The sequence below is a fragment of the Chionomys nivalis genome, chromosome 6 (genome assembly GCF_950005125.1).
Source record: "Chionomys nivalis chromosome 6, mChiNiv1.1, whole genome shotgun sequence".
In the NCBI taxonomy this organism is placed as follows: domain Eukaryota; kingdom Metazoa; phylum Chordata; class Mammalia; order Rodentia; family Cricetidae; genus Chionomys; species Chionomys nivalis.
Genome location: NC_080091.1, coordinates 8,951,573 through 9,023,661, shown reverse-complemented (window position 1 = coordinate 9,023,661; position 72,089 = coordinate 8,951,573). Strand labels below are relative to the sequence as shown.

Here is a 72,089-nt window from a genome sequence, read left to right as displayed (position 1 = left end):
GCTTTTCCATAAAAAGGGAGGCATTTTACTTGATAAAGAAAAGAACAAACACATTTTTTTAAAAAAAAATCTGATATTAGGAATCACTTCCAGATTATATACAGTGCATGTCAAAAAATAAGATGCAGTGGTTATATACTTTATGTCAAAAAGGTGTACTAGTATGTCTAGGAATTCCTTTCATTAAATCATAGAAACTCAGAAAGGAATTGACCATGATTGAGCGCCTCTGTATACCTTGAGTACAGAGAATGTTCTTCAGGACTACCAGCTAGCTAATCAACTGGTTGTTCCATCACTACCATACCCAGCTCTAATACAGCAGAGTAAAATGAATTTTCATCCCTGAGACACACAATTTTCTGTACCAATTTTGCTGGTGTGTGCAGATGACCAATAATACAATATTTTCCTACATGAAAGCTTAAAGTATGATCTTCATTAAAAAATGATCATCATTTATATTATTTATATTTACTTAATTATACCCACATGACTGTTGTAATGAGGAGTGGTGGACTGCTTCCCACTGCCCAGCCTGGCTAGCCTGTACTCCAAAATAACAACACACAAATTGTATTCATTTAAACACTGCCTGGCCCATTATATCCAGCCTCTTCTTGGATAACTCTCACATCTTAATTAACCCATTTCTAATAATCTGTGTAGAACCACATGACTGTGGCTTACCCAGATGAGCCCAACCCACATCCGTCTTGGAGAGGAGAGCCATGGCGGCTGCCTGACTCTCCTTTCTTTCTCCCAGACTTCTGTTCGGTCTACTCCACCTATCTAAGCTGCTATCCTATCAAAAGGCCAAGGGAGCCTCTTTATTTAACCAATGAAAGCAACACATAGAAAGAAGAACCTCCTACATCACATGACATGCATGCAATTGCTCTCTTTCATTTTTACATCAGTTATATGATCTACAAAAACTTTAGTGAGTTATTAAGTAGTTAATTCTTCTTGCATTTTATATTCTTATATTAGAAAGAGGCTTACAAATGTAATGCTACCACATATTAGCCCAGTTATGTCCCACTCATCTTATTTACAAATAGCTGCATTTGGCTAGTTTGTGTTATGCATATAAAACTGTATTTTCATTTTATTTTGCTTTAATTTAAATTTTAATTGTTTTATTATGGTGAAAGGCTATAACAATTTGGGTATTCATAACTTATTGTGCTTAAAGCATATCTCTTCTTCTAGAACAGTTTGTATAATTGAAAATCAAATAATTAGTGCTAAGGAAATAACAATATTTAATGAATAATTTCTTCCAATGAGAAGATAATTATGTCAGAATACTTTTGCACTAATTCTACCTTTGGTTAGTATAAGTTTTAATGCATCTGGGGTTGGAAAAACCATTAGCATATCCAGCACTGAGGAGAACAAGTAATGGAGAAAGCAAAACTATTAGTTCTTGATAATTCTAGTTTACATAGCATGTAAGAACTCAAACTCTAAGTTGCATTTGTAGATTTTTAGACAATATTAATAGGTGATCAATAAGAAATGTATGTGGGAACTCATTCTTTTTGTTCCAGTGGAACAAGGTACCATCCACTTAGCCACATACTGCAGGTGGTAATGTCTTTAGTCAGATGTTGCTCAAGTTAAGGTCACATTGATAAAAAGTTTTGATTCAAACAGTCACCATGGAAATGATGCCATCGTTCTCTCCATGTGTTTCCTTGCTTGTCTCAATAGTCATGTCATTTCACCCTACATCATTAATTTGCTCATGTTTCACCTGCTTGCCCATTGTGGGGTTTGTTTGTGTGTAATTGCAGAGATTGTAATGCACAATGTACACACACATTCAAAACTACAAATACCCATGCATGTACATAAATACCCATAAAGTCATACACACAAATACATAAGCACATACGCACATGCATAATTATACATGCATACATAAAGATTAAGTGTGAAAATGCATGCATATACTCACATAAGCATGGACATACAGAGGCATACAAATGTATGTATATGATTCAAAAAACAGGCATACTATTATTCATATGCATAAAGACAGGTACCTTCACTGGGTTACATGCAAAAATGCAATCATGTACATATCATTGTCTTCATTTATGCCCCAGCAATGTTTAAGCATGCATGGGCAACCGTTTATGGTGGCTATCCAGTTGTTCCTATCCTGGGAAGTCCTAGATACTTGTGTTATTGACATACCCAAATTCCATTGTCTTCGTTTATGCTGTCTATTCAGTGATTTTGGGGCCTTCCTCTTCACCTTAACCCATGCACTTCTCCAAAGAGTGCTATCTTCTGGTATATGCTATTATCATTCATTATTATAATATGGTCGAAGTATCTCAAGCACCCTTGCTGTATCCTGTAGTTTACTTTCTTCTGTAGCTGGAGATATTTTTTAATGTCATCACTGCACAACTTATCTCTTCGTGTGACCCCTAGAATCCTCCTGAGACACGCCATCTCAAACACATTCAGCTGCTGTTCTGAGGAGTGTTTTATTTTCCAGGTTTCAGAGGGCAGCTCAAGACAAGTGTCTCATATACACTTGTAATTTGTTGTGGTCATTATGTCTCTTGCTGACCAGACCTTTCCTAGTGCCTCTTCATGTCTTATATGTCTTTTACATCAATGTCAGGAAGGCATTCGATAGCATTTAGAGGAAAGAACTTTGAGGTTATATAGGTACCCAGAGAAAATCATAACAATAGCAGAAAATGACTATAAAGATGCTTTTACATTAGTCAAAGTCTGTGAAGAAACAAGTGACCAGTTAAAGATCATCGTAGGAGTGTTGCAGAGATGCATCCTTTAACTGCTACCCTTTAATATATTTCTGGAATTAATATTAACAACAGCCCTGGAGGATGAGTAGACATGCAGATAGGTGGTATGCGAATCAATAACTTGTGTTTTGCTGGCGATGTAGCAGTACTTGCTGAAAGTCCAAATGAGCTGTAGGCCATGGTAAATAAGGTGATAGAATTAAGTGAAAACCTTGGTATTAAAGTAAACATCGAGAAGATTGAGATACAACACAGGGGAAAGGCGCACAATGATTTTAACATTATAATGAAAAAGCAGAACCTCAAACGAAAAGTCAACTTTATTTGGGAAGAAACATCAGTTCAAAGGCGGGGGGAACCTAGCTAATTATATACATTATATACTTATGCATACAGACAAATACATATATGCATACACAAAAACAATGCATACATACACGATCTACACTGTCCACACACATTTATACATACATACATACCTACATACATACATATCATACATGCACAAATACACACAAACACAAAACACACATGCATACACATATATACAAATATAATCATATAGAACAAACACATGTATGCAATTAAACATACATATACATGCACACACACAAATTCACTTCTAAACACACATACACATGCTCACACAAATAGATATAAATATACATACAAATGCACACTTATATACAATGCACACATACACATTCAAATACGCAAAGACACTCCTGAACACACATACACATGTACACACACATAGATATAAATATACATACAAATAAACATTTTTATACTATGCATGCATACAAATGCACAACTAAAGACATATACATGTAAATAGATACAAATAAACACATATACAATGCATGCATACAAAGGCACACTCATATAAACGTATTCGCATGCACACATGCAAATGTACATGTACATGTTCATCAGAATGAACTAGCTGATGAAGCTAGGCTGATAACCATGCCCTTATCCTATCTGACTTTGGTGCTTTATCTTTGTGATAGTTTATTTTCCTCCTCACTTAACTTGGAGTCTTTTCAATATTGTTTTCAGGGATGATATCTTCATATGATTTCAGAAGATAGGTTCTCGGTCACCAGTACATTCCCTGCTTTCTGGAGCCACAAAAATGTTTCTCAAGGCTAGCAGAATGATAAGTTTTTAGGGCTTCCTCCCCATGAATACTATGTATTTATGTCCTTCAATCTTTGAGAGGGACTCACAGTCTAGTAACAGGTAAAAGTAGGATTAATTCCTTATTCACTCTCTATATGACAGAACTATTGAAATGAGCTTTCTTTATTTTCTGTTTGATAGAATGTGTGTAAATGCTCATGAGAGATTATTAATACTGATACACCTGGATGTTTTGCAGAGCAGGTTTAGCCCACAGACTGTTAAGAGTATAAAAGCTCTCTAAGAGTAGAGAGAACAGATGTTGGGGCTCATTTGCATGAGATGAGAGGATTCTGAGTAAAGAGAAGTGGTAATTAGGTCCGTGGAAAGGAATCAGAACAGCAATGGTGCCTCACAGTTTATGCTTGAACTTGCTGAGCACCTGGGCCCTTGCGGGTACAACTTTTCCCTTTTTGTGGAAACTCCAAGTCTTCACAGCTTTTGGCTATCTGGAGAAAATAAACAATATTTTCAGCTTTTGGGGACACAGTTTGTTCTCTGAAGAGCAGACAGATATATTAATTAAGTTGTTGTTCTTTGCAAATAGTTATTTAAAGGCTTAAGGGGATATGAAAAAGGAAACCTTTTTAAGTTGAAGTGAGCCTTGCTACCTATGCTAAAGTATATTTGAACCCATCATTTATCTCTGTGCTGTCGTTCACAGAAACAAGTTGTGAGAATAAAGAAGGTGTTGTGCAAATAATTTAGTTATTTAAAAGTGAATTTTTGCTTGATAAAGGCTGGAGTTACATATCAAGTGTTATATTAGGAAGATTTTAAACTTTTCATCAAAGATATAATTTCAGAGAGATACTTGAATATCACCATTCCCATAGCACACTAAAGAACAGAGTCAAAGAGTTTCAATTTTACACAAGTAAATCTATAAAATATCTTAAAATTTCAGCAACATAAACCCACATTTCCCAACATGTGTAAACAATAATTACACCAGTAACATAATGTTATGCCCAAATCTGCAAAGTCCCCGCAAAAGCCAACAAGGAGACAGAGTCCCATATGTAAAAGCAAATAGCCTTCATTTTAATCAAGTTTGCAAACTCTCTCCGTATGTCCAACCGTATTGGAATAACCGGAGCCCTAGCTCAGTTAGAGTTGGATTTTTATAGTAGTAGAGGTGGGAGTGAGGGGTTTCTGAGGTTTTAGGACCTCTGATTGGCTGACATTTGTCTAGGGGTGTCTTGGTGAGTGTGATGGCAGGTGATCCTATCTACAGCAATTGAAATACTAAACATTTCCTTTGAATGGTCTGTTCTTGGGTGGTGGTCAGGTAATCTCAGTTTGTGGTTCTTCCTGCTACCAGGGTAAACTACTGAGACTCAGGCCTCTTAAAAAATTTACCTATGGCTGACTTCTACTCTGGCAGGTGATAATGGTTGGAAGTAAAGAACTTCCTTTGGGTGACCTGTCCATACTTAGCTTATCATGGCTGGTCCCCACAATATATTCACACAGAATTGTAAACCAAGTGCCTCTGCTTGTCACATTCTAGTCAGAAATGAAAAAGGTTTGGGAGAGCCTTGATGAATGCTTGTTCATTCCATATCCCCAGTGATAACTGACTGGACTGTGCTGTGGGGAAAGAAAAGCAGAATGAAGAAAAACGTGAGAGTCTCGCAGGTCTGTAGACACCTAGAGAGAAGCAGTCTCATCAGTCACAGTTCAGCATCTTCTGTGACCTGACAGAGGACTAAGTTGTTCATTATCTCATGCTCAGTCAGTCATAGCTGCCATGAAACTAAAGTATAATCGACAATTTTTAAACTTCTTTAATACTTTCACATATAACTTTTAATAATGAAATAGCAGATGGTTCTTAAATCACCTTTTTGTTAAGCAACATATAAACAAAGTATGGAGGTAGAGATATATGAAAATGTTTAAATTAATAATTTAATAAGGGTCACTTTAGAAAATTAGAATAAGCAATGCCCTTTGGCTATCTGAAGTAAATAAAAGTGCTTTCAGCTTTGGGGGGCAGAGGGAAATCTCTGAACAGCACATATATACATTGAAGTCCATATAAAGCACACTCAGTCAATGAGTGTTTAACAGGCATCTAATATGTCATAAATAAAATTAAATGTTGAATATTAAAATGATTTTTGTAGTCATCATGAAATCAACATTGGTATAATCTGATAGTTTCTATTATGTAAAATTGTTTTATTATTCAGAAAACCTTATCAGATGCTGAATTTAGAGTTTCAGAAACTTTGAACATGTCTGAGAGCTGACTTAGAATATACTGAATCTTCTATTAGATGCATCGACACACTTACTTTAAAAACCACCGGAATAGCCAGCTGGGATGAAAAACACTTTTCATGTCAGCACTTGGAAAGCAGAGGCAGGTGAATCTCCATGAATTCCAGGCCAGACTGAGCTTTACAGAAGATCACTGGAATAGGCAGAATGGTCAGGAAGAGACAGCACTTTATATCATTAGTGGAAATATGAACTTCCTTGCTGTTGAAAATGAAGATCTCTTCTCTCTCCCCCTCCCCTTCTCCCTCTCTCTCTCTCTGTGTATGTGTGTGTGTGTCTAACTCTGTGTTTCTCTCTGTGACATTCTGTCTCCATCTGTCGGTCTGTCTCTCTGTATCTTTTTAATGTATTAACCAAATTCCTTATAGATACTGAACCACCAAAAACACTTTACAAAAAACCACACAGGATCATTTGCTTTTTTCCTTCTCTCATTTTTAATGAACATTCTTTCCTTTATTTCACATACTGACCACAGTTTACCCTCCCTCCTCCCCTCCTATCCCCGTCCCTCCCTCACAAGTCCCATCTCCTCCCTTCAGCATTCATCCACTCATCCTTCAGCATGGGCAGGCCTCCCATGGGCTGGAACAAAGCATGCCACATCAAGTTGAGGCAGGACCAAGCTCTTTATAAAGTCTGGACCCTTTATAAAGTCTGGGCAATGTATCCCACCATAGAAAGTGGGCTTTAAAAAGCTAGTTCATGCACTGGGGCCAGGTCCTGGTGCCCCTGCCAGCCTCCCGCACAGATCAAGCCACATAACTGTCACCCACATTCAGAGGATCTAGTTATGTCCCTAGAACAATGGTGGGACAAACTTTGATGGAATAACCATCTGATGTCTGATTTGACGTAAAGCCCAATCTGCCAGGGGTACCCATACCCGACACTGCTTGGGTGACCAAGAAACTGAGACTAGATAGCTTAGAGGCATAAGGAAGAACAAAATGTTGCCACTCTTAAAAAAAAACAAAACAACAACAACAAAAAAAAAAAAACAGTAACAATAAAATGAATAAAATGACTCAATGGTATTTTGCTATACTCATAGATTGGTACCTTATGCCTTCATCATCAGAAAAGCTGCCTCCTACAGCAGATGGTAACAAATACAGAGATCCATAGTCAGACATTACACACACAGACACACACACACAGACACACAGACACACACACACACACACACACTGAGGTGGGAGGAGATATTGGGACACAGTTGTAAATCCCCCCTCCTTAGGAATTCAGAGAACTCCACAAAAGAGGAAACAGAAGGAGCAGGGGTGACAGATGGTATGGAGGGCAGCAGGAAAACAAGGTCATCCTAGTTAACTGAGAAAAATCTTTTTTTTATTTCATTCTTTTTTAATTAAAATTTCTGCCTCCTCCCCTTTTCCCATTTCCCTCCCCCTCTTCCTACATATTGCCCCTTCCCCCACTCCCCTCCCCCTATTCCCACTCCTCTTCTCCTCCCCCCACACCATTCCCCTTCCCTCTCGATACTGAAGAGCAGTCCAAATTCCCTGCCCTGCGATAGGAACTCACAGAGTTAAGCAGCAGGCCGAAGGTCTGCATGGGTCTGCCCCAGATCTTCTGCATACACACTATCGCTTTCAGTTTAGGACGTGTGTGGAACTCCTGAATGTGCAAATGAGCGGGTCTCTGATTCTTGTGATTTCTCTTCGGCTTCTTTTATTTTTCTGTTGCCTTAAATTGTCCAATTATAAAATGATGTTTTTGTTTTATCTTATTATATTTTATTCTGCTACATTTTGCTTTGCCCGTTCTTTTCTAAAGAGAGACAGGATGGCAGTGATCTGGGTGAGGGAGAAGGTGAGGAAGAACTGGAACAAGATGAAGGAGGGGAAATTGTATTCATATTATATTCTATGAGAAAAAAATCTATATGTAATAAAGGGTAAACATAAATTTTTAAAAAGAATATAAAGAAAATGTGGTTATGAATTTGAATAAGAGCAGGGTGTATGAACATTGGATAAGTTTGAGGAAGGAGAGGAAGAGGGATAAAATGCTCGAAATAACAAACCTATAAAAATAGATGATAATAATTAATAATAATGATAATAATAATAATAAAATAATGTATTTTAAATCTTCTCATTACCTCTGAAGGGATTGATGTTGCTTATGGAAGCTTGTACATATTTGGTGTTGTGAGCTGTGAGTTCTGCCTTTCAGACATAGCAGATATCTCTCAGAATTTTATAATTTATAGCTAATACAATATACTTTGAAGGAGATCTGACCACTGAAGAGCTGTGATTCATTTTAGATGATCAATAATCACACAAGGAGGATCAGAGTCTTTTCCTTGAGGCATATCAAAATGAGTACTTTCTGGGTCACTCAGGCAGGTGGAGGGGCATTGAGGCAGTGACTCTCTGTACTTCTGGATTTCCCAGAGAAGACTACATAGGCCAGGCTGGCCTCAGACTACTGGGCTCCTCCTGGATCTTCATCAGACTGATGGTTTTGAGACTGCATAATATCTGGTTTTAAGACTGCACAATCTCTAGTTTAATGTTCTGTCTCTATCCTGATGTAAACCATGTAAACATGGTTGAATAAGCATAAAATGAGCACCTTTAGTGATGCAAGTGTGGATTGCTTTTGAAGAGAGTTCAGAATCACTGACTTAGAGAGTTTGCTCCTATGGACACTTTCTCAAACAACACTGCAGTTTGTTTAGACCACTCTAGACAAAGCATGTCTGATTCCACTTTTTAGTTAATCATTCTTATAGCACTATTTTCTCTCTCAGGTCAATACCACATAAGGCGAAAATCTTCTGAAAAAGACAAGAAGATATATGGTCATTCCACAACAGCTCTGCTGTCATACTGTTCATCTGAGAGGGAATAAACACTCCCAACTGGAAATGAATAATTCAAGGGGAAGGAACTGATCAGTGAAATGGGAACTGTCATATTGATAGCAGGAAAAATCACTAAGAAAACAAAAGCAGCTTAGACAAGAAAAATTGTATTTGGTCTATCAAACACAAAACCCTCCATGAAGTCTGTGGGTTTTTAGATTGATTGCTTTCCAATAGGATTAATTTATTGTGAACCTGCTGAGTAAAAGACTGAATTGAGTGGAGAAAAGTAGGACTTCAATTAGCCCAGCTCACCCCTTTGACTCAACTGGCAATTACCAAAAGACAACAGCACCTCAATACACAGTTTGGTAAAAAAGTGCAGTAGGCTCTGTGAACTTTCTCTTGCCTCACCAGACAGCTATTGGAAGCTTTAAAAAATAAGGAAAGGTAAAGAATAAAGAAGAGATGCATATATGTATTCAAAATTAGAATATCAATTTATGCTTTAATGAGAAAATTTTCATACACTAATAGAAAATGATAAAAATTCATATATAACTTGTCATAAGTAGAAGCTATTTATAAATTTACCACAAACTGAGAATATAAACATGAACTAAAATAATCAATTAACCATCAAAAAATTGCCAAACTAAGGATTATTAAACATTTAGGAACAAAACAAAAATTTAAATTTATAAGTATGAGAAATATATCCAAGAGAACATGCATTACATAATCTTTCTAAGTTTTTATAGACTGTAAGTTGGAAATGATTAAACAACAGGCAGATGATAATAATTACAAGATTAAAGGAAAGAAAACTAGAAGAAACAAACTCAATAAGATGGAAAGCCTACAGGCTACATCACTTCAGAATATTAAATGAACTTGAAGGCCCAGAAAGGGTCCAAGTGCACACAGGGGTCTAGTTGATGAGTGTTGCCCATGAGTAGGGTCTGATTTGTATCCCTGTTTTTGATGCTGCTTTAGTTTTGCCTGGTTCCCTCAGTAGTGTGCACCTCTACTGTGTAGCATGACAGGTGGTGGTAAGAAAATCCTGTAGACTGGGTGACTTGAGAGCAAACAATTATTGCTCCAGGCTCTGGGGGTTTTTGAAGTCTAAGATCAAGGTACTTGTGGATATAGTGCCCGGTTGGTTCTGTTTCCTGTTATGAAGATTTCTTAAGCCTCTCAAACATAGAGGGTAGAGGATCATGCTGTTTTCTTATTAGGGTATGATCTTCTCATGAAGACTCCAGACTCATGAACAGAATAACTCCACAAAGGCCTGGACTTCGGTGGTGTCCTGTGGATTAGCCCAGTTGTTGTGATTTCAAGATTCTAATAAGAATGGCAAGCCTGAAAGAAAGGGCTCCACAATAAACTATTTCAGCATATGATTTTGAGAGAATATAGTTCCATATCATAACTTAGTACAGTATCAAGGGCTACGAAAAATCTATTAAAAATAACCTCTATCTCTATAGTAAATGCCATGTTTTTAGTATGTATTTTAAAGTAAGTCTTGCGTGTCTGAGTACTGATGAGGTTAAAATATGAATTTTGTTATCCACTATGGAACACAGATATGAGAACTAATAGATGCATCAATACTAGTCTACAAGAAGGACACAATTCAAAAGGGTTTCTCTAAGAAAGACAAAGGCCATGTTTAGCCCCTCAGCTTTCCTTTCCCCTCAGCAGCTTAAACAAAGACACAGGAGGAGAGATCAGGGCTGCTACAGAGAGCCAAGGTCAAAGGTTGCCTTGAAGGAGGTTATGAGAAAGAAAAGCTTCTACCAATGAGTTGAGGACATTCTAAATTCTACAAACGGTGTAAATGGATTGAAGATGCCCAAGAATTGTTTGTGTTGAATGAGAAATGCTGGTGTTTTATGAGAAATGCAGGGTTTTATGGCCAATAAGAATGTGAATTACTATGTTGAACAACTAATCAAAATAAAACAAAACTAATGTAAGAGATTAATGACAGATATCTTCTAAACACTTTTGGTGCTTGGATGCAAAGAGACAGTGCCCAGTCCTTAAAAGGAAAGTATTTTTGGCACAGGATAACATGAATGAAACCTTGGGGCCTTAAGAATCAGCCAGTCATAAAAATAGAATGCTTAAAGGAAGAAGTGAAAAGCGCCTCATTTATTTCAACAGAAAATAGACTGTTACTCATGCAGGCATAACAGATAGGGAAGAGAGAAGAGGTAATATAATCCGTAGGGAAATTCAGTGTTATTCTTTATCATATACAGAGTTCTGAAGGTAATGACGATGGCTACTCCTGAGATGACCATTTTACTGCCATTGAATTGCACTTATAAAATTGGTAAAGTGTGAAATACGGCCATGCTCTGAAACAGTACTAGAGTAAGAACTGGAGAGAGAACTTGAACTACCTGAAGGCAGCAATGTGGCTGCCCAACAGTGAGGCCTTCTGCCATGCCAACTGCATAGTTGCCTGCCTCACCGCTGTCAATAAATACCCAACTAAAAGCAAACTAAGGAGAACAGAGACTATTCTGGCTCACAGAGGAAGGTTCCTGCATGAAAGTAATGGTGACAGATAAGGTTGAAGTAGAAGTTGCCTCCACAATCAGGAAGCAGAAAGAGATGCATTGCATTGGTCAGCTTAGTGTCCATGTTCTCTATGAGCAAGCGCTCATGAATGGTGCTGCCCAAGGCAACCAGCCCATGATTGGTGCTGCTCTAATTACAGGCGTGTCTTCCCACCTCTGTTAACCTAATCAAGATAACCCCTTCTAAACATGCTAAGGACTAACCTACTTTAGATAACTCCTCCCAAGCATGATGGAGACTGACCTACTTTAGATAACCCCTCCCATGCATGCTGGAGACTGACCTACATTAGAAAAGCCCTCCCAAGCATGCTAGAGACTGAACGTCTTTTAATAACATCCGCCCCCCCGCCCAAGCATGGCCAGTAGCAGATCTCCTAGTGGATTCTAGATCTGATCAACTAGACAATCAAATTTACCCTCAGAGATGTAAAATTCATGCTGTGTACATTTTGCTTAAATTAATTTTTTCAGACTAATGCATTTTATTTTTAATTGTATGAATGTTTTTTGCTGCATGTGTATATGTGCATTACATGTATGCCTAGTGCTTTCAAAGGCCAGATGAGGACATCATAGCTCGTGGGAATAGAGTTATGTGTCACTGACAGTGAGTGCTAGGAGCCAACACTAAGTACTCTAAAAGAGTAGTAAATGGTCATGATGACTGAGCCATTGTTGCATTTTCTTTTATATAAATATGAAAATTCCTTGCTGTGATTAAATATATTTTGCATGGAACTTAATGAATGTAACCACCTGTGTTAACTTACTGGGTCAAGTTCACCTCATATGGCCTTAAGGAATGAAATCAGGCCAGGTTTGAGGGGTCACAGCTGAGGCTGTGCCAATTTTACTGAAAGAAATCAGACTTTTATACATTTATCAGAAATAGAATACAGTGCAAAAATATAGAGAAGTTTGAAAGTCATACAGAGTAGAAAAGACTACTGTCTAAGAACCATTGTACTGTCAAGTCTCATGCTTCCTTGAGCACTAAGGAAACAGAGAAACTCAAAGTGGCCTGAATGCTTCACTGTCTGAGGGAGTGCATCTGTCTTTCAGGAACTGGACAGCACATAGTACCTCAGGAGTCATAGACTCTATGGTTAGCTGATGGACGCATTGTGCGGGTGAGTTTTTTGGAGGCATCTGGTAAAGGACCAGAGAGAAACAAGTTGAGGAGTCAGCAAACACGATCTTTTCAGAAAACATCTTCATTATATCTACATTATGCACCTGAATATCGTTATAAATCTGCTGTTTGTCAGCAGTAGGAGGCCATTTTAGGATTTCTGAGGTTGTAGTGAGGCAGGTGTGAACTACAAATCACAGTTGCTTAGAAACACCAGACAAAGCCCAGAAGCTCTAATGAAGATAAATACAAAAATCCAGGGATCATGACTGGAGATAGCTATGGTATATTTCCTTCCTGTATAATTTTACAAGACATCATTTGCCTATACTGTTGGGATTACACTGTTCAACTTATTTCAGTATTTGGCCTTTCTTATATTTCTAGTGTAACCGTCCTTCTATTACTTTGTAGACTGAGAGTTATTGATCAGTACATATTAATTGTATTTAAATCAATGGAATACTTGATGACAGAGATAACATTGCATATTATGTCAATGAAAGACAACCATAAAGACCCTGAATTCCCTTCTGAATTTCCAAGCAGCTGTCAAGACCTATCCTTCCTTAATTACTTTTACTAAACATCTGGAATATCCCAAATGAAAGCTATAGTCAAGATATCAAATCTTTGGAACACATGAAAGAATCAATTGTTTATCCTACTTTCCAAGCATAGTGACCCCAGAGCTGATTAAATGATCCCCAAGTGCCCCCCATCTCTCTTCCTGTTCTATTAGTATTAAAGTGATCCTGTGGGCATGGTAGCATATGCCAGTATTCTAGCCCTAAGGAGATTGAGGCAGGATAATTGTGAGTTTAAGCTATCATGGCCTACGAAACAAGACACTATCAAAACAAGTAAACAAAATTGAATAGGACTAGTATACAGAATATTTCCAAGAAAATGATCTAACATATGATAGATATGCTTAGAAAAAATTAGGATCCTCCAATCATGTGTTTTAAGCTTTCTATTTTTGTTTCTTGATTAATTTTAAGTTAGGTTTGTGACTACTCTAGACCTGATAGACTCTATCCTACTCTGAGATTTCAATTTCTCTCTGTTGCCCGCCAGTGAAGGCAGGGATGGTTAAATCTAATTGAATGTGCTCTTGTTCCTTGCTTTCCCAAACTAATAATGCTCATCAGTCCTTTCATTATGTGTCCTTTATAGACACAGCTAAGGTGCCATCTGGTACCCAGATCATTGTCTACTGTATGATCACTGTCTTTTGTCTGATCACTGTCTTTTGTCTGATCACTGTGTACCTGTCTCATCACTGTCTTTTGTCTGATCACTGTGTACCTGTCTGATCACTGTCTATCTGTCTGATCATTGTCTCCCTATCTGATCACTGTCTACCTGTTTTTCTGAGCACTCCCTTTCAGCAATCACCTGAGATTCCATCTTCCTTGTTTCTCAGATTGAGGTAGTTTGGCAATCTCTGGTGTCTCATCTTCTGCCTTGAACTCACTCTTTTAATAATGAGTGTGTCTCTACAGTGCTTACACTACTGTTCAGTATGGCTCCAGTTATATGAATGGAAACTTGTGATGGGAATCAAATCCAAGACACACACACACACACACACACATATGGAAGCAGAGTCTTACTGAGCTACATTTTTTATTTGTTTGTATGTTAATGCTTTACACAGGCAGCTTTATTGTATTGCCCAGGCTGAACTTGTGGTTGTGATGTGATACATTTTTTGTAGCCTGACTAGTGACTGGTAATACAGACATGGGCTATTGCACACACCTCATTCAGGAAGGTTGTAATCAAAGATATTTATTATTCTCTTTTAATCAACACTTGTTTTACATGTTATTTTGGTCTATTGCTAATATAGCAAGTATTATTATCAATAACTGTCCATCCTTTGCTAATTGATATATCAGTTTTGATACGAGAAATGCATGGTGATTAAAATGAATTGTGTTTCAGCCTTTTAGAATCAATAGCCCATTAAGTAGCAGTAATTATGTCTCCATAGAATAAGATTGATCCAAAGTTACTTAGAGGTGCATGATAATAGACTTGGAATCAACATAATAACTTCCCATGAACAATCTACTCACTAAGAACAGCTACTGAAATTTGAAAAGAAGTAAAAATTATGTTTAAGGACATAAGAGGATAAAAATATTTATTTGGCCATTATTTCCTGGCAGACTTGAAGTCTCAAAATGTTCAGGTGTGGAAACACTTTTCCTACTTAAGTATTTTTCCAAATATATATAAAAAAGAAGTGGCTCCTGAGAGACTAAGAAGCTAAACAGAAATCTTGTTAAGTTGGAGAAAAAACCTGCTCTTTCATTGCTCTCTGGAGACAGAATAAAACTTGGAGTTTCATTTCTGATATTTTAAATAAGATTGGTAATAAATGGTCAAGGTTTTCTATGAGAGTCTAAAATATTCCATCCAAGAAGGAAAAGTAGTGGGAATATACAACTACTATTAAAGCTAACATGAAATTAAATGAATAGAAAATGCCCCTAACCTGTTTCTTAACAGAAAAGAAATCCCAATTAGCAGGAATCTATAGAGGTATGAAGATAACAGATGTAGTTTTGAAATCTACAACTTACTACAAACCGTAAGCAGGAACATGAAGCACTGTGTAGCAGGAGAGGGCATCCATGAACAACTTGTAAAGTAGCATCAGTTCTGTGGTCCTTTCTGAAAGCAAGCAAAGTATTAAGCCACAGAGCTAAGATGAGTCAATACAGAAGGAAAATGTCTTTGAGGTGCATTGAGGGTAGAAAATAGTGCCTGATCACCTCCTGACTGTCACTGATTCTGTGTGAAAAGAAATGAGCTTCTCCAAACAGTCCTCCAAACAGAGGAGAGAAAGAAAACTCAGCAATGTGCTTAGAACATAGGAAGGCAGAGACATGTGCATTTCTATAGCCTCAGACTCTATATCAGTTTGAACTTGACTTGTTCATTAACACTGATAAATTACCTACAGCTGATTAATAAAAGAGTTAATTATCATTCTCTAATGGGGTGAGTGGAGAAACACAGCTTGATCTTTCAGCCTCAGTCGTGAATAAAGACTACATTTTTGAAAACTGGCCAACTCATTTTCAAGCCTTGGAATGAGAAATACCTGTTATTTTAGGACTAGGGAAAAGGCAAAATAAACAAACATACAAAGCTACAAAGCTACATGGCACACTCGGACTATAAAGATTTTATGATGAATCAGATAAAAACTAGATGCAGACTAATCTTTTGAGAAATTACAAAGATATAAGAAGTTAAAAGATTACTAATATTAGAAAGACAGTGGCCAGTATAATCTGGCAGATGTAGCAAGTGTGTATTTCAGAATGCAATATTCTAAGAGATATTTGAGTTATTGCAACATGCTAATACACATGCAATTTTAAGTTTCATGGAAAAAAAGAAAAGTAAAGAAGAAAAGCTAAGTACAATTTTGAATCTTCAAATTTTCTAAAACCAATAGAATGCTTTAATAAAGAGAGTCAAGATGGTAAACAACTGACATACAAACAAAATTCTCCATGTAATAGTACAAGTGTGAAAACAGAGACAAAATGAAAACCTTCAGAGTATACAGAGCAGAAAAACACTACATACAAACAAGGAGCTGATGGCTAATAAGTATATTTCAGCATTAACAGAGGCCAGAATAATATAGAATCATTAAAAGAAAAAGAAATAAATTAGTAAATAAATGAATATTTTAAATTTTCTTCTGTTAAATTAAATACATTTCCATAGATAGAGAAATTTTCAAGTTTGTGTCAGATAAAATAGATAATATGAATCTTTTTATTTTATTTTAAATACAATTGTATAAAATCTACCAACAAAGAAAACATAATGATGTAATAGAATGATTCTAAATCACTCAAATAAAATTAATGTAAATATTTCACAAACTTTAAGTTATGGAAAATTTCCAAAATCTTCTCATTGTATCATAAGACCCTTGACTCCATTACTTGGGGAAGTTGGAATTAGAAATAAAACTTCTCTTAAATATGTGTATAAATGAAAATTTCTTTAAAAATCTCAAAAGTGGAACCTTCTGGTAAAAAGAATAAACTAATTTTATGAGAAAAATTTCATTCCAAGTACAGAAACACAGCTTGTCCTCACATTAACTAATGCAAGTTAGACTGTCGATTTAAAGAAACATGATGACTTCAGCAGTGATGTGCAGAGCTAGTGAACAAACTAAGCTTTCTTATACAACAACAGACTTGAACTTGAGGGAAACATTCCTCTGACAAGCACATTCATGCACAAAGACCCCCCAGATCAGAGTGAATCAAGAGATCTCGACATGTCTGACTGAAGTCGCAGATGCTGAGTGGCCCATTGTAAAGTGCTCATAGTTAAAAAAAATGTGAATTTGAAATACAAATGCCATCAGCATCAGGTCTTCTCAGGAAGCAAAGAGAAGCAGAGAAAGGGGGAAGAGACTTTGTAGAAGGAGCTGCGGGCAGGTCTGCTTTTCATCCCACCCAGCTCCCGCATGGTTAGCTTTACATCCGAAATAACAACACACAAACTGTATTCATTTAAACACTGCTTGGCCCATTAGCTCTAGCTTCTTACTAGCTCACTCTTAAATCTTGAATAACTCATGTCTAATAATGTGTGTAGCACCACGAGGTGGTGTCTTACCAGGAAGATTCTAGCGTACGTCCATCTTGGGCTGGAGCTTCATCACATCTGGCTCAGAGAGGAGAAGCATGAAAATTGCCTCACTTCCTCCCAGCATTCTGTTCTGTTTACTCCGCCTACCCAATTTTCTGTCCTATCAAGGGCCAAGGCAGTTTCTTTATTAACCAATGAAATCAACTCAAAACAGAAGACTGCCACATCATTTCCCTTTTTTCTGTTGAAACAAAAAAAGAAAGGCTTTCACTTTAACATAGTAAAATTACATATAACAAAACAGTTATCAAGCAAGAATTACAGTTACAATATTTATATCTACTTTATCTTTTATCATAACAATGGAAAACTATAACTATCTATCTATTCTTCAACTCCATCAAAGACTCCAGAAGAATACAATATTATATAAACAAACAAGAAATAGGCAACTTCCAAACTCTAGAAATGACAGAGACATCTCACTGCCTGGACAGTCACCCAAAGTTCCTCTGTATGGTTGGGGCATCCATCTTTGGCCTACGGGCCCATAGTATCCAGCAGACATTTCCATGAAGCAGGAATTTCCAAAGACAGTTCAGTCACTATCTGCTGTGTCCTGCAGAATGTCTCATAAACTCTTTCATGAGTCAGGAACCCCGAACGATCATTTCACCTTTAGGCAAGTTCAGCAGTCCTCTCTCTGAGGGTTCTCTGTGTCCAATTTATGCAATAGTCCAGGCAAGAGCAGTTTCTTTCCCAAATGGCTATCAAACTCCATAAGGAGCCTGTTTGATGCCTATCTTCCTTTTGAAGTAGATTGGTGCTGCCAGGAGCAGATGTGTCTCATTGTCATGAAAAGCCCTAAGTTATTAAAACATTTAAAATGCCATATTATGTAGTCTTTGGAAGATATGAAGAATGTCTATCTAACTGAAATATATCTCTATATAGTTAGAAAATCTAACTAACATGACTATAAGCTTGACTATTATTGATGATTATCCATTGACAACCTATATATATTACATTTTAAAATGAACTACACAATCACAATACCTTAATCAAGATCAGAAATACATACATATATATATTTTATTATACATATATAATAAAATTGACCTTAAATTTAAATAACTAAAGAAAAATCCATATCAATGCAAATTACTCATATCTATATTATACCCCCTGTTAAATGTAAAAGAACTTTATAAACAATATTTGGGAATATGGGCATAGTTATTTCTCTCCAAACTGCTTCGTGCTGAATGGGGGCGCTGTTAATCAGGTCTTTCATTGTGTAACCTGTGTGCTAGATTCATCTCAGTCGTTGAGTGAAGTAATTTTCTGAAGGTGTTCACAGCAACCTTTCAGGAGAGCGTGGTCTATCATACCATATTGGTATAGAAGCAATCCACAGGGTCTCATCCTCTGTGAAAACAAACAAACAAAAATCTCTTTTCCAAAGCATGATATCCTTAGATCCAAATTCTGAAGTCAAGGTATTTTCAAAATATCTATCTTGGATTAGTTCAGCAGCATTTATGAACAGATATCTTTTAGCAGCTTTTGTTCCTTCCTCATCATTCAAACAATTCAAAGAGAGTATAATAGCACACAGCATCAAGATTCTCTGTGTGTTTTCCATTTTTGTGCAGCTTTATTTTAACCTCTATTTCATTTATTTTTACTTTTATTTTATATTCTCTGTATGTCTTTGTCCTGGAATAACTCTGTAGACCAGGCTGTCCTTGAACTCTCAGAGATCCAACTGTCTCTGCCTCCCAGGCATTGGGATTAAAGGTGTGTCCTGCCACACCTTGAAGTCACAGAGGTCAATCTCCCTCTGTCTCCTAAGTGTTGGGATTAAAGGTGTGTACTGCCACACCCAACTACTCTCTTTCTTTCTTTACTTTAAGAACTCCAAGCCTGCATATATTTTTAACACACTGTAAACCATTTAGATGTTTTCTTTGACTTTGAATCTGTATATGTCTCTTTTTTGACCGCATGAGTCATTAATTTATCAAGCAATATCAGTAGGACTAAAGCTGTGGCTTTGGTGGCTGGATCCAGCCCATTTCTTAGCTTTCCAGCCTCATGGTGGAGATACCGCTGGAGCCATTTTTATTGCCACAACTCTGTGGCTCTTCAAAGTCCCTGCCAGCAAGCAAGCTGCAGCAGTGTGCTTAACCACATGGACTGCCTGCCTGAAAGAGTCTGAGTTTGCCCCAGCAGGATGGCCCAGAAAGCTGGAATTTTAAAATGGCACAGCTTTTTTTCCAGGCTATGGTGGCACATGCCTTTAATCCCAGCACTCGGGAGGCAGAGGCAGGCGGATCTCTGTGAGTTCGAGACCAGCCTGGTCTACAGAGATAGTTCCAGGACAGGCTCCAAAGCCACAGAGAAACCCTGTCTCAAAAAACCAAAAAAAAAAAAAAAAAAAGCATGAGTTCAGCTTTTCGTCAACACCATTTAAGTGTTTCGTGAAAGGACCTCTTAAAGAGCTGCAGGGTTTTGCAGCTAAAGCTGAGTCAGGAAGCCTCTCTTAAATGAGAGTATTTGCTTGCTACTAGCAAGCAGAGCAGACCTGAGAAATTGCTGCGACCAAGAAAATATGCTTTATTCTATTTTTTCCCAAGCTTTCTCAGGCTTTCTATGGATGCAGTTACCCATGTGGGCACCATTCTGTAACATGAAGGGCCGGCTTGTTGGGGTTTATGTCCTGCCCAGTTCCCCATAGCTGGCAAGTCCCAAAGAAAATCACACAGAGATCTCCATATGTTATAAAACTGGCCCATTAGCTCAGGCTACTTATTAGCTCTTGTAGCTTATATTAACCCATTATTCTTATCTATGTTAGCCACATGGCTCGGTATCTTTCTCAGTGAAGCAGCTCACATCTTACTTCTTCTGTGGTCTGGGCAGCACTGTGGAGGGAGCTTCCTGCTTCCCAGAATATTACTGTTCTCATCGCCCAGCTTCTACTTCCTGTCTGGTTGACCCACCTATACTTCCTGCCTGGCCAATCAGCATTTATTTAAAACATGATTGACAGAATACAGACAATTCTTTGCACCATTCTTACACCCACAGAAAATGACAAAGTTAACATAAATTTTATTTTATTCTTATAAAGTAGCTTGAAGTTTGTTTTACAGAATGGGACTGGTGTTTTTTACTATTCCAGTTGCTGTATATGTTTTCCATATATCTGTTATTAATTTAAATGATACCAGCAGTTTAGAAACTAAACATATGAACAACTATAAGCAATTTGATATTTTTATGTGCTTATTTTTAATGAGATAAATAGAATGGTTTTGTGTCAGACATAACAGTGGATAAGAAGTAATTAAAACCAATTACTGTCATCTGTAATTAACATGAACTTGTACAAAATTTTAACATCTCAGTAATGGTCTCTGTTTAGAAATATGATATACAAAGAAAATAATATGACCCCTTTATTAGCAACAGTTCACTATTGCTGATTGATTGGTGGGAAAGAAGAATGGTGAGGAAAGATGAGAGAGAAAGAGAGAGACAGAGACAGAGAGACAGACAAACAGAGAGAGATACAGACAGACAAAGAGAGAGAGAGATAAAGAGAGAAAGGGAGAGAGACAGAGAGAGAGGAAAAGGAGATAATTTTCGTTCAGGATATAAGTAAATCCTGTACTATTAGTGTATATAAGAACTCAAACACATACGGGGAAAATCAGGATCTGTGACTTTTCCTCTGAACCACTGGTGTACATATATTTATTGTATCTAGATTATAATTTGAGCTATGAGTAAACAATACTAGTGATCATGAACATGTTTGCTACCACCATAGGTATCTAAAAACTTGTAAAGTGGTTCTTTTCCTGGAGTAAGAGTTCTGACTAAAGCATCTACTTAGACTTCCTCTGTCCATGAGAGTGTTCCTACTGAGCAATCTTCTTGCATCACATGGTAGTTCCAGCTTTATTTCTATTGGTTCAATTAATTCAGAATTTGGGGACTTTCTTGTGGATTCTAGTGTTATATCCTTGAGATTTTAAATATTTCCTAGAGATTAAATATTCTGAGCATGTTTTTATATTAATGAATTTTTATCTATAAGTATTTTCATTTGCTGAGATTATTTTGGTGCCTTTTATCTTTGTCAACACTTCTTACAAACATAAATGTTGAACTAAATTTACAGATGTTAAAAGTTAAAAAAAATATTAGCACTACTTAGATATCATAAGGGAACCTGTAGGGATGGCTGGGGTGGATCACAGCGCAGTGTAGGTTTTATGTGTATGGAATAAATCCACAATCTTGTACTCTACATAAAATAATTATGGATAATAAAAGATATTTCTCATGCTCCAGTGGTTATCATCACACCCACGCCTACAAAAAGCACTGGTTCAACCTTGTGGGCCACTAAGCAGAAACAAAAAGGTTTCAAGGGGACTGGATGCCCACCCCTGTGTAGCCATTTCCATCTCAAATGATAGACATTAAAGTACCAAGGGTCTTTGGGGTCCAGTCCCAACGTTCTCTTCAGGGTTCAGATCAAATGCTATAGAAGGTGAACAGAACTTCTTTTCTTGAATTATCTGAGGGCAAATGAATTCTCTCACACTCTGTTGTTCTAAATAAGTCTCTTCCTTTCTTTTTTTGCTTCTGTTCTAATTCTTCTGCCCTAATTCTAATTCTTCCTGGATTCTTCCCCTCTAGCCTAAAAATTGTCTTTCTTTCAAGAGACTTGAAGCAATAAAAACATTTTAACAGTTACCTCTCATTGGTCAAAAGTACTTTCCTAGGGTAAGCAATACGGAGACAAGCCATTTACCATGGAAAACAAGGATTTCAAGGTTTCAGGAGTAAGACTGTGTTCAGACAGGGGACACAGAGCCTAATGACAAACTTTGACACATAGGTATATTGTCAGCAGACTTGGCAAGTGGAGATTTGGCATGGTTTTCTTAGTGTGCTTTGTGTAGCAACTTTGATTGGACACCTGTGACTCCGACCTTGTGCATAGCTGTAAAGTTTTGAACTTATGATCTATTTACAAAATGGCTTTAGTGTAGTTTGAATTTGCTCTGAGGTAAAAGTGAGCAAAACAGGCTTTTAAGTGTTTACTGTCCTCATGAGACAAATAGTTCTACTTATGAAACATGTCTTAGTATATATTCTGTATATCAAAACTATACAGATAAATGAAAAGTCATCTTCCTCACCATTCACATAGATGTATATGTGCCCAGTAGATGGAATGTTTCCATGAGATAAACACACAAGCATTGGGAATATGTGCAAGGCTATTCTTAGGGAAGAAATGAAGTGGCACATGATAGGAATTACAGACAGAGATAAACCGTTTTTAGAGTTAGTAGTCCTGATAGTCTTAATAAAGAGTATTATCTCCATCAGCGTCTGGTGGGTTGAAAACTTAACTATCCATTGCCATATGCTGTATAGTTAGACATTAAAAGGGTAGAGATGATAATGCAATGGCCTCACTGTTAGGGCTTTTAATAACATGTGAGTTAATGGAGTGACCATGTGACCATTCAGAGTTATTCTGTCAAGAAAATAGTCACTCTACTTATTCTATATAATTAAAGCTCAATTAAGCTATCAGTAACATTTTAACTTTTGTAGGTGATTTTTGGTGGTTTAAAATGGTTTTCTAAAGCCTATTCCCAAGTTAGTCTCATTTCCCTCAGTTCTCCTGACCAGTATGTTAAAATCCCACTTTCCTTGATGTTAGGATGTCTTTATGAAGAGTTATTTTTGCCAAATTCCTTCCCTGGTTTTAGTTTTGGAGTATTTGTTACAACAGGTGGGTGGTGATTTCTTGGGTTCATTTGACTTACATTTGTTATACCTTCATGGATTTCTGACGAGTTATTTTCTGTATTTTGGAAGCATCTGTGTACTTCCTCAAATAGCTCCCTGCCTCCCCCCACCCCGCTATTCCTTTGCTTTCTCTTAGGACAAGTCAGTGCTTTGGAAACACCTCTCCCATCTGACTGTAGTTCTTTAGTAAGTTTTTGCATATTTCACATCATCACTTGTTTGCTATTTGTCTTCAGTTGACTTATTTAATAGTGCATTGTCCTACTCTTTTACTGAATGTTCTTTTAAACACTTAATCTGTTTTTATTTAATATGCTCATTATATGTTTTTAAGGTATGACTATACTTATTAAGAAGTAACTTCTATTCTCATAGGAAATCTTAAATTTTACCATTTGTTTTTCTTCAGATTTTACCTCTGGTATTTTAATGTTCATTTCTGAAAACTTCAGAGACTGGTTCATGTGTGGGTAGGTTTTAATCACTTTTTTCTCTTTTCATTCAACTTATTATGGTTGTGTCTGAAGGTTATTGATTAAGAAGAAAATAGTATTCATAGATACGGAAGGCTGGATAAGGGAGATGACTCAGTGGATAAAATGCTTGCTATGCCTGTATGAAACCCTGAGTTCAAATCCCTAGATCCCACATAAAGTCAGTACATGATGGGAGTCAGAGACAGGAGAATCTCAGTAGCTTTGTGCCAGTGAGCCTGGTGTCTTAACATAATTTCCAATGTAATTTAGGTAATTCTTATCATACTGAATGAATGAAATTTCCCAATCAGTATTCACTTTGAAATAGGATAAAAGTTTGTTAATTTTTTTGTATTTACATATGTTTCTATATCTAAGTATCTATATACACTTGAAGATCCCAACACTGTATGTATATACATTTGACATTAAATTATTTTTCTGGCTGATAACACCTGATCTTCTAAAGGAGTCATTTCTAGCCACAAATCATCACAACATATAAAACAGTAATATATTTCAGCCACCTAGTAACCTCAGAAGACTGGAGCTGCTGACTTAATAGCCCTTTTCCATGGTTTGCTATTGTGTCTAGTGAATTAGACTATCGAGTTGGAACTATGAACCTTGAAAAGAACAAGTGATGTCTGGAAATTCTTCGTTGTCCATTAACAATGTAGGGTTTGATACCCCAGCACATCAAAAGCTGGAAGTACAATTCATTCTACATGGGATTGTGTGCCTTTAAAATTAGAGCACACTTAAATATTTGAGATGTGTTTATGAAAATTTACCTACATGTTCAAAGCAGTTGTTTATTTTGTTTCCATTTAATTATAAAGTTTTGGTAAATTGTAAGGAGAAAATAGGATTGTACTATGTGGGAAAATAAATGTCATTAATTAAAATACCATTTCTGCATTAACTGGAAAAAATCTCCTTCTAGGCTATGAAGTAAAGGACTTGCATTCATAATTTTACTTTGACCTCACAATTATCCTGATGTACGACTAACTATATGTCTCTTTAGAGTTCCAGATATGAAAGCAAGGAGCTTGCAAGTTCAATAAAAATAATTTGCTCATAATTGTAGTATTTTGTTTTTACTGATGGAATGGTTTTCGAGAAAGGATCTCATGTAGGTTAGGTTGGCTTTAAACTCTAGATTCTCCTCTCTCTGCTCCTAAGTGCTGTTGATTATGGGGCGTCCCACCTTGCCTGCTGCTTATTATTAACAATAGCCAGATTTGCAAATTAGATATAAACAGGCTGGTCTTAGCTTGTCTTTTAACTTGACTATACAGAAGACAACGTCTTCTAGCTGTGGCTGCTGGCTTCCCAAGCAGATAGGAAACAGAACATATCACACTTTTTTTTTTTTATGAAACCTGTAGGTGTAACTCTTTCTCTGCCCTTGTGACATGCATGGTCATTATTTTCCCCTCTCAGGAAGTTTCACACTTAGAGCTTCCTTCCTCAAGGCACAGCATCCTCCCGTGTGAGCCAGGCTGTGAAATTGAATCAGACAGAAGATGATGCTTCTGGAGTCTCAGTGAAAAGTGAGTAATCGACGGGTATATGCTGTAATTTGTGTTTTGAAGGTAAATGTAGTGTAAGAAAATTAGAACGGGATGTGAAATTATATTTTCATTTTTCTTCAAGTCATAGACAAACATTTGTTTCTCATTTGTACAGATGAAGAGCAGTGTGTGTGTGTGGGGGGGGGGGTGTTAGTGTGTGTGCGTGTTCCAGACTCTCAAATATACTGTATAAGTCTTGGTTCTCACTAACACACTTTCCTTTCCTTGCAACCATCTAATCCCAAGCACATACATAAGCACACTCACATACACACTCACACATGAAGTAGCTAGCAGATAATGATATAGAAAATTTTGGGCATTTGCCCAGAGAGATGGCTCAGCACTTATGAATTCATGCTGTTCTTTCAGAGGACCCAAGTTTTGTTCTCAGAACCCACCCTTGTCAATTGGCTCACAATAGTCTCTTTCCAGTTCCAGAGGATCAAATGCCTCTTTGGGGAACTTACACTCACCTTCACAGATACACACATACACACAGCTAAAATGAAAACTAAAATATATATATATATGTATATATATATATAACACTAAAATAAATAAATAAATATAACATATGCAAGTATATATGACAAGAATTCTTTCCCATACTTGCATTTTTCCCCTAACACATACCCACACAAACACACTAAACCAGAATTTATTATACCGAACACTCTTCACTGTGGACCAACTTTCAGAAGAATAGGGACATTTCTAATTGGTGTCAGAGTTAAGAAACTAAAGCACTGTGAAGCTGTTGGACTCTTCAAGGTCAGTTAGCCACTGACACAGGGAAGACATGAAGACTCACTGGCTGAGTTTCCACTAAGCTCTTCCACAGCTCCTGTCATCATCTTTACAGCACTTCTGCCAATCCTCTACCACAACGCAGACTTTGAGAATGTGTTTGTCCCTCTCTTGACTTGGTGCCTGTGCTTGTTTCACTTACACAGTTGCTATTTAGGACTATCTCAGATGTTCAAGCAACACAAAACATGGCAGACCATTTCGATCAGTGAAGAGTGAACTGAATTCTTGTTACAACAGAATAAACGTCATCTGGAAGGTAGAAAGGAGGGCCTGCAAGGGCTTGGCCACTTCTGACCCTTCCACGGTACGGTAGAGCAAGAAGACATAGCTGCTCTTGTGATTGAGTCTTCAAGAGAAACCATCCTAGGTTTGCAATTACAGTGTTCTATCTAGCCCGGAAGCACCAAGGTAAACAACTCTAATAGCAAATCTTAATTCATGTTATTTCAGCTGTTGACCGCTCTCATGGTCCCCCGTGTATGCAAGTGACTTGACAGAAGAGAATTGGAAATGTTGAGAAAAAAAGTCAAAACAGCAGTCAGAAATAACATTCCCCAGCATTTATGGTTAATAAAGTGAGTAGATAAAGACAAAATCCCGCGACAGTCTGAGTGTTTACAGCTTTTGATTAGCTCTGGGATGCAGAGGCCTGGCTTCATTGCTAATGGGAGAAGGGAGAAGGGTTTCAGTGGAGGTGATGTAGGATGTGATTGTGGTGTGTTTGCAAATGCCACAGATGGGGTATTTAGAAAACAAGCATTTCTACAGTTCTGGGGCCTGGGGATTCCAGAATGGAGGCACTGGCAGACTTGGAGTATAGTGAGTGCAAACTTTCCTGTTTGGGTAACCTGTCCACTTATGTTCTCACAGGACAAACGATTGCATCTGCCATGGTTCTTGGTATAGGGTCCCTAATTCCCTGACAAAGTGACTGAATAACTCTGTGACCCAGTCACCTCTCACCCTTCCCCCAACTCTCTTCAGCTTGGGATACCAAGGAGTGTTTTGAGAGCACTTAAAGACTCAACCTATCCAGCAGAGCCATTGTACACTCTACAGTGATAAGAATATCTTTGCTATAATGGTATCTTTACAGGGAAACATTTTTTCAGCAACTGTATAGTTAAATGATATTTATTTAAAGAAAATTGACTAGAGCAGACATATGAATGAGTCAGGCTAAGTGCAGCCTCAGGAAGAAGAATGCAGAAGGCATTGTATGTGACCTGAGCTTTCCTCCTGCTGGTGGGAGGCTCAAGAGAAATACACCGTTTTACAACCAAAGATCCTGATATAATAGGCAACATAAAAATTCATTGAGCCGGGCGGTGGTGGCACACGCCTTTAATCCCAGCACTTGGGAGGCAGAGGCAGGCGGATCTCTGGGAGTTCAAGGCCAGCCTGGTCTACAAGAGCTAGTTCCGGGACGGGCACCAAAGCTACAGAGAAACCCTGTCTCGAAAAAACAAAAAAAAAAAAAAACAAAAAACAAACAAACAAACAAAAAAAATTCATTGAGAAATTGGTCCCTCAAGATATTTAAGCTTTGCATTACAACTTAAAGCATTTAAATGGGGCTAAAAATTCAAGTGGGACACTAAATTAGATAATCTCTGCAGCCTCTTTTTGATTTAGAAAGTACTAAAAAAATTCTTTAGCAATTTGAAGGTTTTTACTTGTCCCCCTCCCCCAGCTGAGGAATGAATTGTAGAAATCACCCTATAATGGTTTTTTAGAGTGACCACATTCTGCGTCCTATAATCCTTATAAAATATCACACCCTAGTCTAGATCCCTGAAGGAAGATATGATCGTCATTTCTTCAGGTACATAGTCTATCATTTTTGTGTCATACAAGAACAAATAATGTAGGAGATATTATCATTCATATTTTATTGTTTATCATAAAATGCCATGTTTTTATCTAAAAATCCAGGGCAAAATGAACTTTGTGAGACAGATTTAGTGGTGGTAGGGAAAAGGTAAGTCCACGGATCTGACAGACAGATGTTCATTTAGTGAGATAACAAAGCTCCTGGGCTTCATGCTCCTATATTGGAATACGGTACCTGGGTTTCGATGACTACCCCGGCATAAAGCACAGGCATTAATTCTACCAGTGTCTTTGGTGTTCAAAACAGCAAGAATGTGCATCTTGCACAGGAAAGGATTCCAACAGCTTCAGGTATGATGACAGACTAAACCTAATTTACTATGATGGCTATTTCCTGTCTGGTACTGTGTTTCTTTTAGTGTATGTCTAGGTACTAGTTCCAGGGAGTGTAACAGACCTCTCTTCTCGATCTCTGCAATACTTGATTACTTCAGATTTCTAAGGTTGAGGCTGCTTTCTTATTCTTCAAGCACTTGCAGACTGTCTCAATGTCTTTTATGTAGTATTTACAAAGAGCAACATAAAATATGGAATCCAATTCCAGAAACCCATCTAACGGTCTTCAATAAGTTATGTGGTAGCTTCCATCATTTTCTCTTGAAGGAAGTATCCTGCTCTCTGAAATAGATTACCTTTTATACTGAAAATAAAGAGATAAAGCATTTTGTCTCTGTCAACAAACATATTTTTTATCAGATCACAGTAAAAATCTGGAGTGCATACTAGATCTCAGAAACCTTCACTTGGATAAGTTAACCAAGGTACCTAAATCACACCCTGTAATATTTTTAAGGAAATGAAAACCTCCACAGCAATTGCTTCCAAGGATAATCCCATGCCCTCATTCCTAATGTCTCTACACTATCATTTTGAGCAGAATTATCTAGTGTGTTCTCAAAGACTTTTTTTCCTAATTTGTCTCAAAGTCACATGTTTTATATTAGGTGGTACACTAAAATATGTAAAATACTGCAAACTAAATTCATAGGTCAACTTTTCCTTCAATAATTTTTTTATAACATTTGGTCATAAGTTATTGTTGTCCTGTACTATAACAGTTCAATAGGACATAGAGGAGATCACAGGTCAAAGTTGGAGCAGAAATGGTTAAATATAAGCTCTTGTTTGGCTATATATTTAGAATAATGTAATCACAGAGAGGAGAAAATGGCTACAGAAAAGTGAATAGGAGTGTGTTCAAACAGGCTTCTAGAAGAGGAAGCATGTTATTAATTGGAGATGTGAAATGCAATGTAGCATGGCATTCAGAGAAAAATAACATGAACAACAGAAAAGCTAATACGAAGTTATAGTGAAGTTGCATCCTATGCCTTGAAGACTGTTTAAATTGTACCCTTCAAGGGAGCATTTAGTATCTTAAAATCATGGCTAGTTTAGTGTATTGGAACAGATGGTCATATGATTTGACACACAAGCTTTCACCTGTTTGTTGGTATAAACAGATAAAGATTCAGCAGCAACCAGACTTCAGATTCTAATTTTTTTTCCCAGCTAACAATTCTCATTCAGTAGGACCTCGTGTCTTGTTGAAGCCAAAATTAACACTCATTCAAGGACAGTTTTGTCTTGATTTGTTTATGAGTTGACTCCATGAAGTTACGCTGAGCTCGGTCACCCAAATCGCAAAACGATGGCACTGAATGGTGAAAAGTTAGTATAAATGTGACATTCAGAGGTAATGCATTGGAAAATTAATGAGAATGGATCATTAGGTTGGGGACTAGTCATTAAATCATGGTGGCCTGACAGAGGGAAAAGGGCAGATCCATAAGTGTTCTTCGTTGATGTAAGCCTTGCACTGTGGAATACTCTCCAGATTCCCAGTCAAGCCTGGGATTAGCTTCCAGATTACAAAGTTGTAAAGCAAATAAACTTCTTTTCAGATAAGTTGCTCCAATTTTGGTAGTAGGTTATGGTAATAAAAGCACACTGCCAACAATATCCTTCCATAGTGTTAAGTGTTGATGTTAAGAGAATTCAATACATGTTTCTTGTTCTTCCCATTCATGTTCAACAGACACCAGCACCTGGACTCCCATTTCACTGCAGTACTGTTCTTGGTAGCCCAGAAAAAAAAGTAATCCATGTGTGCATCTATTAATAAGTGAATGTAAATATTGTGGTATGTATACACTATGAAATACTACTCACCATGAAAGGAGGAAAGTCCTGTCATTTGCATCATCATGGCCAACTGGAGATCTTGTTAAGAGAAATAGGTGAGGCACACACAGGGGAGATTCAGGTACTCTCACTTACATGTGGGATCTAAAAGTGATGGCTGGGATCAAATTATGATAATATAGAATTCAAACTCATTGGTGTGCTCTTGCACAGGACATGAAGAGAGTTAATAATCAAAAAGTTAAAATAAAGGAATTTGAAAGTTTTCACCATAAAGGAATGACAGATGTTCAAGGAGAAATGTTTGAGATCCCATTTAAACTGTATATAGTATGTTGCATACCATAGCATTTCCTGGGACCAGTCCCAACCTCTTCTCTTTTGCTGTAACAAATATTTCTACCAATGGCAGTATAGAGGAGGAAAAGGTTACTGGACATCATTTTTGGGGGGATACATGAAGGCAGGATTTTGAGACAAAAGATCATGCCACATCCACAGTAAAGAACAGAGAAAAGCAAATACACCCTTGCCACTTGCTTCCTTGCTCACTGAGCTTTCTTTACTGCTTATACAGCTCCAGGGCTAGAGAATTGTACCACTAAGAGTAGGATGGGTCAAATACAAATCAAGGAAATTTCCCATAGACTTGTCCACAGCTAATATGATATAAAAATTTTACTCAGTTGAGACTCTTTTCCTAGGTAATTACAGATTGTTGCAAGTTGAAATTTATAGCCAACTACCAAAATACACTACTAGTATATAAAATTTTGTGTTTATATTCATCATGTTAAAATTAACCTTGCAGTGACAATTAGTTTTTCTCTTCCAAAAGTGTTCCACAGAATAGGCATTATGCCAACATAGATATATTTCTTTCAGTCAAATATTACTGTCTTAGTTAGATATTTATTTACTGGGACAGACAACTAAGAGGAAAATCTTAAAGAGAGTGTGGTTTTCAATTGTCTTTATTATTTGAGGATAATAATCTGAGAAAATAGTTCTGTGTTTTGGGGACTACATTATGTGATACATTGAATCAGAGTTCTGTGTTAAGCTACTCAGCTCACGTCCACAAGTAAGATGAGAGAGATAGCAGGGTGATGAAGGAAGGGTAGGAGAGAGGCTAGAGAGAGAAAGAACATGACTGAAAAGGTCCCTGCAGGGCAAAGCAAATCCCCAGTGACCCACTTCCTCCAACAAGATAGAGCTTCTAAGATTGCAACACTTTCCACCAATCATCTGTTCCCCACCTGAGCCTGTTAGGTAAATCTCATATTCAAACTGTAATAAGTTTCTTGGGAAAAGTTAAGACCACATATTGGGTGGTAAATGAAATCATTAAAATTTTTATAAGTTCAGAAGGAAAATTCACTTTGGTGTTAAATTAAGGAGATTTAAGGCTGTTACAAGAATTCACAGTAACTAGAGAAACAGACGGTATATCTGTTCAAGGCTATTTGTTATTATTATTAATTCATTGATTGCCTGTGATTACACAGCAAATGTTCCATTTCTCCTTAAATTACTGATTTAAGGAATTCTCTTTGTTACATTTGTTACCCTGACTGTATCTGAGACAAAAAAAATTTAAATCAATTTTAGATCTAATGATAAAAGTCAATATTACCAGTTCTTAAATAGATAAAAACCTCTATTTTGTCCTGTACTATGTTTCAGAGCTGTCATAGTTCTGACTCACACGTGCTAATGGTCATGATGATAGAATTCAGAGTGGCAGCATCTAAGACTGATGTTTGTAGTTGGAACAACATAAGATTATTAGTCCCACTGAGAAATATTAAATGTGGAGAAACTATACTTATTTTCATTTTCATCAGATCTACATCTACTACTTACCTCTCTGATCATTCTAAGTGGAATATGCCTTCCAGACTCCCATTTCTTTTGCTAAACGTGCTCTTCAATTTGAAGGACAGTGTCAGTTTTGTGACTGTTTCCAGAGAAGACTGAAAAGTTGCAAAATATTCTGTACATAAAGATTCTCAGCATAAGAGCCTCCAGTGTCACCAGAACATCTGTGACTACTTCAAGAGACCTCCATGGTTGGGCTTGTTGAGTGTGGAAGTTCCCTTATAGAGCAACAACATGCAAAGATCATTGGTCCCTCCCCTGGTATTCTTCCTTCTGCACCTCCTGGTCATTTGTCAATCTGCCCAGATTTCATGTGACCTCACGATCTTGGAAGGTGTCAGATATAAGAACTGGAAGAGTTACCAGGAAGGGTCTTGGTCTATGCAGCTATGGGAAAGTCATCATCCATGCTGGGATAATGCTGGTCATTGTTATTGCTGACTTGGTGTTGCCAAATTTCTGTAAGTAATCCCTTGCCCTGGATTTGCAAGTAAACCAAATCAGCTCATTGATGTGGGAAGGTCATATGTCAATCTGTTGATTTCATTGGTTAATAAAGAAACTGCCTTGGCCCATTTGATAGGCCAGCCCTTAGGTGGGTGGAGCAGACAGAACAGAATGCTGGGAAGAAGGAAAGTGGGTCAGACATGATGAAGCTCCAAACCAAGATGGACGTAGGCTAGAATCTTCCTGGTAAGTCACTATTTCGTGGTGCTACACACATTAAGAGAAATGGGTTAACCTAGATGTGAGAATTAGCCAGTAAGAGGCTAGAGATAATGGGCCAGGCAGTGTTTAAATGAATACAATTTGTGTGGTGTTATTTCGGGGCATAAGCTAGCCAGGCAGCTGGGAGCTGGGTGGCAAGAATGCAGCCCATAGCTCCTTCTACAGCTCATTATCTGCCTAGGTTGGAATTTTCTAGAATTATGCTTGGGTTTGTTGCTGGAGCCCCATAAGGAAGGGCTGCTATGTTTTCCTAGAGTTCAAAATCCTTAAACAACTGGACACCGGATTTCTCCTTTTATCTTTTAAAATAAGTAGATATAAAGTAGAACATTATTATTATTATTATTATTATTATTATTTTGGTTTTCATTCTTTATATCTAAAATAGATAGTCCACAAGAGTTTCTTGAGTTTCTCTCTGAAATTTTCTGTGTACCTAAAGTATAGTGTTCTATTGGGTTGCCATAGCTGGAGAAAATGTTTTCTATTAATTTATTTTGTTACTCATAACTTTAAGCTATGCACAGGTAGAAGTCTGAACATTGTATGAAGAATAAATTTCTCAGTCATATGACCCAACCTTCAGCTAGAAAGAAACTATACATATTTTAAGAGAGAATTTCCCTGACTTTAAGGATTTAATCTTAGTACATAAAAAATGAGTCAGCCATTTGGATTAGGGGAAAACTTTTCAAGGCCAGTCTCTACTGGAGAAAATGAGCGAAGAGATAGGAGCTGTCAACACTAGAGCAGAGTATGTGAATATTGTGGAGGAAGGGCCATCAATGATGACTTATTGTATGGAACATCAATGTGTGATTGTTTTATCCTTTGGAATGGTGATCATACCAACTAAAACATTTTGAGGTGACAGAAACACATTAAAGAAAATAATATATAATCTCAAACATAGTGGAACTCTTGTAAACAGCAGAAATGCAAGGCAATATTGCAAGGAATCACTTGTTCATCCTGGCCACCCAGAACCGAAATAACATTAATTAAATCACTGCTTGGTCCATTAGCCCTAGCTTCTTATTGGTTAACTCTTACAACTTAATTTAACCCATTTATATTAATCTGTATATCAACACGAGGTCGTGGCCTACCAACAAAGTTTCATCACACTTATCTAGGGTGGCGGATTCATGGTGTCCCCTGACTCCACCCTTCTTTCTCACAGCATTCAGTCCAGTCTTCCCCGACTATCTAAGTTCTGCCCTATCAACAGACCAAGGCAGTTTTTTATCCATTAATGGTAATAACAGCACATAGAGGGGAATCCCATATCAAGGCAGTAAGTACACTGCTGAGAAAGAGATTTTATAGTTTCCCTCCTACACGAATCTGGTCACTAAGTGAAGTGCAGAATGTAACACTTCAAAATGTTTGGAAGAAAAGCTAACACTAGACCTCAACTATTTGATATGTTTTGCTTACATGCCAGGAATGAAATACGTTGAAGGGCTTCAAATTGGATTTCACCAAATACTGAGGACTTTCACATCCCCAGATTTACTCTGAGTGTTAAGGAAATAGATGTAAAGAAAACTCAGCAAGCTTTGACTCATTAAGTCATTATTTCTCCTTTAATATTAGGACAGAAAGCAAGTATAAGGAAATACAGCATGACATTTGACCAGTTGATTAACTTGGTGTGAATATGGAAAGGATGCCAATAATGATGATGTGACTAGAGATGGTAAAAAGTACCACCCATTGGCCTTTCCACTTCTTTGTGTTAGATCAGCATGGGATGGGTTCTTAACTGGTAGTGATGCCATGCTAGAATGTGCTTTTCACAACTTTATAGACCTAAGGAAGAAACATATTAAATCTGTACTTTTATGAGGAAAATAGCATCAAATGTTACTACTGAGGAAAATCCATATGTGATAATAATATTAATACTATATTTTTTATCTTGTGTTCTAATGTACCCTTCTGCTAGAAGTAAAATTAAGAAAGATAACAAAAGTGCTTGAGTTGTCAAGATGACAAAATATGCCTCAGAAACTTAGAACTCAGAAGGTTGGGCCTATATTTTGTACCATTCTTTTGAAACACCTCATCCCACTCCATGTGGTAGAAGGCTTTCAGAATTCTTGTTCCCTGTGGTCCTCCATTGCACTTCTGTTGCCGGTATTATCATAGACTCAACTTTCCTCACTCTAATCTTCTTGCTTATCTTTAACTCTCATCAATGATGTTCCTTTGTTTTCAGCTAAGGCTTACACTCCTGCTAATATCTTTCCTGTATTTTCAGGAAGAAATATTTTTCTTTTCTGTAATAACAGAGACATTATACATCTGCAGTTTGAAAGAGCCACAATTCTGATTTTACTTGTATGTGATTATTTGTTTAAATTAGATTGTAAATTACACATGAAGAGAAGAAAATATCTTTGCCTCTGTAGAGTATTCATCTGTGGTTTTATTCCCCAAACAGCATTTATTCCCATGTCTTTACAATCAGTTTCTTTGTTTAAATATAGTTCCTTATTACACAGAGAGTTCAAATACATCAGTTAAATAGACTGGATTCATTATGATCTTTTCTGTTGTAATGTTTAGATCATAATTGTCAGCCTGAAATATATTATGCAGTCAGAATTTGAAAAATGGCAAGATTTAGAAATTCTCTAAATGTGTATTAGCATCTGCAGACTCCAAGGATGTTCATATTTCCCTGCCATTACAAAAGCCAGCATGTAAAGAACCCATAATTAAAATCTGCTGAGCAATAAAGTTGACTCATATATTTCTTTTTCAATAATCACTCTAACCTTTGTTTCCCTCAGGGGACAGTTTTGTTCAAAATACTTGTGCAAAGACATGAACAGCATCTTGACTCATCATGGCATGTGAATTAGGACCAGAGAATGATCAGTCTACAGAGGTATCACCTGTGTGGAACACATGTCTACAGTCTGCATATCAGCTATAGCCATGGTTAGAACCCAGAACACCCTAACTGTTACTTTCTTGGAGTAGCAGCCAATTTCCCACTTTAGCCTAAACCTCCATATAGAGACTAAATTGCAGACATGAAAAGTTAACAAGCAAATATTTGCCCATGATAGTCCCTCATTAAGACATGTATATCAGTTATTGTTCTGACTCTAACAAAACCTGTCCAAAGTGACTTTAAAAAGAAACATTTATTTTGCTTTCTAGATACAATAAGAATGTAGCCTGTTATGTTAGGGCATTCCTGACAGGAACAGGAAAAAGCATCCAGAGTGAGACCACCATGAAAAATGAATCCTGGCGCTTGATTTTGTCTTTTCCATTCACTTCTGTATTTCCAACAACAAGATACTCCTACCAACAGTTAATGTGGCTCTTCCCACCTCAAGCAGCAAAATTTAGAAAAGCCCCTTGTTTGTTCCCTGAGGTTCTTCCCCTAGATGATTCTAGATCCTGTCAAATTAGCCATGATGTCATATTAATGACTTCGGTGTTTGCAATGAGTGGTAATGAGCCCTGCAAACTGAGGCCTGTCTGAAATGACAGTATTGCTTAGAGTGAGTTAATCTTTAAAGACCGTTTCACCCATCCAGCTTCATCCATTTCCAGGTGTGCTAATTGCCAATGTGGCTCCAAGCTGGTTACTCAGCCTAGGTCGAATAAAGCAGTACGTTATTATATCTAATCTCAGTTCCAGTTTCTTATTACATTAGTGCAGAAGTTGCTTGCCTTTTCCTCAATCTTTTGAATCTTCTTGGATATGAAACTGCTATGAAACTGCTCTGAATATTGTTCTGGAGTGTGCTTGGACATCCTGTGCAAAGTAAAATACTCCATGGGCAAAAGCAGAGCCTCAGAGCAACAGCAGAAAGGGACAGGGGAGTCAGTGTCTAGAGCTCATAGGAAGCCAGAATTCAGGAATGAAGTTTCAAATCATTATCCACCTTTAATGACTGCAGAAGAGAGGCAGAAACCTCATTAAGAATGTGAAAAATACTAAATAATAATTAAAACCGCCCAAAGGGGAATCAGCATGAGCCTCTCTACCAATGGTCTGACTTTCTAAAATTGGAAACTCAGACTAGCTTATGTGACAATTCTTATTGGTGCTTTAACTGTATTACTGAGTCTTTTAGTTTTGATAGAATAAATTCAGTGGACATTTTGGTCTCCATATTCCCTGACAATATGTTGTAAACTAATAACCAAATTGAGCTGATGATATTGTAGGTGGAAGTCATGAAGTTAGTGTATTTCTCAAAGACCAAGAAGGTTTATTTGGTCTCATGAGGGTCCAGCTACATGGAACCCTCTAACATTGAACAAAAAAGAACCATATTGTTCATAAGCTGTTTGGTGTTTGGCAGTTTGTCCCAGCAGCTTGACTAGACTAAAGTAGGTATTATGACATTATATATTTAATTTAAATTGCTAGTTTAACTTGACTCACGGTAGTAACAAAGACAACTGCATTAGAGTCCAAGAGCTGGGCACAAGAAGATATAAAAATAGAGACTGTGTCTGTATTTGGTCACCTCCCACTGTTAGACTTGACAATTGGTACCGCAAATATCACATACAGATAAAAATTTAGGGGATAAATAGGATTAGTAAATGAATGCCAATTCTTTTTTTTTTTTGTTGCCTTAAAATTTTGTATTAAAATAACATGATGCTTAGGTATTTATTTCACCTTTACAGTGTTTTTGTTGAGACATCATAATTAGCTTTTTCTTTTTTACTGACAATAGAATATTTTTCATATAATATATTCTGGGACTTTCCAAATACTAACTTCTCCCTACTTCTCCACTTATCCAAATCCATACCTCTTCTTGTTCTCTCTCATTAGGAAATGAACAGGTATGTAAGAGACAGAGGTGTGGGGGAGACAAAAATACTTGAATAGAACAAAACACACTAATCAACAGAAGAAAATAGAGCCAAAGAAAAAGCACAAAAAATACATGTAAATGCAGAGATACATGAATTCGCACATACAAAAATCCCATACAAATAAAAAACCCGAAATTTATAATAAAAAATAAAAAACACCCATACATTGGAGCACTGGACTGAAGTCTCACGATCCAAAGGAGGAGCAGAAGGAGAGTGAGCACGAGCAAGGAACTCAGGACTGCGAGGGGTGCACCCACACACTGAGGCAATGGGGATGTTCTATCGGGAACTCACCAAGGCCAGCTGGCCGGGGTCTGAAAAAGCATGGGACAAAACCGGTCTCGCTGAACATAGCGGACAATGAGGACTACTGAGAACTGAAGAACAATGGCAATGGGTTCTTGATCCTATTGCACGTAATGGCTTTGTGGGAGCCCAGGTAGTTTGGATGCTCACCTTAATAGACCTGGATGGAGGTGGGTGGTCCTTGGACCTCCCACAGGACAGGGAAACCTGCTTGCTCTTTGGGCTGAGGAGGGAGGAAGACTTGATTGGGGGAGGGGGGGAATGGGAGGTGGTGGCGGGGAAGAGGCAGAAATCTTTAATAATTAAATAAATTAATTAATTAATAAAAAAGATACTAAACTAAATAAAAATTTAAAAAAACACTATAAAACAAAAAATTAAAATAAAATACCCTCCAAAAATACTACTGAGTTCATTTTGTGTTGGAAATCTACTTCAGAGCATGGGACACACTCTTATGTGTAGTTTGTATACCAAATGAGACTCTATGAGTGATAACTAATTTTTCTTTGTGAGAAAATAGCACTTGGAGACAGTATCTGGGTTGGGATGGCGTTTGTGCCCATTTCCTCTCACAGTCCTGGGTTCCCATCTGGGTTAGACTTGTTTAGGACCTGTGCATTCATATCTGTATCAGTCCTGTTCTTCCTACAAGATCTTATTTCCTTAGTGTCCTCCATCCCCAATAGTTCTTACAATCTTTTCACCTCTTCTTCCTCAGTTTATTGAGACCCAAAGAGGAAAGAGATTTTATGTAGACATCACATTTAGGATTAAGTTTTCCAAAGTCTCTCACTCTTTGCATATTGTCCAGCTGTGAATCTTCATATTAGTTCCAATCTACTGAAGGAAGGAGCTTCTCTGATGATGACTGAATAGGGCACTGACCTATGAATATAGCAGAATGACATCAGGTATCATTTTATTGCTATAGATCTTTGGTGGAACAATATTTGGTTTTCCGTAGACCTATCTAGTCTAAAGTCCAATAGTTTTGAGATGTGTTGAAAAGGTGGACATTTATAAATTCATAAATAAAGGATTATTCTTCTAAGAAAAATGATAGCATTCTCTCTGATGCCTGAGTAACATCAGGTTTTTATGAAACACATACAGGTGCACTCAGCTTTCTCTGAGCTGGTCTTTTAAATAGGATCCGAGGATGAATTGAGTTATCATTGACTATTCTATAAAATCTCATAATACAGTTTCTCTAAGATCTACTGAACTTAGAATCATAATGTAAAATCTTCATTAGAAAAGTAGTGAAAACTCCCAACACTTACCTGAACATATTCTATTCATTGAAAGGCAGTATTATGATCTTCCTTACTAGATAAAAAGCTATATTCGTGAACTAGCAAATTGATTTTCTTGAAAAATTATTTAAAGATTTTCTCTGTCATGAATGGTAATTGTTCTTCTATTTCCAGAAACTTTGGGAAATGTTGCTCCTTCCTTGAGAAAACTGCTTATAATTGAACTCAGAAATTACAATCAGCATGATATAGACCTGGAGAGAAGCAGATATGAAATATATATTTCGAACATTGCCATCCCAAGGGAAGACTATTTGTTAGGTCATAACTGTACTTGAATTTGGATGACAGTCTGAACGGAGTCAATGACATTGACATTAGGGAGTTTTCAGACTGATTTATATTGCACAAAAATACAAATAAATATGTATTTTAACTTACCACTGTGATTGTATGACACACTCTTCCAGTAAAATTGCTTGTTGTTTGTACAACAACCCAGTTTATTACTGTAAACACTAGACTGAGGGAGTTAGTATTCTTGTAAACATATCTGAATCTGGCACACACATTCTCACGTGTATTCATTTAATTTTAGAAATATGTATAGCTGTGAGAAAAGTTTCTTAATTTGATGCCATTCATGTAATTTCACATGTCAAACCATTCAGATCCATTGTATTTATTGTAATTGAATCCTTGTGGGTTTGGAAAGTCAATTCCTGTTCTTTCCTCTGTGACCAGCTGCATTAGAGGAAGATATTAAATGGAAGGTGTTAAGAGACTACCCTGCTTCTTTAACCATGTACACTTTGCTTATGGATGTGTTCTTTGCATTAAGGGGTCTCCTATGAGCTTATGTCAATCAATAGCTATATTTCCAAAGCTTATCTAAAGCTTGTATTAATAAAATTAAATCATTTCAGAACAATGGTATGCGAAGAGGCATATTTTATGAGTTAAATTTTTTACATTGTTTTTGTTCATTCATTTCATTCTTGAAATTTATTTAATATCAATAGACAAATACTGTTTTTGGTGGGCCACTTGCTCATTTTCTTTAGAGAACATTCTAAAGTTCAATTAGCCCTTTGCTATAATTTGATATTTCTTTTGTAGGTTATAAAATCACACATAAAGAATGTAGTCACAAATATTAAAGTCCCAACAAAATTAGTATTTGCTATTTCTTTTCTAGAAACACCTTTTATTCACTTAGCCACACCAGCAGGGACGCAGTGGCAGTTGTCTAAAGGTAATTTTTCCACACCAGACAGGAGATATGACTCTTGACAGATAATATGGATTTTTCCTGCTTCCAAAATGTTTATCAAATCCTGTGTCTTCCAACAAATGAAACATCCATTGTCAGTGAAAAGCGAGATGCACTCCTTTGGGGAATGGCTGTTAAAGTCCAGTCTGTATCTTCTGCGTGAGCAGGAAAAGAGTCCCCCCTCCTCTTTTTTAAAAACCTACTCCTCCTAAAGTATCGTTCAGGAAAACTGGAAGTGAAAGACTAAAAGTTCAGGGGAGGAAAGGAGAGTGGGGGGCACACACCATGAACACAAGCGAAATGAAAATTGTACGAACTCGAGCAGTTTATAATAGACTACTCCGAGACACCAAAGGCTGGTTGAAGAAATCACCATTCTGCAGGAGCCAGGACTGTGTGCTGTGTGGAGATCGGGGCCAAACAATTCACTGCCTTGGAGTTGTGATCCCCCTGCCCACACCAAAGGCTGTTTTCTGCACCATGCCTCTGCGGGGAGGGCCTCTCATCCCACCACTTGACCCACCACGGGGGCCTCCTGGTCCACGGAGACGGTTATCCCTGCGGTTGCCTTCCCTGGCAGCTCGAGTCTTCTCCTCCACGTTCAGTGCCTCGGAACATGATGGGCCTGCCTGTTGTTAAGGACCTTCTGAACAGGCTCAAAATCATCAAACACAACAAAACCGAAGTTGGGTAATTTCCCGTCACTGTTAATGCACAGCTCCACACTACGTTCCCGTAAATTTGGAAAAAATCCCTCAGTTCCGACTCGTCAACCTCATGTGGCAGGTTCCCGATGAAGAGCTGGTGACTGTCAGGGTGCCTCACCATCCTTCGAGGTTCCACATCTCCTGCTTTCCCAGCCTTGCACATTGGCTGGGGTCCCCTCTGAGGAGGGATATTGATCCGTTGCTCTCGAACTCTCTGGTCTCTCTGAGGTCTTTGTGATAGATTCTGTGACTCAGGCTTAGATTCTGGGCGGGGCTGTGAAGGCGGCACTTTAACCACATGAGGTGGTATCCCCGTCCCTGGAACAGCCCCGCTGGGAGGAAGGTTGTTACTAGTCACAGATGCCCAGGAAAACGTCCTCAGGTCTTCCTGCGCTGGGGCAACATCCACTGGGGCTGGGGAAGTGCTCTTTTCACATCCTCGGGAGCAGCTTCCTCCAACGGTGGCTCAGGCTTGTCCTCTTGGATGTCCGGCACAGGTTCTGGTTGTGCCTCTGGCTCTGGTTCTGGCTCTGGCTCCATAAGAGGCTCCTCTAAATGCTCCTCCAAGTCATTGCTGACAGCCTGATCATAAAATGTTCCAGAATCATCAGGCACAACCTCAGGTGTTTGTTGTCTTTCTTCAGATTCTTCTACTTCTTCCTCAGACTCCTCCTGAGGTTCAGTGACAAAGCCACCAAAGACCTCATCTTGATATCTGAAGATGTCGTTGTGAACATAGAATTTGTTGGCCACAGAGCCCTCAGGAGCAAGAACAAAGGCCTGCACATACCTTCGCAGAGCCTGGTTATTATTATGGTTATTATTATTGGACAGGAGCCCCATCACTTGGACTACCACCCTGTCATTCAGAGTGGCATGAGCATCCACGTGGCAGATCTTGGTGTGACAGTTGGTGAAGTCTTTTTCTTTTTTTATTGAAAAAAAAAAAATTCCGCCTCCTCCCAGCCTCCCATTTCCCTCCCCCTCCTCCCACTCCTCTCCCCTTCCCCCCACTCCTTTCCCCCTCCCTCTCCAGTCTGAAGAGCAGTCAGGGTTCCCTGCACTGTGGAAAGTCCTCCCCCCTCCATCTAGGTCTAGGAAGGTGAGCATCCAAACTGGCTAGGCTCCCACAAAGCCAGAACATGAAGTAGGATCAAAACCCAGTGCCATTGTCTTTGGCTTCTCATCAGCCCTCATTGTCCGCCATGTTCAGAGAGTCCGATTTTATCTCATTCTTTTTCAGTTCCAGTCCAGCTGGCCTTGGTGAGCTCCCAATAGATCAGTCCCTCTGTCTCAGTGGGTGGGTGCACCCCTCAGGGTCCAGCCTTCTTGCTCATGTTCTCCCTCCTTCTGCTCCTCATTGGGACCTTGGGAGCTCAGTCAGGTGCTCCAATGTGAGTCTCTGTCTCTATCTCCATCCACTGCCAGATGAAGGTTCTATAGTGATATGCACAAACATATGAACACCTCATTTTCGATAAAGGAGCTAAAAGTATACAATGGAAGAAAGAAAGCATATTCAACAAATGGTGTTGGCACAACTGGATGTCAACCTGTAGAAGAATGAAAATAGACCCATATGTATCACCGTGTACAAAACTCAAGTCCAAATGGATCAAAGACCTCAATATCAATCTGAACACACTGAACCTGACAGAAGAGAAAGTGGGAAGTGTCCTAAAACATATGGGCACAGGAGATCACTTCCTATGTATAACCCCAGCAGCACAGACATTAAGGGCAACATTGAATAAATGGGACCTCCTGAAACTGAGAAGCTTCTGTAAAGCAAAGGACACTGTCACTAAGACAAAAAGGCAACCCACTTAGTGGGAGAAGATCTTCACCAACCCCGCAACAGACAAAGGTCTGATCTCCAAAATATATAAAGAACTCAAGAAACTAGACGTTAAAATGATAATTAACCCAATTAAAAAATGGGGCACTGAACTGAACAGAGAATTCTCAACAGAAGAAGTTCAAATGGCCAAAAGACACTTAAGGTCATGCTCAACCTCCTTAGCGATCAGAGAAATGCAAATCAAAACAACTTTGAGATATCATCTTACACCTGTCAGAATGGCTAAAATCAAAAACACCAATGATAGCCTTTGCTGGGGAGGTTGTGGAGGAAGGGGTACACTCATCCATTGCTGGTGGGAATGCAAACTTGTCCAACCACTTTGGAAAGCAGTGTGGCGGTTTCTCAGGAAATTTGGGATCAACCTACCCCAGGACCCAGCAATACCACTCTTGGGAATATACCCAAGAGATGCCCTATCATATTACAAAAGCATTTGTTCAACTATGTTCATAGCAGCATTATTTGTAATAGCCAGATCCTGGAAACAACCTAGATGTCCTTCAATGGAAGAATGGATGAAGAAAGTGTGAAATATATACACATTAGAGTACTACTCAGCGGTAAAAAACAATGACTTCTTGAATTTTACATGCAAATGGATGGAAATAGAAAACACTATCCTGAGTGAGGTGTCCCAAACCCAAAAAGATGAACATGGGATGTACTCACTCATAATTGGTTTCTAGCCATAAATAAAGGACATTGAGTCTAGAATTTGTGATCCTAAAGAAACTAAATAAGAAGGTGAACCCAAAGAAAAACATAGTTATCCTCCTGGATACGGGAAGTAGACAAGATTGCTGGGCAAAAAATTGGGATCTTGGGGTTGGGGTGGGATAGGGGTAAGGGGAAATGGGGAGAGAAATGTGAGAAGGGGAGGATGGGGGGAACTTGGGGAATTGGGATGGTTGGGATAAAGGAAGGATGGATATGGGAGCAGGGAAGCATATATCTTAATTAAGGGAGCCATCTTAGGGTTAGCAAGAGACTTGAACATAGAGGGGCTCCCAGGTTCCCAGGGGGATGTCCCCAGTTAGTTCCTTGGGCAGCTGAGGATAGGGAACCTGAAATGATCCTATCCTATAGCCATACTGATGAACAGTTGGTGAAGTTTTGTGACATCACTTTCCTGTGGATTTCCTTCTGTCCATAGACTGCATCCGCTGGCTTCCCGTTGGAGTCCAAGCCCCCGTGGGCATAGGAAGAGTTCTTCCCATATAATCTGTGCAGCATGTCCGGGGCTTGGTTCAGCAAGGTGTAGTACTGTCGCACAAACTACTGCCTGACCAGTAGGGGACTAGGCTTCCTCATAACCATCGCTTTGATCAATTCAACCTGCATGGCTGAGCGGGAGGACCGGGCTGTTTGCGGGATTAGGTGGCTGCGTCCCTAGTGCGGTGCCAGTATTTGCTAATTTTAAGTATATTTGTTTTAAAATTACCAGTTGCCCTTTTATTTTAAAGTTCATTTTCTGTTTCCTGGCATGAGACATTATTTATTAAACATTATGCTATTACCAGCATTTAACATTTAATATTAAAGGTAGATAAATAATCTATTGATTACTATAAAACCAATGAAGGTATGTTTCTTGAAAACTTCATCCGTATTGGAATGAACGGTATGTCTCTCAGAAACTTTTTCTAAAGTTGTCTCTTCCAGACATTGCCTTCCACAATCACTTAAAAGTTTTTCTCGAGTCATGACAACATGGACTTAGGGAAGTCGGCACTCCACCATGAAATGTGTGTGAATCATGAGACCAGACTGAGTGCAAAGACTGGATAGAACATTTCTCAGCTTCAGGTTTCACTTAACTACATCCTTCAATTCCTATCTCTGGCAATGGTTTAATTGAGTATCCAAAATCAATGTATAGGAAAAGTAAATGGTAATTTTGCACATTGATGTACATAAGTTGTATGGTTTTGGGCATTTATTTTGGACTAGGTAAGGTACTAAAAATGGAACTTTATGGATGACATCAGTAAGTCATGTATGAAGAAGAACCAAGCTAGCCTATATGCTACACCTCAGCCTGACACACACTACACCATGTAATAACTCAGAAAGACCCTCACATTGGACTGACAAGTACTGACAAAATACAAATACAGGGCTCAGAAATATGCCATGTAAAAGGAGATTTTAGTTTTTTAGGCTGTTCAGACTCAAATGAAAACAAAAGCTGTATTAATTACAATGTTGTTTGGCCAATGGTTTAGGTGTTTTCTTAGCTCTTACATTTTAAATTAACCCATTTATATTAACATATGTATCACCATGAGGCTGTGGCCTACTGATAAGGTTCTGATGTCTTTCTCCTTCGGCAGCTACGTGGCATCTCTCTGACCCTACCTTCTACCCCCTGCAATCAGTTTAGATTTCCTGCCTAGCTCTGTTCTGACATACCATAGGCCAAAGTATCTTCTTTATTAACCAATGGTAATAAAACATATTCACAGTATGCAGAGGGGAATCCCACATCATCTCCCCCTTTCTGTCTAAATGAAAAGGAAGGTTTTAACTTTAACATAGTAAAATTACATGTAACAAAACTGGTATCAACCAAGAATTATACTTTCAATATTTAGTCTATTTGCATCTGGAAAGTTTCATATCTAATTTATGTTTTATCATAACTAATGAAAACTATAACTTTAACTATCTGTCTTCAACCCCATCAAAGAACACAGAGGATATAATATTACCAAAGTAAACAGGAAGTTTATTATAAGCAGCTTCCAAAACTCTAGAATTGACAGACACATTTTACTGTCTGGACAGTCACCCAAAGTTCTTCTGTCATGTAGGGAATCCAACTTCAGCCTACAGGCCTATAGTATCTCATGTACATTTCCATGAAGCAGGAAATTCGAAAGCCTGTTTTATCTATATTGGCAGTTTATCAGTCACTTTCTTTTGTGTCCCGCACAATGTCTGGCAAACTCTTTCATGAAGCAGGATTATCTCACCTTTTTTGGGGGGGCAAGTTCAGCAGTTATTTTTCTGTAAGTCCTGCATATCCAAAATATACAGCATACCATCAAGTAGTCCAAACAAGAGCAGTTTCTTGCCCAAATGGCTAGCCTTGTCACATAGAAGGCAAATTCCATAATGAGTTTCTTCAATGCCCATCAACCCCTCTGAATTAATTGGTGCTGCCAGAAGCAGACATGTCTCACTGCCTAGAAAAGTCTAAGTTCTTATAACATTTTAAATACCATATTCTGTAGTTCTTTGAAAGGACTGAAGAATACTTATCCATCTAAAATACATCTCTGTATATCTAGGAAACCTAACTAATATTACTATAAGCTTGACTATTTTAGATAACCATCTATTAATCCAAAAATTGTAATTATATATTACATTTTTTAAATGAGCTGTATAAGCATAATACCTTAAACAAGAATAGAAATATAATACAACAAAATTGGTCTTCAATTTGTTTTAATACATCAAAGTCCATACCAATGTGAAATATTCGTTTCTATATCATATCCCCCTTTAAATGAAAGCAGATATTTATAAACAATAAGTTTGGAAACTTGAGTATTGTTTTCTCCAAACTGATTCCTGCTGTTTGTTGGGTGAAATATTTTTAAGGTTCAGAGAAACCTTTCAGGGGATCTTGATCCATCAAACAAAATTAGCCTGGAAGGAATTAACAGGTTCTCACCTTCTGTGGAAACAAAAGCAGAACCTCTTTTCCAAAGTAACATTTCCTTAGACTCAAATTTTGATGTCAAGATACCTTTGCTTTTGTTTAGCTTAGCAGCCCCAGAATCAAATGTCTCTCTGCAGTTAGCTCATTAACAGTCAAAAAATTCAAAGAAAACACAATAGTATGTATAATTCAGAATTTTTCTGTATTTTCCATCTTGATATGGCTTATTTTTTACTTTATTACTTTTTAACATTTTTATTATATTTACTCCTTTAATCTATGACTGTCTGTACTATTTTATATTATATTACTTTTACTGTCTCTTTAATGACTTTGTTTTATTTATTTTTAAAATTATTTCATTCTATAACTGCCTATATCCACTTTCTTTTCTGTTTTCTTAAGCCAATGTACATTTTTAAAACAGATTCTGAACTGTTTCAGGTTTTATTTTTTCTGAATCTGTAATCATTTTCTGACAAGGAACACTTCTTTTTTAATGCTAAGAGGGCATGGCTAGGACTAAGGCTGCAGCTTTGCCTGTTGGCTCCACTCCATCCAACATGGCGGAGGTATGTTCAACACCTCTGTGAGTCATGCTCACCACCTCAGCTCCAGGGATATAACAGGTCTATGTCATGATTTAGCAACTTGTAGGACTCTGTTCACAAACCCTAAGTGCTCTGTAGAAGGACCTTCTAAAAAAGTCAGGGCTGTCCATGCTGCCAGTATGTACCAGGAAGTTGGTTCTTAAAGGAGCCGTGCCTCTGCTTGCTGCCTGCAAACAGAGCCTGTCTGAAAGAAATATGACAAACAAGAAGATGCACTTGGCTCTCATTTTTGTAGGTCTAGAAGCCCTCTTTTTTTAAGCTTTTTTTTTTTAAAGGAGGATCCATGCCAGATGGTGGGCACCACTTGTAAAAGGAGAGTGCATTTTAGTTTCCTTGCTGCCTAGACCCAAATAATCACACAAAAACTATATTAATTACAACACTGTTTGGCTAATGGCTTAGGTGTGTTCCTGGCTCTTATGTCTTAAATTAATCCATTTTTATTAATTTATGTATCACCATGAGGCTGTGGCCTACTGGTAAGATTCCGGTATCTTTCTCCATTAGCAGCTACATAGCATCTCTCTGACTCTGCCTACTTTTTCCCTACATTCAGTTTAGATTTCCCACCTAGTTCTATTATTCCTTGTCATAGTCTAAAGCAGTTTCTTTATCAATCATTGGTAATAAAATACATTCACAGCATACAGACAGAAATCCCACCTCAATGCCAAATAAATTTCTGTGCTTTATAAATTGCCTGGTCACTAGAAGTTTGAACTAAGAAATGAAGCTGGTAAATATTTATATCTCAGCAACAACTGCTACAGAGATGAAGACTGATAAAAATGAACACAACAAACCTATAGTGAGACCCATAAAACTTATTACATATCAATTATACTTTTATGACCTTCCTACCTAATTGCATGGGAACATAATGCCATCCATTATTCTATTTTGTAAACTATCTACCTTGACCTCTTTATTTAAATTATGGAACCATTTATCTTTCAGTTCTTAATGTCTAATACAGATATTGAAGTTACCTCCTTTATAGGTCTTGCTAGGAAATGCCACTTTATTATCTATTGACAGTTTCATTATTTCTCAACACCTGGAGGCCTCATTTTCCCTTCTTTACATCATTTTCTTTCTAGTTCTATTTTATTTATTTTTTTTGTTTACTTTTTTTTCTTTTATTTATTTTTTATTCTTTTTTAATTAAAATTTCCACCTGCTCCCCGTTTCCCATTTCCCTCCCCTCCTCCCAAATATTGCCCCCTCCCCCTACTCCCCTCCCCCTATCCCCACTTCTCTTCTCCTCCCCCCACACCATTCCCCCTCCCTCTCGATACTGAAGAGCAGTCCAAATTCTCTGCCCTGCGGGAAGACGAAGGTCTTCTATCTACGTCCAGGAAGGTGAGCTTCTAAACAGGCTAAGCTCCCACAAAGCCAGTTCATGTATTAGGATTGAAACCTAGTGCCATTGTCCTTGGCTTCTCATCAGTCTTCATTGACCGCCATGCTCAGAGAGTCCGGAATCAACCCATGCTTATTCAGTCCCAGACCAGCTGGCCTTGGTGGGCTCCTAATAAATCAGTTCCACTGTCACAGTGGGTGGGTGCATCCCTCGTGGTCCTGATTTTTTGCTCTTGTTCTCCCTCCTTCTGCTCCTCATTTGGACCTTAAGAGCCCAGACCGTTGCTCCAAATTGAGAATCTGTCTCTACCTCGATCCATCGCCAGATGAAGGTTCTCAGGTGATATGCAAGATATTCATCAGTATAGGATAGGGTCATTTCAGGTTCCCTCTCCTTAGTTGCCCAAGGTACCAGCTAGGGACATATTCCTGGACACCTGCGAACCCCTCTAGAGTCAAGTCTCTTGCCAACCCTAAGATGGCTCCCTTAGATAGGATATATACTTCGCTGCTCCCGTATCCATCCTTCCTATATCCCAACCATCCCAATCCCCCGAGCTCCTCCCATCCTCCCCTTCTCATATTTCTCATCCCATTTCCCCTTTGCCCCATGCCACCTCACCCGCAAGTTCCCAGTTTTTGCCCTGCAATCTTGTCTACTTCCCCCTCTCCATGCGGATGACTATATGATTTTCTTTGGGTTCACTTTCTTATTTAACTTCTATAGGATCACACATTATATGCTTAATGTCTTTTATTTATGGCTAGAAACCGATTATGAGTGAGTACATCCCATGTTCCTCTTTTTGGGTCTGGGATACCTCACTCAGGATAGTGTTTTCTATTTCCATCCATTTGCACGCAAAATTCGAGAAGTCATTGTTTTTTACTGCTGAGTAGTACTCTAATATGTATATATTCCACACTTTCTTCATCCATTCCTCCATTGAAGGGCATCTAGGTTGTTTCCAGGTTTTGGCTATTACAAACAATGCTGCTATGAACATAGTTGAACAGATACTTTTGTCATTTGATGTGGCATCTCTTGGGTATATTCCCAATAGTGGTATTACTGGATCTTGGGGTAGGTTGATCCCAAATTTCCTGAGAAATCGCCACACTGATTTCCAAAGTGGTTGCACAAGTTTGCATTCCCACCAGCAATGAATGAGTGTGCCCCTTTCTCCACAACCTCTCCAGCAAAGGCTATCATTGGTGTTTTTGATTTTAGCCATTCTGACAGGTGTAAGATGGTATCTCAAAGTTGTTTTAATTTGCATTTCCCTTATCGCTAAGGAGGTTGAGCATGACCTTAGGTGTCTTTTGGCCATTTGAATTTCTTCTGTTGAGAATTCTCTGTTCAGATCAGTGCCCCATTTTTTTATTGGGTTCATTAGCATTTTAAAGTTTAGTTTCTTGAGTTCTTTATATATTTTGGTGATCAGACCTTTGTCTGTTGCAGGGTTGGTGAAGATCTTCTCCCAGTCAGTGGGTTGCCTTTTTGTCTTAATGACAGTGTCCTTTGCTTTACAGAAGCTACTCAGTTTCAGGAGGTCCCATTTATTCAATGTTGCCCTTAATGTCTGTGCTGCTGGGGATAAACGTAGGAAGTGATCTCCTGTACCCATATGTTGTAGAGTACTTCCAACTTTTTCTTCTATCAGGTTCAGTGTGTTCAGACTAATATTGAGGTCTTTAATCCATTTGGACTTGAGTTTTGTGCATGGTGATAGATATGGATCTATTTTCATTCTTCTACACGTTGACAACCAGTTCTGCCAGCACCATTTGTTGAAGATGCTCTCTTTTTTCCATTGAATACTTTTAGCTCCTTTATCAAAAATTAGGTGTTCATAAGTTTGTGGGTTAAAATCAGGGTCTTCTACTCGGTTCCATTGATCGACTTCTCTGTTTTTATGCCAATACCAAGCTGTTTTCAATACTGAGGCTCTGTAATAGAGTTTGAGGTCAGGGATGGTAATGCCTCCAGACGATCCTTTATTATATAAGATTGTTTTGGCTATCCTGGGTTTTTTGTTTCTCCATATAAAGTTGATTATTGTCCTCTAAAGATCTGTGAAGAATTTTGATGGGATTTTAATGGGGATTGCATTGAATCTATAAATTGCCCTTGGTAGAATTGCCATTTTTACTATGTTGATCCTCCCTATCCAAGAGCAAGGGAGATCCTTCCATTTTCTGGTATCCTCCTCAATTTCTTTCTTCATTGACTTAAAGTTCTTGTCAAATAGATCCTTTACTTCCTTGGTTAGGGTTACCCCAAGATATTTTATGCTATTTGTGGCTATCGTGAAGGGTGATGCTTCTCTGATTTCCATCTCTGCTTCCTTATCCTTTGTGTATAGGAGGGCAACTGATTTTTTGGAATTGATCTTGTATCCTGCAACGCTACTAAAGGTGTTTATCAGCTGAAGGAGTTATTTGCTGGAGTTTTTGGGGTCGCTTATGTACACTATCATATCGTCTGCAAATAATGAAAGTTTAACTTCTTCCTTTCCGATTTGAATCCCTTTGATCCCCTTATGTTGTCTTATTGCTATTGCTAGAATTTCAAGCACTATATTAAAGAGGTATGGAGAGAGTGGACAACCTTGTCGTGTTCCTGATTTTAGTGGAATAGCTTTGAGTTTCTCTCCATTTAATTTGATGTTAGCTGACGGCTTGCTATAAATAGCTTTTATTATATTTAGGAACGACCCTTGTATTCCTAATCTCTCTAAGACCTTTATCATAAAGGGATGTTGAATTTTGTCAAATGCTTTTTCCGCATCTAATGAAATGATCATATGGTTTTTTTCTTTCAGATTATTTATATGATGGATTACATTGATAGATTTTCGTATGTTGAACCAGCCCTGCATCTCTGGGATGAAGCCTACTTGATCATAATGGATAATTTTTCTAATGTGTTCTTGGATTCGGTTTGCCAGTATTTTATTGAGTATTTTTGCGTCGATGTTCATGAGTGAAATTGGCCTGTAGTTCTCTTTCTTGGTTGTGTCTTTGTGTGGTTTTGGTATCAGAGTAACTTCAGCTTCATAAAAGGAATTTGGCAATGACTTCTCTGTTTCAATATTGTGAAATACATTAAGGAGTATAGGTATTAGGTCTTCTTGGAAGTTCTGGTAGAATTCTGCATTAAAGCCGTCTGGACCTGGGCTTTTTTTGGTGGGGAGGTTTTTTATAACAACTTCTAATTCTTCGCGACTAACAGGTCTATTTAGATTGTTCACCTGGTCCTGGTTTAACTTTGGTATATGGTACTTATCTAAAAAAGTGTCCATTTCTTTTACATTTTCCAATTTTGTGGCATACAGGTTTTTGTAGTAAGATCTAATGATTCTCTGAATTTCGTCTGTGTCTGTGGTTATGTCTCCCTTTTCGTTTCTGATTTTGTTAATTTGCGTATTCTCTCTCCGCCGTTTGATTAGTTTGGATAGGGGTTTATCAATCTTATTGATTTTCTCCAAGAACCAGCTTTTTGTTTCATTGATTCTTTGGATTGTTTTCTGTGTTTCTATTTTGTTGATTTCAGCCCTCAATTTGATTATTTCCAGTATTCTACTTCTCCTAGGTGAGTCTGCTTCTTTTCTTTCTAAAGCTTTAAGGTGGGCTATTAGGTCTCCAATGTGTGCTTTCTCCGTTTTCTTTATGTGGGCACTTAATGCTATGAACTTTCCTCTTAGCACTGCTTTCATAGTGTCCCATAGGTTTGAGTATGTTGAGTCTTCGTTTTCATTGAATTCAAGAAAGACTTTAATTTCTTTCTTTATTTCTTCCTTGATCCAGGTGTGGTTCAGTAGTTGACTGTCCAATTTCCATGAGTTCATAGGCTTTCTGGGGATAGCATTGTTGTTGAATTCTAATTTTAATCCATGGTGATCTGATAAGACACAGGTGGTTACCGATATTTTTTTGTAACTGTGTAAGTTTGCTTTGTTACCGAGTATGTGGTCTATTTTCGAGAAGGTTCCATGAGCTGCAGAGAAGAAGGTATATTCTTTCTTATTTGAGTGGAATGTTCTAAAGATGTCTGTTAAGTCCATTTGATTCATTACCTCCCTTAATCCTCTTATTTCTCTGTTAGGTTTCTGTCTGATTGACCTGTCCATTGGTGAGAGAGGAGTGTTGAAATCTCCTACTATTAGTGTGTGTGGTTTGATGACTGCCTTGAGTTTTAGTAACGTTTCTTTTACATAAGTGGGTGCTTTTATATTAGGGGCATAGATATTCAGGATTGAGACTTCATCCTGGTGAATTGTTCCTGTTATGAGTAAAAAATGTCCATCTCCATCTCTTTTGATTGATTTTAGTTTGAAGTCAACTTTCTTAGAAATTAGTATGGCCACACCTGCTTGTTTCTTAGGTCCGTTTGCTTGATAAACCTTTTCCCAGCCCTTTACTTTGAGTAGATGTCTGTCTTTGTGGTTGAGGTGTGTTTCTTGTAAGCAACAGAATGTTGGATCCTGTTTTCGTATCCAATCTCTTAGCCTGTGCCTCTTTATAGGTGAGTTGAGTCCATTGATATTAAGTGATATTAATGACCAGTGGTTGTTAACTCCGGTCATTTTTCCTTTCTTTCTTTCTTTCTTTCTTTCTTTCTTTCTTTCTTTCTTTCTTTCTTTCTTTCTTTTGGTAGTAGAGTTTGTGTGTTTCCCTTCTTCAAGTTGTGCTGGTGAAGGGTCATTAGATGTCTGAGTTATTGTGGGCATTGTTGGACTCCTTGGTTTGTGATTTTCCTTCAATTACTTTCTGAAGGGCTGGATTTGTGGCTACGTATTGTTTAAATTTGTTTTTATCCTGGAAAATTTTGTTTTCTCCATTTATAGTGAACGAAAGCTTGGCTGGGTATAGTAGTCTGGGCTTGCATCCATGGTCTCGTAGTTTCTGCAGTATATCTATCCAGGACCTTCTGGCTTTCATGGTTTCCATAGAGAAATCAGGTGTAAGTCTGATAGGTTTACCTTTATAGGTAACTTGACCTTTTTCCTTTGCAGCTCTTAATATTCTTTCTTTATTCTGTATGTTTTGTGTTTTGATTATTATATGACGAGGAGATGTTTTTTTTTTGATCCAGTCGATTTGGTGTTCTGTATGCTTCTTGGACCTTCAAAGGAATATCTTTCTTAAGGTTGGGAAAGTTTTCTTCTATAATTTTATTAAATATATTTTCTGGACCATTGAGTTGTAGATCTTCTCCTTCTTCTATCCCTATTATTCTTAGGTTTGGTCTTTTTATTGTGTCCCAGATTTCCTGAATGTTTTGTGATGAGAATTTGTTGGTTATGCTGTTTTCTTTGATGAGAGTGTTTATTTTCTCTATGGTATCTTCAGTGTCTGAGATTCTTTCTTCTATCTCTTGTAATCTGTTGGTGGTACTTGTCTCTGTAGTTCCTGTTCGTTTATTCAAATTTTCCATCTCCATCCTTCCCTCGGTTTGTGTTTTCTTTATTACTTCCACTTCATTCTTCAAGTCTTGAACCGTTTCCCTTACCTGTTTGATTACTTTTTCTTGTTTCTCTTGGTTTTCTTGGGTATCTTTGAGAGATTTATTCATTTCCTCTACCTTTTTGTTTGTAATCTCTAATTGGTTGTGGCAGTTTTTCACCTCCTGTTTAAGGTCCTCTATTATTTTCATAAAATTCACTTTTGAGTCGAATTCTTCTAATTCTTGTGGATTAGGGTGTACACTTCTCATTTCGGGATTCCTGGATCCTGGTGATGTCACGTTGCCTTTCAAGTTGTTGGGGGAATTCTTGCATTGGCGCCTGCCCATCTTTTCCTTCAAATGGAGCCAGGAGAGGCCTGATGTCTTGGACCAGTCTTTGCTGTGACTAACTCTCTACGTGTATCTCCTCAGTGTAGGGGCAGGAACCGTTCCCTTCCAGATGAACTCCTCAACACCAAAACATGTATGCATGGTATTCCAATGACCCGCGTAAAGAAGGCCGAATGCAAGGGGTCGGGCGGGGTCGAGTAGAACACAGGCGACACTGCAGTACAAGCTGGAGGTGCCTGCACTCCCTTTCGGGGGTTACTGAGGCCTGCCCGCTAGGCAGGCACTCACTGCTCTGGTTGGGTAGCCTTAGTGTAGGGGCGTTTGTGCTCTCTACCGGGACCGTCCGCCCCAGGATAGTACACACTCACCCGTCCCGATGAAACTTCTCGGCACCTACACAGGAACTCCTGGATGCCCCAATGAGCCAGGGACAAAGGGAAGTAGGGCGCAGGCAGAGCAGGTCCAGGAGATCACAGCAGAGACTGCAGCCCCAGCAGCGGGGGCCCGCTTTCCCTGGCGGGGACCTTGAGGCCTGCCCTCTAGTCAGGCCCTCACTGCTCTGGGTTGGTAGCCTTAGTGAAAGGGCAGGAAACTTTTCCACAGTAAAGGACCTTGCAGACAAGGCAGGCTTGGGGGTGGGGGTGGGGGGCGGGTGTGTAGGAAAGAAAGCCTTGCAGCAGGAGCTGGGGGGGGGGGGCGTTTGTGCTCTCTACCGGGACAGTGTGCCCCAGGATAGCACACACTCACCCATCCAGATGGGACTTCTCAGCACCTATCTCTAGTTCTATTTTATACAAAGTGCCTTACCACCTTAACTGAATTTGCTTCCATGGTCCACTTATATCTTTTTTTTTTAAAACTAATTTAGTAGAACTCTTTATTCTATTGGATTTTTTTTTATTGAAAAAAAAAATTTCTGCCTCCTCCCCGCCTCCCATTTCCCTCCCCCTCCTCCCTCCCCTCTCCACCTCCCCCCACTCCTCTTCTCCTCCCTCTCCAGTCCCAAGAGCAGTCAGGGTTCCCTGCCCTGTGGAAAGTCCAAGGTCCTCCCCCCTCCATCCAGATCTAGGAAGTTGAACATCCAAACTGTCTAGGCTCCCACAAAGCCAGAACCTGAAGTAGGATCAACACCCCGTGCCATTGTCCTTGGCCTCTTGTCGTCTCTCATTGTCCGCCATGTTCAGAGAGTCCGGTTTTATCCCATGCTTTTTCAGTCACAGTCCAGCTGTCCTTGATGAGCTCCCAATAGATCGGTCCGACTGTCTCAGTGGGTGGGTGCACCCCTCGTGGTCCTGACTTCGTTGTACATGATGGATGGAGATAGAGACAGAGACCCACACTGGAGCACCGGACTGAGCTCCCAAGGTCCTAATGAGGAGCAGAAGGAGGGAGAACATGCACTTATATCTTTTATTGCCATTTTATCTTGGCCCAGAATGATTTTTTGAATTATCATTTATAAAAGCCAGACTTTGTGCAAGTGCATGTGTGTATATGTATATTTTCATATAGGAAATTTGGTACTAATTTCTAGGGCAGATGTGAGTAGATTTAAGATATGCAAGGAAGCCCTGATCACCTCTAAGGAATGTTGCTCATGACCACGACACACTTTTGATTAGCATGTGGCATCCTCCTTACACTTCCTTGTACAAGTGTGCAGGCTACTATCCTTTTATGCTGTGTCTTTCCCTCTCACTCAGATACCAGCAAAGTGGGCACAGCCAGTGTCCACTCTCATTACTGACTTAATGCAGTATTTCTGTCCCCTGTTCCCAGCCCTTGTCTACAGGTCAGCTTCACTGGATGCTCAATAATTACTGTGGTCAGTGATAAACCAAGAGCTACTGCCATTGTTGTCTCAGAATTTATGAATGTCTGAAGAGCAAATCTTGTCCAAACCACCTTGATCTCTAGCCTTGATTATTAATTGCTATTTGTATTTCATTTTCTCCATGTTCACTAAAAAAAGATCCATTCCATTTTAGGAAGAGAAGTAGAATCAGTAGATTCAGTGGAGAATGAAAGGGAGACAGACCAGTAATGAATATACCTCCATGGTGATTTTTATAAAATATGATATATCACAATTTGTAGGGATAAGCCCCGCCCATTAGGGGGCGTGTTCGCCTCGGGCTAATGTTTACTGATAAATCTGCTGGGCGTGATCCCAGCAGCCCCTTTTTCTGCTTTCCTGTTCTCCACGGGAACCTGTGGTCCTGTAAGTCTATTTCCCCATTAAAACTGTATATATTTTTATAATCTGTCTGCATTCATTTACACCGTTACAACAATTTACTCTAATCAAGTTAAAGTACATTCCTCATGCAAGTTAAATGAAGTGAAGTACAGCTAAGGATCTTGCAGCACTTTACACAAGGATCAGACTTGAGGTCAGGAGCTACGGAAGATGATGTGTAGATGAGACTTGTCCAGGGATTCTGCAGATCAGCTCAGGGAGTGAAAGAATGAGCCAAGGGAACAGTCGTCCTTCACCCCTTTTGTATGTCCCCCAACACACAGTGATGGGGACAAGCTAGGAATCTGCAGAATGTGTGCTTATACTAGTGATAATTGGAGATACCAGAAGTCTCAGATTTGGTTTGCTTTTCAAAATATAGCACTTGAAATTCTTTAACAGACCTCTGCTGGGAAAGATTTCTGAATGATTTGTCTTCATTTTTATTATCCCTTGTCTTTTCTTCCCACACAATTCTCTGGTTTCTATAAGGAAGAACAAGTTTCCAAGGTGAAGCTGTTTCTGCCTGTACTAATCTTGGAATCAAAGATCTTTTAAAAATCTTGGACTTGGACCATACCTGTCTTGTTTGATGATACAGTGCAGATACAATCTTTTGAAAATCTGTGTTTCAGAAATCACGTGGTTTTCTCCACTCAGTAAAACACAAATTCACAAATCCAACTGAGTCTTTGATAAAGGTAATTTAAGACATCTTTCTTAAAGTCCTCAGTCCTATCATTTAAGGGAAAATATAACTAGATATAATATTTATGAGCCTCAAATGGAATCATTTCCACTTGTGGCACCCGCATAAATCTAAGGTGGTCCAGGTCATTGTGAAGATGTGTTCTTTTCATACAGTATATTAGAACCATTTTTCATGATTGCACTCTACATTCTATTTTAGATTAAAAGTTATTCAGTTTTGACATGAACAAGAAGATAATTATTTTAAATCACTAAACATCCAACACATTTTTAATTATCATCTATCTTAGTAACTGATTTTCATCTTTGTTGTAGATAATAAGAATTTCATAAGCATTTTCAATAGGTTGCATATCTGGTCTGTTGTTAATATGGAGGATAGGTAGCTTTTTGAAATCCTTATTTTCCATTGAATGTTTTTGATACACGAATTTCTAGAAAAGTGAGTCTGGAGAGATCACACAGTAGTTAAGAGTACATGCTTTTCCCCCAGGAAGATTAGAGTTTAGATCCTAGTGCCTGGATAACAATCAAATTATCATTCCAGTGCTAAGGGATGCTGGCACAAGAGCACCTGAGGCTTGCTCACTTTCAGCCTAACTGAGAAAATACTCATCTGTTAAGGGAAAGACCCTGTTTAAGAGAAGCAAGTGGACTGTAGTGGAAGAAATACTAGGAGCCCGATTCTGTCTTCTGCCTACAAACACAAGCATAGAAAACACAACAACACACAAGAACACAGACATACACATAAATAAATAAGCAAATGACTCTTTAGAAAAGAATTGCTAAAAAAAGTATGAGTAACAATTTAAAGTTTGAGGAAATTGCACATTGCTTTTGCTATGGTTTTGCTAATTAACATTGGCACCAACAGTTTAAAACACTTCTGTTTCGAGAGTCTTCAACCAAACAAGATTATGCTTTTTAAATCTTTGATTGGATCAATGGTAGTCATTTTGCTTTGCACACAATGTGACTCATTGTGGATTTTGTTTAAAGAGACTGAATATGTAAAATTTGATGTCATGCGTTTCCTCTATAAATAGTGTCTAGGCAAGGCATTTGTCTGTTTTTTTAAAATGGATTTCTAAAAGTTTTTTTGCTAATTGATTAATTAGACTTTTAAAATTACTTCATGCTAACCATTCAACAGATTTGTAAATTGTAAATGTTTCCTTCTGTTTTGAAGTCTGTCTCCTGTGCCTGTTACTGTCCTTTGAGCTATGCAAATGTTTTATTTAATTATAATCTTATTTGTCAAGAATTTCCATTTCTGGTCTAGAATTTCCAGTTTTTATTACAAATCTTACTTTTTAAACAAATATGGATCATTTTTTCTAAGTCGTGCTGCAATAGATGGGTAGTAGATGGAGTAGATGGGAAGTTTCCTTCAGTAAATAAAATGTTACAGCCAGATGGATTATGCTTGTTCTTTAGGTGTAGACTGCTACAGCTAAGACATCAAGGTGCAACTGTGCAATTAAAAATATCCAAGACAGTATTTCCTTTAAAGTTTTTATTGATTTTTAATTGTGTGTGTATGTGTATGTATAGATATATGTGAGTACAGGTACCCTCTGGGTGCAGAAGAGGATATTAAATCCTGTAGACCTTGGCTTTCAGGCATCTGTGAGCTACCCAATGTGGGTTTTGGAAACCAGGTCATCTGGGAGAGCATCAAACCTGTTAACCACTGATCCATCCTCTAGCTCCACACAGTAGGCTGTAGACATTTGAAAACAAAGAAATGATAAACTGAAGTAAAAAACATAGTAAGTAATCTGGTTTTTCTCCTTACATGGCATGTATGTATATACAAACCTCATACCGTATTCCACAGATATATACATGTCAATTAAAATTAGATTCATTGAAGAAGAAATACTAGGTGAATTACCAAGTAAATATATAACCAACCCTTCTGTTCTTGGGTATTTCAATGATTTAGAGTTCATTTTTGTTGTTAAAATTAAAACATATTTAGACCTGCTTGAGAAAACTTGATCTCAGAGAGAATTTGTATCTTCCAATTTTGAAGTTTCTATTGTAAATTTCACTTTCATACTATGACTCAGGCTTGGGATTTTTTTCCTCTAAGAAATTTATTTACAACATGTAATAATTACATTGGTTTGATTTTCCTGTAGTAACATTTTTATAATCCAGTATTGCTACATTCTTAATTAAAATCGTAACATTTCAATGCTAGTTGGGGTTTGAAATTTTACCCTCTCAGGCACCTGTGCCTTGATCAGGAAGATGGAAACATCTTTTCTCTTGGAGGTATTGGGAGGGAGGCTTGGTCTACCTCTTCCCCCCAGTTGAGCTGGTGATTGCTATCTCTGGGGATATGGTTCTATAACAACTTAGGATCCATCTTTTGCCTTCATCCTGCTAAATCACTCTCCTAAGGTCTATGAATACTACCGCCAGGTTTTCTCACAGAAAATCTGGATATCTCTTTTTCCTTGGGAGTAAATGGGCAAGATGTCCGAAGTTCATTTTGTCCCTCAGTCATGCCATTTCTTTCTTTTTTTCTTTTTCCTTTTTTTGGTTTTTTGAGACAGGGTTTCTCTGTATAACGGCCGGAGCAATTCTAGAACTAGCTCTTGTAGATCAGGCTGGCCTCAAACTCATAGAGATCTGTCTGCCTCTGCCTCCCAAGTGCTGGTGTTAAAGGCCTGCACCACCACTGCCCAGTAGTCATGCCATTTCTGTAGCTCAGTTACAGCAGCAAACATTTTATGTCTGTCCTCCACCTATCTCAAATTGTCATCTCTCAAGATTCTCACAGAATTCTTCTAAGAATCAAAAAATTTCCTCATATTTCCTTGTCATTACATGTCTAGCATTCACTTTCAAAGGCTGTTGTCTTAGCAGCATTTTATGGGAATCCAGAGAGTTTGGGAGTTCAGCTGTTAAATGGTTTTAAAGGAGTCAGACATAAAGGGATGAAGTAGTCCACTTGTCCACAGTGGTGATACATAGCAAAGCAGAGATGATCAGAGTCTAGATCTGGCAAAATAAAACCACGGTGCAGGAAATCTGAAGACTCATAAAGTGCATTTGGGTAATTTAATTGAAGAGATGGCACATTAACCATGGGAACTGAACAAGTACCCTTAAATCTGCAGGTCGAGCCTGTCAAGGCTTTGACATTTTTGCCATTACCTCAGTAATCTCATCTCTTTGCCTCGAGGGACCCAAGGACTCTGCATCTCCCTAGACCAAGGACACCCATGCAAATGACCCACTTAAAGTGAGGCAGGAAACTTTCCCCACGTGTTCACAGAAAATTTGCAGAAATTTAAGAATCAGTGTGCATAATGAGAGCTTTGGGTATCTGAGCAGCTAAGAGTCCTTCACAGCTGTAATGAGTTTTTAACATTCTTCTGTCTTTGTTATTTGCCTGGCTTGTTCTTTATTAGCAGCTCTTTAGCCAATATTATAGAGGCCAGGAAATGGTAAAGTGAAAGTCCCATTAATTCTGGTAAATGTGCTCCTGGAATGAGTTTAATGACTTTATCAGGCTTCTGTGTTATTCTACCTGCCATAATAATCAAGATGGTTCTTAACACCTATTTTTAGGAGAGAAATTAGGTCAAAGTGAAACACTGATAGACATGGGTTTTATCTTGAATCCATGGAATAAAGAGGATTAGTAATGATTTTCTTTTTAGCAAAGACAATTGTAATTAATGTATGAAGTAAAGAAGGTCATAGAAAAATTAGTAGGCTATAGATAGCCAGAAGTGTGCACAAAGGTAAAGTTATTAGGATTGATTAACTAGACAAAGCCACATTTGTTTCATTTTGCCTAGAACCCGATGTTATTCATTGCTGAAGGATTACAGATAGGCAGTCATCAAGGCAGCTGTGCAGAGCTAAGTAGATGTGTCAGAGAGCAATGTTTAAAAGCAAGTTGAAAGCCTGACTCAGTTGTAGGAAAATTATTTCTAAGTACTGCTGTTGTTGGGGAGTATGGGGTACTTTGAATGAGTAATATCAACCATAGCCTGAGGCATATGAACACTGAGTCCCCAGCTGCTGGCCCTGCTTTCGGAGGTCTAGGAGGTGTAGGTTAGCTGGAGGGAGAATGCCAGTGGAAAAGGGCTTTGAGATTAGAAGCCTTGCACCACCCCTCAGTTCACTCTCTCTGCTACATATATTCAGTCCAAGATGTATAGAGATTTCAGCTTCCTTTTCCTGCTGTGATGCCTGCTGCTTGCTGCCATGCTTCCCTGCAAGGATGAACTCACCCTCTGTAACCTTAAGTCAAAATTAACTTTTTCTTTTATACCTTGTTTGTTTGTGGTATTTTACCACACAAAAGAAAAGTGGCAAATACGGTGTGTGTGTGTGTGTGTGTGTGTGTGTGTGTGTGTGTATTAGTCTTCTGGGGGATATATCAGCTGTCATATTGGCAGAGACACAATGAAGTCAGGTAGGTAAAGATCAAATGGTAAAGTGTGGGATAAAGGTGCCACTGGAACTCATGAAATGAGCTAAAACCCTAAAGGTCAGGTTAAAACTGTTAGCTGTACCTTAGAGAGCACAAAACCTTAGACATAGGCTATCATTCCATGTCTTTCTGCATGTCTCCACTGCAACCCACACCTGATCCTCTACTCATCAATGTGCTGTGTTTCCCCACCCATCCTCTTCATCACTGTCATGTGCCAATCAACGTTGGGCTAGGCTATGCCCAGTATCAGCAGGATTTCTGGACCTGGGAAGCCTGAAGCATGTAGTTCCATGTTTTTTTGTTAAAATAAAATCTTTAAAAATAATAACATTTCGGGCTGGAGAGGTGGCTCAGAGGTTAAGAGCATTGCCTGCTCTTCCAAAGGTCCTGAGTTCAATTCCCAGCAACCACATGGTGGCCCACAACCATCTGTAATGAGGTCTGGTGCCCTCTTCTGGCCTGCAGGCATACACACAGACAGAATATTGTATACATAATAAATAAATATTTTAAAAAAATAACATTTTCTTTGGTGAGTATGAAAAGGATTAAGAGGATTTTGAATTTGAATGAGACTTCATAAGAAGTAGCTGGATAAAAGAAATCAGCCATTGTATAATACTGGAGACCCCCCCTGAATCATAATCAGTGCCCTTAGTTACAGAAACTTCATACAACTCAATTGTTCTCTTACCTCCCCGGTACACACTGAAGGAGCCTGGAAGAATATTCCATTCCAGAGACAGTGAAGGGTTTCATCCCAACTACCAATTTGACTTTGACCTTAAAAGACTAAATACTCAGAAGGGGGTGCATGCTTTTAATCCTAGTACTCAGGTGGCAGAAGGAGGCACATCTTTGTGAGTTAGAGGCTAACCTGGCATACAGAGTGAGTTCCAGGACAGTCTTCAAAGCTAAAGAGAAACCCTATCTTAGAAAAAAGGGAAAACTAGATACCTTTGGTATCTTGACTGATCATCCCTTAGTACTTAGGCTGTGACAATTGCACAGAAACACTATACATTAATGTCAGGCTGTGCTGCAGGATGAAAACTGTGAACTGGTTTTCCATGTAGCTGTACCACTCCTCTGATAATGTCTGAGAGTCTGGGTTGCTGGATGTCCTCAGCAGGGCTGGGTGGAGCTTTCAGTCACTCTTTTCCTGTCTGTTGGTTTGTTTGAAAATAGTGTTCTTTGTAAGGAGGAGACAGATGAGGCCATATTCTTGAGCTTTTTATTTTTCTCTGACAAGATATTAATTAATCCCTTCTCCATTTAGTCTTGGTATCTAAGAAATAAGCAATCTCCAATAGGGACATTGTAGCAGGGTCAACATTTATGACAAACGATGGGACAAAGCCATAAAGGAGAACATGATATCAGTCTGAGAAAAGACACTTGCTCTTCAACAGACAAATGGACAGAAAGTGCTGGTACTTGGGAAGTAGTGGACAGCAGTCACTGGGAATATGTTTGTAACAGATGGGAGCAGCTTTCTGCAAGCTCATGATGAACCTAGCAGTGACTGTGGGAATAAGTAAGAGTCCCCAGAGTGAAGCAAGATGAAAGGATAAAGTTCTATTAATGGACTATGTTTACAGAAATGTGAACTTCAAGTTAATGAATCCACATCATCATAAATCAATTCGCTCAAGAGTGTGTCATTGAAAATTGTAAATCAGGTGCCAACATGATAGTCTGTCAACTAAAACATGACCAAAAGACTTTTAAAAATATACAGAATTATCTTCTTATTCTTGAAAATTAAAGAAATACATTAAAATATTCCTCATTTTCTCTAGGGGAATATTGTTGAATGCAGAAAGAAGTGTTCTGCATCAGAGCAATTTGAGCACATTGTGGAAGTGTTGGGGGGTCCCAACAATCTAGACAATTAAAGAGAGCCTTATGCTCGAGCATGTTTGAACTGTTTGGGCTGCAGCACACGCAAAGACTGGGGACTTTTGTGTTCTGAGTTAGTGCTGGGCAGTTGTAGGTAGCTGGTCTGAATGTAAGATCCTGGAAGGGTTTCTTGCCTAGATTAACTGACACTAATACATTACACATCGGGGTTATTTCCCAGCAGCTATGGCTGTGCGTGTGCATGTGTGTGTGTGTGTGTATGTGTGTGTGTGTGTGTGTGTGTGTGTGTGGTGTTTATATAAGTAGAGGTCAGAAGAGCATACCATATCCCATGGAGTTGTAGTTAACGGGCGTTGGGATACTAATCTTGCTCCTCTGGAAAACCAGCATGTGCTCTTGAATGCTGAGCCATTACTCTAAACCAAGATGTTTAAACTTGGGCATTTGATTTGGTAAATTTTAATTCATACATGAGACTAAATCAATATAAACCAGTCATTAATTTACATATCATAACCATCACCCCTGCCCATCTCCAAACAGCCTGTGTTCTGCTATCCACTCCATGCTAGCTCTACATATTTCAAAACTTCCTTTTGAATATGCAATTTATGAATAAATAAATTTAGGTATTTAGGGTAGGTATATCTAATAATCTTGGGATGAGACAGAATAATGGTTAACACATTTTTAGATAAGAAATTGTAAAATATCAAGTTAGAAGAAATAAAAAAAGCAAAAAAAATGGAAATAATCTAAATTGCAGGATCCCAGGTTATCACCTCTCTCTCCAGAACTCCAGCAAAAAAGCCTGTGGTATCTTAGAGTTAAAGACTGTTAGTTAATTCTTCAGTTATCAACTATTGCATAGATTGTCTACAAGTGCTTCAAACTATTGATGTATTTTTATTATGCATTAAACAAATAAAAATGTTATTAGAAACGAAGAAAATAATGCCCAGGTTAGCAACTTAGAATGTGGAGAAGATGGAAGCTGCAGAAGACAAAAGAAAATTCTTTTTTCTAAGAACCCATCAAATCTGAGGGCTGTAGAGATGGCTCAGTAGAGAATCACTTTCTGATCTTGCAGATGACCTAAGTTGATTTCCCAGAACCAATTGCAAATAACTTTTGAAAGCCTGTATCTCCAGCTCTGTCCTCTTTTATCGTCAGTGGGCACCTACCCTCATGTGCACATAGGAGGACAGAGACGTACACATATGTATATACCTTTTTAAAGAAGAACTAAAAAAATCAGTGGTTTTGGGGAAGGACCTTTCTAAGAAGAGTTTCCAGCTATCTTCTGTGTAAGGCTTGTATTTTTAAGCCAACGTCTGGCTATATAAGCGGTTGATGTCTTACCAGTATGTGAATTAGACTTACACTCACACTTTTACTGGTACTTCTCATTTGACTTTATGTTGTACATACAGATTTTACTTAGTTGCTCATTCCTGCCCTACATTTTACAACGATAACCTTATCACTTTGAGAAAAGTACATTGAGGCTTGAAATTGCTCTACCTGGCATTTTATCCAGTGTCTGCCCAACATGTACTAAGGGAATTCTCATCAAATATGCTAGACAAAGGCAGACGGTGTGAAATAAATTACTACTTATCACAAATTGACTAGTTGCTCAGTAAACTGGAAATGCTATTGCCAACACTATTGGGTTTGCGGTAACTGACAGACATCACACATGACTCACATAAAGTGAATGTAAATACTGAAGAAGAATTTATCAAGGGCTCTTCCATGAGTTCATTTATTTTTACATGCCAAGACAGGAGGTATAATATTAATTTAAGCCATCAAAGAGAACCTCACAATTTGACACATATTATCCCAGTTTGTTTTCTGTTTCTGTGATAAAGCACTGAGAAGAAATGTGAGAAGGAAATGATTTATTGACATTGAGGGAAGCCAGTGCATAAACTTAAGCAAGAATCTGGAGGCAGAAGGTAAGGAGGGACCATTGAGAAATGCTGCTTAATACCTTGTTTCCCACTGCCTTACTCAACTAACTCTCTTTGACATCGTAGACCCAATTACTGTGGAATACTAGTTTAAGATGTGTTGTGTTCACTTATGCTGTGTAATATTTGTTTAATGATGCAAAGATGTGTTGCAGTCTTATGTGTTGCATTCTTTTGTGTTGCATTTGTTTAACTCGATCAAACTGTGTTACTTTGCCAGCCTATAACACCTAATTGCTCTAATAATGATCTGAACAGTCAATGGTTAGGCAGGAGAGATAATAAATAGAACTGGCATGCAGAGAGACTAAATAAGAAAAAGATCTAGGGAAGAGAGTAATAAGTGAGAAAAGGAGGAGAGGGGATTTCAGGGGCCAGCATCCCAGCCACACAGCCAGCCACAGAGTAAGAAGAAAAGAAAGATATATAGAATGAAGAAAGGTAATAAGTCCAAGGAACAAAATGTAATTAAAGAGAAATGGAATAATTTAAGTTAGAAAAGCTGGCTAGAAACATGCCAAGCTAAGGCTAGGCATTCATAAGTAAGACTAGTTCTCTGTATACTTAATTGAAAACTGGGTTGCAGGCCCCTCAAAGAGTAAAAACAAAACAAATATAAATCCCTCCCCCCAAATACCCTAAAACATAACTACAATCATCTGCCCAGGGATAGTACCCCTGACAGAGGGCTGGGCCCTCTTGTATCAATCAGCAAATAGCAAAATGCCCCATGAATGTGATATAGTTTTCCCCTTTTCTTTCTTGCTTTCCTTCCTTCCTTCTTTTCTTCTTCCCTTATTCCCTCCCCCCACTTCTCTCTTTTTTTCTTTCTTCTCTCTCTTCTCTCCCTTCCACCTTTCTTTCTTTCTTTCTTTCTTTCTTTCTTTCTTTCTTTCTTTCTTCCTTCCTTCCTTCCTTCCTTCCTTCCTTCCTTCCTTCCTTCCTTCCTTCCTTTCTTTCTCTGGACACAAATAGAGAGCTAAACAAGAGCCAGTATAATATACAAGATTATCACTTTATGTAAAGAGGACATTTCTTGTGTTGGCAACAGTAGACTTCCTGCTGGCAGAATTCTAGGTGGTTGACAAATTGTGTCAACTTTCTTGGTATATAAGGTCTCTTTCTCTGAAAAATGTACAGGAGAAATTAAGAGAACACATCCAGAAAGAGGGAAAGGAGAGGAACGGTGTTCAGGAGGCATTCTCCAGGGTCCCTGTGCCTAGGACTTAGAACTTCACGTAAATGACAGCTGAAATGCTGGCCTGTCACACATATAATTTTAAATGTTCATTCTCAAGACAAATTCACTAGTTATTGTATGAAAGTGTTTCATGATTTTAATTATTGATTATTTTTTATGAATAAAATAGTTTCTATATAATTTTCTAAGTTAAAAAGGCAGTAAGTCTTTCATTTACTTTTCCTGTTCATTGCATTAACTGCAGCCATAGCTACACATATACATAAGTCAAATGGACAGGGATGTCTTTCTTGCCTTGTTCCCAATCTCAGTAAGAAATCATTGCTATTATTTTTAGTTGAAAATAAATTCTTCTTCCATACAATACAACTCCACCAGTTTCCCCTCCCTTTACTCCTCCCAACCTTAAGTCCCTTCTTCCCCAAATCCACTAACCCTCCCTTTCCTCTTCAGAAAGGAACAGATCTCCAAGAGAGGACAACCAAACAGGACAAAACAAAATACACTAAGGAAGAAAAAGGGCAGAGTCAGAGAAGCCATGGATCCTTCAGCTGTGATGGATGCCGGTTAGAATCTCCTGTAAACTGCTGCCACATGGCGATACACAGATTAATGGAGATGGGTTAAACTAATATGTAAGAGTTAGCCAATAAGAAGTTAGGCTAATGGCCAAGCAGTGTTTTAATTATTACAAAGAAAATACACTAAGGCAAGTTGAAAGTCTTCATATCCATGCTGAACAAGACAACCCAGTAGGAGGAAAACAGTTCCAAGAACAAGCAGAAGAGTCAGAGAAACATCTACTGTCACTTTTAGGTGTCCTTCAAAAATGCCAGGCTAATAACCATAACATATACCAAGTGGACCGGGTATAGAACATGCAGGCCCCCAAGCTTGCTGCTTCAGTCTCTGTGAATCCATGTGAGCCCTGTTTAGTTATTCAGTGGTGCATGTTCTCCTTGTTTACTTCTATTCCTCTGACTCCTCTAATTATTCCTCCCTCCCTTTGATGGAGTTCCCTAATCTCCTAGGGGAGGGACCACACAGAGACCTCCAATTTAGACTCTCACTTGGTATGTTGGTCAGTAAGATTCTGCCTTTTATAGCCAGAGACAAAGCTTATTGTGGTGGCACTACTTTACATTTAGTTAAATTGTTGGCCAAGGGGATCCTGTGGTGATCCCTAAACAGCCCTGGTTGATGTCAGAATAGAAGGTTATTCTCCGAATACTCAGAGTGGGGCCTCATTGCCAAGGACAACATCCATGTAGTGATGTACATCTATATTCTAGTCTCTGGTGCAGGAAGATACTCTTCATGAGATATTCTTGAAGGTACTCTTGAAGGAGATACTTAGAATGTACTCTTCAGGTTTCAAGAGGAACCTGGACACCAATCCAGGCACAAAATACTCAATCTACCATCTGTCCTGACTGCAAGAATTTTTGGGACAATGGTGGTACATAACTTGTGGGAGCATCCAACCAAAGTTTATTTTTACTGGATATTCATTTGGTGAGAGGGAGCCCATGTCCAACACTACTTTGATGAGCAGATATCTAATACTGGGTAACCCAGAGACCTAGAAGAGAACAAAAGATGAGTGGCAAAAAAAATCCTGATGATGCTCTGCCATACTCATAGATAAGTGCTCTGTTTAGTAGTCATCAGAAGCTTCATTGAGCAGCACATATATTGCTTATTATAAAAACAATCTAAAAAGGCCTTATTTTTTTTTAAAAAAAATCTACAAGAAGAGGTTGGTTGGATTGAAACTAAAAACCCATATTATTGTTAATTTGTCAAAGATTTAATTAGGAAATTGTAGTATAAAGGAGTCCTGCCCAGATCACTGAAGAAGAAGGATGTGACATACCCCACTGAAAAAGGTACTGAGCCATGTGGCTAACATAGATAAAAATAATAGGTTAATATAAGCTACAAGAGCAAATAAGAAGCCTGAGCTAATGGGCCATTCAGTTTATCATTAATATAGAATCTCTGTGTGATTTTCTTTGGGGCTTACTGGCTGTGGGAACTGGGCAGGACAGAAACCCCAACAAGCCTGGCCCTCAGGTTACAGAATGACACCCAACAAGCAGGACCTAATGTTACAGAATTGCACCCACGTGGACAACTGCATACACATAAAACCTGAAAGAGCTTGGGAAGTAATTCTAGACAGAAAACAATAAAGCATAACTTCTTGGTAGCAGCAATTTCTCGAGTCTGCTCTGCTTGCTAGAGGCAAGCAAGCACTCTATTTAAGAAAGGCTTCCTCATTTAGCTTTGCTGCAAAACCTTGCAGCTCTTTTAAGAGGCCCTGCCATGAAACACTTACATAGTGTTGATGAAAAACTGAATGCATGCTTTTTGGTTTTCAGTCGTAGCAGGAAAAAAGCTGCGCCATTTTAAAATGCCAGCTTTCTGGACCATCCTGCCAGTGCTGACTCTTTGAGGCAGGAGATTCGGCTACAGAGAGAACATTTGAATGTTGTTTGTGGACACACTGTTGTAGCTTGCTTGCTGGCAAGGACCTTGAAATGCCATAGAGTTGTGGCAATAAACATGGCTCTGATGGTACTCCAGCCTTGAGGCTGAAATCTCAGAAAGCTAAGAAATGGGCTGAATCTAGCCATCAAAGCCATGGCTTTAATCCTAGCCATAGTGCTTGGCAAATTAAAGACTCATGTCGTCAGAAAAAGAGAAATATACAGCAAAGAGAGATTCAAAGATGAAAAAAAAACTCTAAATGGTTTGCAGTGTGTTAAAAATATATGCAGGCTTGGGAAAAAAGATTAAAGCCTTAAAATAAAAAGAAAGAAAGAGAGTAGTTGGGTGTTGATGAGCCTTTTAAACCATGAATTTAATAAGTCACAAATGAGACAGAACTCAAAATGAAAAGTTACAAGACAAAACAATTAACATTCTAAGGGAGCATAGCACTATTGGACAACTAGTGCACAAAACTCATAACAACTAGTTATGCTTGAAAAATGAGTACAATTTCATTTTTAAAAAGTACTTTTATGGGCCAAGGGTTGTTTCTTGTTAAGAGTGCAAGTTTCCTTGAAGTGAAGTGAAGTGAGCTAGCTCCTTACAAAAAGATTATCCAGAATAGAAAATAGGAGACCAGGGGTTTTAGAATATTTAAAGAATGGATAACAATTCAATGTTGCTTGTATATAAGTTTTCAGAAGAAGTGTCATAGATAAGATGAAAAGTTAGTTGAAATCATTGTCCTGAATCAGCCTGTATATCATTGTAATGACAATGACATTGCATGGTGACTTTTTAGACAAGCATCCAGATACAATTGGTTTTGTTAGTTTGACTGTTTTATTCATTCTCTTTAAAAACTGAATAATTTTATATTGAAGGCAAATTTCTAATTAATCTTTGTTTAATTGTTTTTTTTTTCTAGAAACAATTTTCCTCCTTGGATCTTGGATTGACAGTATAATATGTGGTCAGAGAGACTCTTCCTTCTCCTGACAACCATGGCTAACTCAAGAATATGTTTTACCATTCATATAGTTAAAACAATGAATGAAGTAAGACTGAAACTGCAATCTAACCCAAAGATGGAAGTGCATCATAGACAACCAGGGAAGCAGAAATTAACCTTACTATATTTTCTTTTTCTTTGATTTAATCTTCTCTCATGTGTTGTATCCGAAACACAGTTTCTTCTCCATCCACTCCTTCCATTTGTTACCCCGTACCTAGCCTCTACTCCAGAACCACGCCTCCTCTACTTCTCTTGAGAAAACAGCAAACCTTCCGAGGATATCAAATGAACATGGCATAAATGCGCAATAAGACTAGGCACAAACACTCATATCAAGGCTGGAAGAGGCAACCCAGTAGAAGGACAGGTCCTGAGAACAGGTCAAAGAGTGAGTAAACACCCCCACTCTGACTGCTGAGTCCCACAAAAACACCAAGCTACATAACCATAACATAATGCAGAGGACCTACCTCAGACCCATACAGGGTTCTGCAATTGTTGCTTCAGTTTCTGTGAGCTCTTATATGCCTTGCATAGTTGATTCTGTGGGTGATTTTCTTGTGGTATCCTTGAACACCTGGCTTCTATAATTTTTTCTTCCACAGGATTCACAAGGTCTACAAAATGTTTATCTGTAGGTCTCTGCAACTGCTCCTATCAATTTCTGGATAAAGCCTCTCTGGTAATGATGGGGCTAGTCACTGATGTATCAGTATAGCTGAATATCATTATGAATTATTTCATTGACTTTTTATTTGATTGATTTATTTATTCTTGCCAATTCTGTGTGGTGCTAGCCTTGGTCTTTGGGCTATCTAGTGTCTGGCTACTGGCCATCCAGGTAGCATCAGGCATGATCTCTCTCTCTCTCTCTCATGGAATGGGCCTCATTTTGGCCCAATAATTGGCTGGCAATCCCCACAAGTGCTATGCCACTATTATCCCTGCACATCTAGCAGTCAGGAAAAATTGTACTTTGAAGGTTTTGAGGCCAGGTTGATATTATGATCCCACTACTGGAAGCCTTACCTGATTATAGGAGACGACCAATTCATGCTCGTAATCCCTTAGTAGTAGGATTCTTTACTACAGCCACCCTCACTGATGCCAGAAAAATTTTTACTGCAATAGGTTTCCACATTGCTCCCCAATGGCCACCAATTCTAGTTGTATCTCCCAGTACTATCTCCCTCCATCCCCCCACATGATCCTTCCTGTTCTTAATCCCACCTGCTCCCAATCTACCCACAAAATCTATTCTACTTTTGCTTTCCAGGAAGATCTATGTGTCCCAGTTTGAAACCTGTTACTTATACTCTTTGAGTCTGTGAATTGTCACTTATCTTTTACTTAAGAGTTAATGTCTATAAGTGAGTACATACTATGTTTGCCTTTCTGTATCTAAGTTACCTCAATTAGAATGATTTCTTTTACTACCTTTGTGATGTGGGATTTCCCTCTGTATGCTGTGAATATGTTTTATAACCATTGGTTTATAAAGAGGTCTCTTTGGGTCTATGACATGGCAGAATAGAGCAAGATGATAAATCC

The 72,089-nt window shown here is 38.3% G+C and overlaps 1 pseudogene; it reads right to left on the bottom strand.

The window, feature by feature from the left end:
- Positions 1-40,977: 40,977 nt before the first annotated feature.
- On the bottom strand, positions 40,978-44,440 carry LOC130876142 (ras GTPase-activating protein-binding protein 1-like; annotated as a pseudogene).
- Positions 44,441-72,089: the final 27,649 nt, after the last annotated feature.